This window comes from Megalobrama amblycephala, unplaced genomic scaffold (genome assembly GCF_018812025.1).
Source record: "Megalobrama amblycephala isolate DHTTF-2021 unplaced genomic scaffold, ASM1881202v1 scaffold230, whole genome shotgun sequence".
Classification (NCBI taxonomy): Eukaryota; Metazoa; Chordata; class Actinopteri; order Cypriniformes; family Xenocyprididae; genus Megalobrama; species Megalobrama amblycephala.
This window is the reverse complement of record NW_025953339.1, coordinates 1-72,089: the sequence shown is the minus strand read 5'-3', so window position 1 is coordinate 72,089 and position 72,089 is coordinate 1. Positions and strand designations below refer to the sequence as shown.

Sequence of the window (72,089 nt, the reverse complement as noted above, 5' to 3'; positions counted from 1 at the left end):
TAGTTGCTGTGCGAGTAAACCTCACTCCTCTGATCTCAAGAGATGCTCTAGCGACTGACGCTAGAGGTTGCAGCCTTTAGCCTCCTTGTTAGAGCGTCCAACTCCCACGCCGGAGACCCAGGTTCGAGACCCGCGTAGGGCGGGGTGAGAAGGACCTGGATAGAGGGGTTACACATGAAAATTTACAGTTATTACGAGTACAAACATTCTCATTGAAATTATAGCAAAGAGGGGTTTGTCTTTCAGGTTTCACCTGTTCTTGCGCCGAAGCGCTAGTGTCCTGAGTTGAAGCGGTCTTAGGACAGAGAGATGCGGTGTGGGAAAACGAGCCGCAGAGTGAGCACGACAGTGCTCGGTGGCCTGTAAAGTGTCTGCTAATGAGAGCAAGATCAACCACAGACCAGTCCAGTCGCTGATTAAAACGTTGAATGTACATTGCTGTTTTAGATGAAAATGATTTGTGGTATTCGTAGAATAGGGTGCCTCCGTAAGACATGGCGAGATCCGAGATGATGGCTAGATAGGTGTCTAATTCCTTTCTCCTGTCTGGATACACTTCACAGATAATGTCTCTGAACACGCCGAAAGCCACGTTAAATTCTGCCATAGTTAAACTTTTGGTGAGTCTTGGATCGTTATCTTTAAGAATGACCGATATATCCCCACAATCCACAATCCTTCTTTCATTAGTTTCTGCGCATAGCAATATTTTAACCAAGTTAATGTCATTACCTGACAGGATTTGAGCGCGCAGTTGGGGAGAAATAGCAGCTGCTGGGGGGAAGAAGGGCACCCCGGTGGAAGCGGCAGGTAAGGCTGATCCGAGAGATCTTCTGGTAAGAGCCAAGTCGGGAAAAAGTGCGCAGCTTGATGTCGAGCTTGAAGTCTGCCCGTCGAACATCGCCCGAGGTGCAGAAGCCGAGCACGATTCCAGCGCCTGGATCCTGTTGTCCATGTCGGAGAGGGATCCTTGGATTGACAGCAGCGCTGTGAGAACCCTGTCGTCTCCCTGTTGTGCTGAAGCTTGAGGGGGATTAGATGTTTTAACCTTCTTTGAAGTTGGAGATGCTTGATCATTGGATGTATTTTTTCTTTTCTCCGTGGCTTTGCGGCCGGTAGATCGGGGAAGAGAAGATACGTTGGTAGATGGGGGCTGCGGATCTTGATTGACTTCTTGTAAGAAGGTCAGGAGCTGATCGTGATTCAGATTCGGAGGCACTTGTACGTTAAGAGAGTACAAAGTGGCCAAGATCCNTTATAGAAAATAAGTCAATTATTAATGTTGCAAAGAGTAAATGTATGATGTTAGGATCTAATTATCTTTTAAAAGATTCCCCTGCTCTGAACTTGTCAGTTGGTGGTTTGATCATTGAACAAGTGGCTGAGGCCAAATTTGCTCGGCGTGATTGTGGACAGCAGATTGACCTTGAACGCTCAGATAAAACTAATATTGAATAAAATGGGCAGGAGTATGGCTGTAGTTCGCCATTGCAGGAAATGCATACCGATTTGCATATGGAAAACTTTGGTGGAATCAGTAGTTTTGTTTCATCTGGACTATTGTTCCATCATTTGGGCTGCAACTACAGAGAATAAATTTAAACAGATTACAGATTGCACAAAATAAAGCTTCTCGGCTTGTCCTAAACTGTTCTTTTAGAACAAGTATTAGGGACATGCACAATCAGTTAGCATGGCTTCATGTAAGAAGCAGAATTAATTATTCTCTTGTTAAATTCTTAAAAAATATAATTATTACAAAAGCACCTGAAATTATTTATAATAGATTGACTTTCTTCAGTGATGTTCATACTCATTTCACTCGTCAATCAAGTGAAGGGCTTTTCTTGTTACCTGTCTGTCGAACAAATCAACTGCAAAGAACATTGTGTTTTAGAGCAATGGTGCCATGGAACTCGCTCCTGTTGTTTTTTGGTTTCAGAGAGTCACAATGTTAGTTTTTCCAAAAGACTGAGACTGTATTTATTTACTTTGGAGTTTGTAATTATGTAATTAATAATGACTGTATAATGAGCTATGGCAATTGAAATGTGATTTTTATACTATATTATACTATGAGAGTGGTAATATTTAGTATTTGGAAGAGCTTATGTTGTTATTGTTATGTTGTTATGTTTAGTGTATATGTGTTATGCTGTGTTATGTGTGTGTGTTAGTTAAATGATTGAGAAGATGTTGTGTGCACTTCTGTATTTGTCCTCATTGTTGTTCTGCACTGATGTTAATATTTTGGTAAAGACCCCAGGAAGAATAGCTACTGCTTAATGGAGTAGCTAATGGGGGTCTAAATAATAAACAAACAAATAAACCCTGACATCTGAGCACGTATGTGAGCCATTGTTTGTGGATGAGATCAGACAAGCACAGCGAAATGACTACATTGGACCCGTTTTACAATTTAAGTTGTCCAACAAAAAGCCAACGGGACATCTGTTTAAGACCTTGAGTGCACAAAGTAAATGTTTACTGCGCAGTTGGGATAAACTTTTCTTGGGAGACGATGGCATCTTCCGTAGAAAGATGAATACCCGAACACAGCTGATCTTACCTGTGAAGTATAAGCAACATGTGCTGAGAGAATTACATGACAACATGGGTCATCAAGGCCTAGATCGGACAATGTCATTAATCAGAGAAAGGATGTTGATCATTATGTGACAAAAAGTTGTGCTTGCCTGAAACAAAAGAAACCATGTAAAGTGACCAGAGCACCTCTGCAAAATATTGTCACTATCACCCATTCGAGCATGTTTCCACTGATTTTTTACATTTGGATGTAAAAGAGGGTATGAATTAGGGGTGTCGCAATATACCGGTATTGACGATAACCGTGATATTCAAAGCATGAAATATCGATGTCGTGTTAATTTAGGGTGTGACAATATACCGGTATTGACGATAACCACAATATTTAAAATGAATAAGACGCTTATGATATCATGACATGTAAATACTCCAGCGCCAGTACCTGGTTGAGCTCTCAGGTGGCAGTATTGCACCTTGACGCTGACACCTGTCAAACAAGAAGAAGATGCAGTGCACAGCTATTCCTAGCGGGAGAGTGAGAGAGAAAAGTAAAGTAAGCTCGACAGTATGGGAGATTTCGGCTCCTTAGACAGCCCAATCCTCAGGATTTGCCTAGCTACAGTCAGTGCGAAGAGCAACACCATCAACCTCTTACCCACCTCCGTGTCAAACACCCTGCAAATTACGCCATTTTACAGAGAGTAAGTTGTGATTATTTTACTAGTCATGGAATGGGAAATGTTATATTAACCTGTTGACAGCGATTTTCTGTATAAAGGGTGATTATTTTAATAAATAGCCTGCTGCGTTTTCTTTACTCGTCTTACTCAGTGTGATGTAGCTATGCATGCAGTTATTTGCCCTCAAAAATCAAGATTCACGGGCATTTTTTGCCCTGACGAGTTTTGTCATTATATCATATTATAAGATGTAGTTGTATTACAATATCACACGAGCAAGAGTGCCGTTTTCCCCAAATCAGCACAAATGCAATTTACTTTCAACTTATTGTTAAATGAACAATGTGAGTAATTTTAGACACAGTATTGTTAATATTGTTTTTTTCCAAAATGATTAACAGCAGAACAGAGCCCCCGTGCAACAGAAATGTTTTTGTTACACTGACTGAATCCGCGTTTAGAACGAATGAATCCGAGCTTCGTTCCTGAATGAATCAGTCATTTGAACACATCGGTTGACTCACTCACTCATTAAGACAGTGACTTGCTGCCACCTACTGGCAGTTTAGTTTCATATTTAAGGGACATTTTAATTAAAAAGTTAAAATTAGAAAAAAAATCCATATTTAAATATTGAATCAAATTTATGTAGACAAATTGTAAATGCTGTGTAAATATATTAATGCCACTTCTCATTCTGTGTCACCTCTGTATTGCAAAGATGGATTTTGTTGATAATTATTTAATTTGATTGGTAACAGCCATAATGTATAGGCTAGTATTAATTTTAATTTCTTCAAGTCTTAAAAAGCCTTAAATTTGTCTTTAAAAAATGTGCAGCAACCCTGAAAGAGAAAAACTAAATAAACAAAGTAAAATAATTTAGACTGATAAATCAAATTTAGACTGACCACTTCACACAATTCGCATAGGCTTACGCAACTACCTCAAAATCAGCTAAAACTGTTGTTGACAAGTTGTTTAATGACTACACTCTGAAGTTTGGGTTCCCGCAAAGAATTCATCATGACCAATGAGCGGAGTTTGAAAACCAGCTGGTTGCTCAGTTGAAGAAGAGTTGTGGAGTGAGTTGCTGGATCAAGGACCACACCGTATCACCCCCAAGGAAATGGGCAGATTGAACGTTTCAACCGAACTATACTCCAGATGTTGAAAACGTTGACCGAAAAACAGAAAACCAACTGAAAAGAGTCCCTAAATAAACTTACCTTTGCATACAACAGCACACGATGTGAAGTTACAGGATTTACATTTAAATTTTACTCACTGTTCGGAAGGTCCTCAAGGTTACCTGTGGATCTGCTGTTTGGCTCGACCTCTGAAACAGGAACTACGGACTATAAAGAGTATGTAAAGAGATGGAGGCAAGAAATGCAAGAAGCTTTTGAAATTACCAGACAGACAGCGAAGAAGTCAGCAGAGAGGAATAAGAAGAATCATGATGGGAAGGTAAGGAGTTCCATACTGTGCCCTGGAGATTGTGTCCTAGTGCGAAACTTGACACCAAGAGGTGGGACTGGGAAGCCCCGCAACCACCGGAAAGATGTTGTACACACAGTAGTATGTCAAGTAGGAGAAGGGAGTCCGATTTATGAAGTGAAACCGGAAGAAGGAAAGGGAAGATCTCGTGTTCTTCACCGTAATCTCTTACTGTCTTGCGATTACCTACCATTGGAGGTTAAACTCAGGAAGGAGTGTAAGACAAAGAAGACAGTGAACGAACAAAGGCTAGCCGAACGAAAATGAGTCTAGTCCAGAAGAGGGGGAGGATGAAGACTATTACTGTTACTTACCTGCTGTGCAGCATCAGCAACCTGTGGAAGCGAATTAGATAACCCATACTTACCTGTTGTCCAGCCCAGCAAACCTGAAAAGGAAAAAAAAGAGAAGTTAACCTAGAGATAACAAATGCTGATGAAACAACAGCCCAAACAGAGAATGAAGACTTACCTCAACAGGAAGGAGATGCGATGGATGAGGAACAACCTGAAGGACAACCTGATGATGTAGCAGATGTTCATGCAGCCCCAGATGAAAGTAACAGTGAAGGAGAACAGGGGTACAGATGGCCTAGGAGAGAGAGGAGACCACCGAAAACATTCACCTATGATTACCTGGGTACTCTTGCATGTTATAGTGCACAGCATCCAAACACAATGTCATTTCACCCCACACCATTACACACTGTTGGAGAGATTTATAAAGAATCAAGATGTGTTTATGAATTATAGAGACTTCAAGTGTTTAAAAATGAAAATAGCGACGGCTCTCTTGTCTCCGTAAATACAGTAATAAACGATGGTAACTTTAACCACATTTAACAGTACATTAGCAACATGCTAACGAAACATTTAGAAAGACAGTTTACAAATATCACTAAAAATATAATGTTATCATGGATCATGTCAGTTATTATTGCTCCATCTGCCATTTTTCGCTATTGTTCTTGCTTGCTTACCTAGTCTGATGATTCAGCTGTGCACAGATCCAGACGTTAATACTGGCTCGTCTAATACCTTGAACATGGGCTGGCATATGCAAATATTGGGGGCGTACATATTAATGATCCCAACTGTTACGTAACAGTCGGTGTTATGTTGAGATTCGCCTGTTCTTCTGAGGTCTTTTAAACAAATGAGGTTTACACAAGAAGGAGGAAACTATGGAGTTTGAGACTCACTGTATGTTATTTCCATGTACTGAACTTTTGTTATTTAACTATGCCGAGGTAAATTCAATTTTTAATTCTAGGGCACATTTAATAACTTACGTTTAACATAACTTTAAAAGTTCGTTTCAGATTTCCTCTGTGAATCGCATGTGCTAGTCATGCATTTCATACTAATGATGGAGACCATCTGACAAATAGCATGATAGTAGAGTTAATTTATTAATATAATGTGTGTTTTTGATAAATGATGCAACAGTTTAGTTTGATAAAATGTGTTTGTACTGAAAATGTATATCAAAGGATAATTTCTGCTGATAGGAAAATTTTCAGGGTTGTTTCAAATGTTTAATACAGCAGAATGTTATATATGTACATGTTATAAATTAATATATTATATTATATTATAGATTATATTATATGATATCTTTAATTGTGGACACATAAGTCTATGAGAAAAATGTATATAATTAACTCTTTTATAAGTGATGCTGTCACTCATTTGAATATAAAGAAAATACTTTAACTGTTTTAAATGGTTATGAAAAAAAAAAAAAAAAAAAGAAACAGACTCTGATGGTTAAGCAGCAGCAGCTCCGTGTCCTGTGTTTCATTAACAATTATTTCTCCCCTCATCCGGTGAGGGTACTACACTAACAGCTGGCTGAAGTGACGTGATGATTGTTGCTCCTCCCGAATTTTGTTAGTAAAGTCATTTTAAAGTATGTGTTCTAAGTTTGACACACCGCAGATAAATGTGTTATTAACCACCCAGCCAAATTTTAATGATTAAAAAAATCTGCAAGTAAATTAAATAATCAAAATCTCGAAAAAATAGGCAGCGCTCTCTGCTCTCAAACGCTGGGGGCGTGTCCGCTGTTGGCGCTGAAACCACACCCACTCGCGAGAGCTGAAGCCTCAACTGACTTGTCTGAGTCAAACATACTGATGCATATAAAAAGAATCACGTTAGAGGGTTGCAAATTTTAGTAGAGTTACTGTGGACTACCTACTAATGATAACATAAGCACACACTGCAACTTACACTGATTAGTGGGCTCGTACTGCCGACCGTTGTCGGGTCGAAAAATGACGGCGCCGCGAGACGGGAGGATGAAGGCCGGGACGGAAGAGACTCTGTACAGCCCCATATCATATCATCGGTTGTCGGTGGGACGGGAGGAAGACCGAGGCGGGAGGGGGGCCGAGGTCTGTTCAGTCACATTCACCAAAAACAGCGGATTATCTGTGAATCCCAGGTGTCTGATGAAAGTTTGTAAAACTATCCGGTGTAGAACGATCACTTTAGAGACTAAATTAATCCACCTCTTCATATCATCGTTTTAGGAAATTTAAATGAGACCGAGCTGTATTGTATATAACAACCATGTAATATGCATTTGCGTGACGAAGGCATTACTAGCTAAATGCGCAAAGGGCTGTATAACTGTAATGACACTCGAGATTGAGCGGGTGAGCTGCTGTAGCGTTAGGGGCGGCGCCACGATCGGTGCGTTAGTGTTAGTTATAGTATATAGTTATAGTGTTAGGGGCGGGGCTATGCTCGGGGGCTCCAGTGCATCATCAGACCCCCGTTTTAGCTCCGCCCAAAAAATCCTGAACAGAGAATTGGTGAAAAACTGTTTAACGCTCTAACTTCACAATTAAGCATTACACAATTCACAGTCATTGTAATGTGTTTCAGCAATACATTTGTAACATTTATAACGTGTTTAGAAACAATTCTCAGAATTGACTTTACAGGGACTTTAATAAAACATCATATAGTGATTTTCTTTCTGACCGACGGGTCCCGCTAAAGATCGTTTCCAGAATCTCACGTTTAAACTTCCCCTAAAGAAAGAGAGTGATTGGGGATAACAAATATAAAATGTTGCATACAAGATTTGTATTTGTTATTTGTCTATGATGCTGCCAACACCCTAAAAAATGCCATAGAAAAAAATGTCGCAAAGAATAATAAGCTAAATATCACAGAGAAAAATAGGCGACCGTACACTATAGTTACCGACCGCAATCCGCCTTTCATTCAAAAATGAATCCCGTGCAGCGAGAAATCTTATCGGGTCCCGCGGTTCTCTTTAACCTCCTGTCTGTAAGCAGACTCGTCACTGTCCTGGAAGAGGCCGATGAGTGTGGTGTCATCTGTAAACTTCAGGACCTTGACGGAGGGATCTTTTGTGGAGCAGTTGTTGGTGTAGAGCAGTGTTTCTCAACCGGGGGTACGCGGACCCCTAGTGGTCCGTGGCATAATTGCAAGGGGTCCGTAGAATCATTACCAAAAAAAAATAAATAAATTTTGTTTTCATAAACTGACACATTATTTTATCGTATATTTACAGTAAAAATAAATATAAAAACCAGAAAGTTGGGTAAAGTAGGTAAATTTAAAGTTACTGTAGGTGCATTTTCATATTGGCCGCCATTTCTAATCATTCGCGGCCCATCGCGGGAACGAACAGCTCGTCGAGAACGACGCATGCAGCCAATATGGAGAGGTGGCTTAAAAAACTTGATGGACCGTCTACCAGTGGAGCTGACACAAACCAAGAAAATTCCGGCCCACCAGAAAAGATGAGAAAAATGGACAACACAAAAACACGTCAATATCAAACCAATTATAAAATGTTCGGGTTTACAGCTACAACGACTGAGCCCCCACAACCACTATGTTTTCTGTGTGGTGAGGTCCTGTCTAACCATGCAATGAAACCATCCCATTTGCAGCGACATCTGACAACTAAACATTCCTCATGTGTAGGTAAGATGGCAGAATTTTTCCACAGAAAACATTCTGAATTCCAGAAAAGTCAAGAAAAATTAAAAGCGGCAACACAGATGTCCAGTTCTTCCCTGCTTGCATCATACGAGGAGTCACTGCTAGTGGCTAAATCTAAAAAACCATATTCAATCGCCGAGGAGCTTATTGTGCCAGCCGCAGCGATCCTCGCTGAAACAATGTTGGACAAGAAAGCAGCAAAGGCAATCAAAACGGTGCCTTTATCTAATGACACTGTATGCCGTCGAATTGACGATATGGCTGAAGATATCGTTGCGCAGGTGGTGGAAAAGTTAAAACAGGCTACAAGTTTTGCTTTACAATTAGATGAGTCAACTGACATTAGTGGCGAATCACAATTAGTTGCATTTGTTCGCTATAAGGACAAGGATGAGATCGACGAACATATACTTTTCTGTAAGCCAATGCTGGGCAAAACCACCGGTGAGGATATTTTTAATGCTGTGGACTCGTTTTTCACGGAGCACTCATTGGACTGGCTGTGCCAGGAGGAAAAACGCTTCAGAGACTGTTTGAGTTACGGGAGCAAGTCTGTGATTTTCTCTATGAGCACTTGCATCCAAGCGCAGCACTGCTGAAGGACTACAACTGGCTGGCCCACTTAGCTTACTTGGCGGATGTTTTCAGCAGGCTTAATGACTTGAACTTGGAATTGCAAGGTAAAGACACATCTGTCCTACACCTGTATGATCGAGTTTCCAGTTTCATGAAGAAAATTGACCTCTGGGGTAGGAAATGTCAGGATGGGGATGTCAGTAGTTTCCCTCAGCTGAACATGTACATTTTAAATGGTGGAGCTGATAAAGTCGGCATTCTGCAGACAGTACAGACACACGTGAACAAACTTTCCTCTGAGTTTAAATCATACTTTCCAGACATTGAGGTTCAGAATTCTGAACTTGACTGGATAAGGAATCCTTTTGCACCTACCAGCATCCAGACCGCTCCTGCTAGTCTCCAGGAAAGACTTATAGATTTGTCCTCAGATAGGGGTTTGAGACTAATGTTTTCAGAGACATCACTGACACAGTTTTGGTGCAATGCTGAGAAGGAGTACCCCGATATTGGAAAATGTGCTCTGTATGAACTGCTACCTTTTGGGTCAACCTATTTGTGTGAGGTAACATTTTCAGCCATGACACACATAAAGACAAAACAGAGAAACAGACTCAGCCTGGAGAGAAGTCTTATTGCTGCTGTTGCCACACTTCACCCCAGAATGCAAAACCTTATTTGTGATAAACAAGTGCAAATTTCACATTGAAAATAAAATTAATAAAGTAACAATCAGATGGAAATTTATAAAATATCTGTAATAAACTGACATTTCCAGCTATTAAAATTGAAGGTAGTATGACAGTGTAATAACTCCATTTCATGTTGTTAAAATATTGATCTGTAACAACAGCAACATGTGTAACATAAATCTGGGTTGACCAATTAATGCAAACTAGAATAAATGGTAAAGTGTGTTTAATACCATTCTATATATATATACTGAATATACTGAAATGTGTTTAAATCAAAGTTATTGTGTAATTCTAATGCAAATTAAATCAATTGACAAGATTAATGTATTAACATGTTATTTTAGTTGACAAAATTTATTAAATTGAACAATTATAAAATAAAATAAAAATCCATGAATTTGTAATCTTAAAAATGTTTGAAATGGGGATGAAAAATAGGTATGTGAAAAAGGTATGTGTAATGTAAATCCTTGTTGACCAATTAATGCAAATTAAATGCAGTAAAGTGTGTTTAATACTGTTCTATGTATATTCTGAAATAGTCAATGTTATTGTGTTTGATTATTGTATAATTCTAATGTAAATGAAATCAATTGACAAGATCAATGCTATTTTATTTGACAAATGTTATTAAAGTTAACAATGAATTTCCATGAATTTGTAATCTTAAAAATATTTGAGATGGGGATGGAAAATAGGTATGTGAAAAAGTTATGTGTAATGTTGTTGACCAATTAATGCAAACTAGGATAAATGCAGTAAAGTGTGTTTAATACTGTTCTATGTACTAAATTGTTGAAAAACATTAAACGAGTATACATTTTTTGGGACTCCATGAATTTGTAATCTTGAAAATGTTTGTGATGGGGATGGACCGATAGGGGGTGGGGGTCCATGAGAATGGTTTGAGATGTGATGGGGGTCCAGTACTCAGAAAAGGTTGAGAACCACTGGTGTAGAGGGTGGGCAGAGAACGCTTGAGGGGTGCCAGTGCTGACGCTGCGGGTGTTGGATGAGATTTTCTCCAGCCTCACTAGCTGTTGTCCGGTGACCGGGAGGGGACATGTTCGGTTCACTTAGTTTTGTCATGGCCATGAGATAATAATTCGTGGGAACTTGATAATAAGTTGTGGCCACAAGATCATTTTGTTAAGGTAACCACATCCTTATGTCGTGGCCACGTGATGTAAAGTCGTGGCCTCGAGATCATATGGTGAGGGATATATTTTTCTCGTGGTCACGAGTTACATGTGTAAACAACCTGCACTACCATAACAACCTGGAATTATCAGAAATTGATAAGATTATAATAATATTTATTTTTAGTTAAGAAAGAGCGCGTAATTAAGAAATTATTATATTAACATGTTGCATATTGTGTTGTGTGTGATGCCTACAGCAGCATTCGAATGAAGTTTATCAATAAATATAAAAATATGCAGTGTACATTTTTATCACATCCAACAGTCTTTTAAATCCATTCACTGATTGTTATTTTTTTATTTCATATTTTTATATTATTTATTAATATTATTAGGCTATTATTGGTTAATTTTGTCTTATTCATTGTTAGCCCTATTTGCTTTATTTTCCCCTTCATTTCCCATATCATTTCTGTAGGTCTATATTATGTGTTGTTTTCACGTCTACAGACAGTGGAAAAGAATCGGGACGGGACTCGGGCAGAAATCATGTATAATCACGAGATTATTAACGTTAATGTAGTATGAAGCAGAGCAGAGCGAGTGATGTTAGAGCTGAACGAGACCGCTGAAGAGACTGCTAATGAGAGACGAACGCCTCGAGAGCAGTGGAGCTTTTATTATGCTGCAGTCGCCACTTCTGCTTTTTTTGGTCTAGCATATGTAGGGTAATGCGCCGCTGTTTATCATATTAGATACATTTGTGCGTTGAAAGTTGTTATAATGCTACTCTGTGTGTTCGCTTGGCAGCTGCTGTGAGACACTTGTTGCACACTGCAGTAAGATAGATTGATATTAATCATGGTAAAACATGGTACTCGCGGTAAATCAAGAAAACAAGATTTAAACAAGAAGCTATATAACATGATTCGTTTTTATTCGATGAATGAATCCAAAAAGTTCCTCATCTCTCTAATAAAACATAAAATATGTTTTATTAGACAGATGAGGAATATAATATCTTTGTTGTTTCCATGGTTTCTACAAAATAAAACCGGAAACTGAGGGCAATGCAGGTATGATGTCATTGATAGGCGACGCATGGACACAGCCTGTGTCCTGGTTAAATTGCATATTTCTCTGTATTTAAACATTCTTGGAAACATTTGGGATAATGTAAGTACACAAGTCAACAAAATATATAACACTGTTCTAGTGGTTTTGGGATATTTTAATCCAAAATCCTACTGTACATATTGTACCTGTAACTAGTTGCATATGTCAGATTTATTGCATGACTCAGGCAGACAAAAGCTGGTGCTATCAAACATTGTTTACTTAATCAACTGAGTCAGTGTAATGGTGAAGGGATCGATCAAATAGGGCAATTGATGGAGGGTTTGCAATGAAATTTCATGCTCCCTTGTAAAAGTATTTTTTGGTATTTTTAAAATACAAAAATACAGTAGTTTATTTTGATACATGGTGTGGATGCTGGATTTTGTAGTTTATTTTGATACACTAAAAATTAAGGTATTTGGTATTTTATTTTATTTTCCCAACCCTGCACACAAATAACTGCAACAGAGAGCATTTCTATAGAATCTGGAATTATTATTGAAATAAACGTGTGACTACAATTGTTACAGAGACTCTGACAGGAGGATGTTAGTGAACCAAAACACAAGACACAAGTGAATGTAGTGATCATGAAATGATATCAGAGTTATGGCAAGAATAGAAGTCTGAACTTAATCTCACTGATTCTTGAGAGAAGAGACAAAACATGTTTGAGATGTTAGTTTTTATTATTTCATAACACATTATTATAAACTGATATATTTGTAGACAAAGGTCTCAGCTAATGAACAGGTTTTTCTGAAAATGTTTTCTTCTAAAAATGTACTTCAGAACTTAATTTGTGTCAACTCCGTCAGACACATTAAAAAGATGCTATTTTAATTTGATCATCAACAACAGTGTAAAATACACATGACAAATATACAGCAGTAGCAGTAAAGTGAGATCTGTGTGTCTCTGAGAGAAATATAAACAATAAAGCCTTACAAATAAGAGTTTTACAAATCTGACACTGAAAGAGAAGCTCAAATAATCATCAGTATTTATTATGACAAAAACACACTTGAAGAACCTTTAAAGTTCAGCGTTCTGCTTTAGATTTAAGCACTTCCTGAAAAAGATGAACATGTAAAGCCATAAATGAATCAATCTCACCAATATTAATATATGCTGAATCAGTCATCATCAATCATGTACCTGATGTGTGAATATGTGCTTGATCTCCTTCAGCTCTTCTGGATCTGATGTCATAAAGCACAAGAATGACAGTAGCCACGCCCACCAGAGCAGAGAGGACCAATCGGATCACAGCTTCAGTAGGACCACAACAGTGGACTGAGGAATAAAAACATCAAAGTGAGATCAGCTCAGTCAATAAACGCTAATATCATCAGCGCTGCCGTACCTGAACATGTGTGACAGAGTTGAGTGATGTCCAGATGTTGAGTCTGGTGGCTGATGGGATTGTTCAGCACACAGCTGTAGGTGTTTTTATCCTGATATTCCACCTCCAGAGGTAGAGAGAGACTGATGCTGAGATCAGACACACTGATGCTGGACAATGAACTGTTTCCTCTGTACCAGGAGAGAGTCACATGACTCACATTCACCACTGAACACACCAATGAACATGATGATGATGATGATGATGATGAAGAGTTACTGCTGATGACAGGAACAGGCAGACGAGCTGAAAACATGAGAGAATAAAGAGAAATGAGGATGAATGAAGAGATTCAAGAAACATCCAGAGGAACCAAGATGATCAAAAGTAGAGCATTTAAAACTATTGAATAGAAAGTTAAATATAAACCTGCTGTTCATGTGAAAGTAAGAGAATTAGTCATTTGAACTCATTAGTCATGATAAGATACTTCTTTAGATCTAGCTGTAATAAATAAAACACGTGAAACTGATATTTAACTCACCGTAGACAATGAGACGAATAGAAGAAGAACGAGCTCTGTAAGTAATGGGTGCTACTAAAAAGTGGATGTAATTTTCATATTCTCCAGTGTGTTTCATTGTGATGTTTGTGATGGTCAGAGATCCAGTTTGATTATCCAGCTTCAGTCTGTCTCTGAATCTCTCATCAAGATCATCATCATATACAGTGATTCTGTCGTACCGTTTGATTCGAGCTATTACAGTCTCTCCAAACGTCCACTGAATCGAATCACCATCCTTCATTTCAGTAAAATCAGAGTATAGAGTGACTGAATCTCCCTCCGTCACTGACGCTGAAACAGGGTTTGTCACAGATAAACAGATTATAATAGTTTATTAAATTAAATAGTTTAACATTTAAATTTGAAATAAACAATAGCATAAAACAGCAAAAAGAAACAAAATGATGAATTATCTTTCAGCTTGATCATTAAAACAGGTGAAAACGTTTTTGAACTCACCAGTGACAATGAGATAGAAATAATCTCTCTTATATTTGGTCCATAGTTCATAACCTCCAGCGTGTTTCATTGTGATGTTTGTGATGGTGCCTTTGTGATGGTTTGTGGTGTACGCTGCTGCCTGCCTGTTGAACGCTGCTGCCTGCCTGCTGTCTGACCTACGCTCGGAGCTTCGTGGAGTTTATCCTAAATCCTTCTCTTTATTCCTATTCACATAATATAACTTTCTTATTTTTCACTAGATTACTTAACCTATTGCATAGTATTACTAAACGGAATGATTTATTACTAGCAATCCACCAGCGTAATCACCTAGTGTTAGCCATAGCCTGCTAGCTACCGTCTACTTTCTTTTTTCCTCTAAACCAACCTTCCTTGTCGATTTAATGGCGGATTTATCAGATGTATGTTATTCTGATCTGTCCTCGCCAGATCGGGAAGCTGTGGAGACGTTGCTGCCCGGCATTCATCGATCCACCGCGAGGTACAGCGTCCCGCACATCACCCTTGCCCCAGGCACCGGCAAGCGACCGAGACATCCAGCCAGCGAGTCCCGTGTGCGTTGCAGTTTTTCGGACGGCGTTCATCAAACACACGGTCAGTCATGTCCGACGATTATCATGTGTATTAAATGCAACATGTACAGCTTAGCTCTTTCTGTCAGCAGTGAGCCTTACACATGTGATAAATGCAGGGATATTGTCAGGCTGACAGAGAGAATCTCAGAATTAGAGACACGCATCCAAACTTTAATTGAGGATAGTGAGAATGAAAGGGCCTTAGATACTGCTTTGGATGCGACTAGCCTAGTAAACACTGCACATTCGGTTCCGGTTGTAGAAGCCATGCAGCAGGCTAACTGGGTGACTGTGAGGCGGCATAATGGCAAGAACAAACACCACTCTTCCGTTCCGATTAAAACATCAAACAGGTTCTCCCCACTCAGTGACGCACCCACTGAGAATCCTGTTGAAAGTGCCCTAGTTATTGGCGATTCTATTACACGGAACGTGAAAATAGAGACACCAGCCACCATAGTCACATGTTTGCCGGGGGCCAGAGCACCTGACATCAAAGCAAATTTAAAAGTGCTGGCTAATGCTAAACGTAAATATTCTAAAATCATTATCCACGTCGGCACAAATGATGTTCGACTTCGCCAGTCGGAGATCACTAAAATTAACATTAAAGAGGTGTGTGAACTCGCAAATTCAATGTCAGCAGAAGTAATTTGTTCTGGCCCTCTTCCTGTTCGTCGGAGTGATGAGATAGTTAGCAGGTTATCATCACTCAATGGCTGGCTGTCTAAGTGGTGTCCGCAGAATAATATAGGTTTCATAGACAATTGGAAAAGCTTTTGGGGCAGACCTGATCTGTTGAAAAGAGATGGTATTCATCCCTCCCGGGATGGTGCTGCTCTTCTCTCTAGAAATTTGGCAAATAGTCTTAGAGCTGAAACATGACAAACCAGGGCCCAGATCAGGACGCAGACAAACTGGCTAAACCGACCGTCTGCTAGCCGCCTCACGTCACAGAACTCAGATAATTCACAGCACATAGAAACTCTTTCACCTAGATATTATCACATAGAGACTGTGTCTGTACCTCGAACTAGTAAATACAAAAAACTTCCGAAACCTTTTAAGGGTAAAAATTTAATTGATGTTCAAAAAATGAAAATCACAGATAAATCAGATAAACAAATGATAAAGCTTGGGTTACTGAATATTAGATCTATTTCTTCAAAAGCACTTATTGTAAATGAAATTATCACAGACAATAAACTAGACTTGCTGTGTTTGACAGAAACCTGGCTAAAACCAGACGATTACATTACTTTAAATGAATCTAGTCCTCAAGGTTATGATTATCGACACAATCCTCGACAGAAAGGCAAAGGGGGAGGTGTGGCTGTAATTTATAGTAATATATTCAGAATCATTCAAAAGAATTTCAAATATAACTCCTTTGAAGTGATGGTGCTTTATGTAACATTATGTAAGTTGACATTTGTGCTGGCTACTGTATACAGGCCACCAGGACACCATACTGACTTTATCAAAGAATTTGCTGATTTTCTATCAGAGTTAGTACTGGCTGCGGATAAAGTCCTTGTTGTTGGTGATTTTAATATCCATGTAGATAATAATAAAGACGCATTTGGATTGGCATTTGCAGACATTTTAAACTCTATTGGAGTTAGACAACACGTGTCAGGACCCACTCATTGTCGTAATCATACCTTAGATCTAATACTGTCGCATGGAATTGATATTGATGCTGTTGAAATTCTACAGCAGAGCGATGATATATCAGATCATTATTTAGTGTCGTGTATAATACAATTAGCCAAGGCTACAAAACCACCACCCAGCCATAAATATTGTAGAACCATCACGTCTACCACTAAAGATTGCTTTATAAATAATCTCCCCGAGCAGTTTCATCGCCTTAGTATACCTGACAACTTAGAAGAACTCGATGCTGCAACAGAAACTATTGGCTCTCTCTTTTCCAGCACATTAGATGCAGTCGCTCCTTTACGTCTAAAGAAGATTAAGGAAACTAATCCAACGCCGTGGTATGATGAGCACACTCGGGCTCTAAAACGAGCTGTTAGAAAAACTGAACGTAGTTGGAAGAAAACAAAACTAGAAGTTTTTCGCCTTTCGTGGAAAGAAAAAATGATTGAGTACAGAACGGCTATAAGAAATGCTAGATCTACTTATTTTTCAAATCTCTTAATAGAAAACAAACATAATCCTAGGTATTTATTTGACACAGTGGCTAAATTAACTAGAAACAGAGATTCAACTGCTGACGTTTCCATAGAGCACAGCAGTAATGACTTTATGAACTTCTTTACTTGCAAGATTGATAATATTAGAGAGAAAATTAAAAACATGCAACCGTCCACAGTTTCGCTTCAGACAGTGCACTGTAGTGTCCCTGAGGTAAAACTAGAATCATTCGCCGCTATAGGAGAGGAAGAATTATCTAAACTTATCAAATCATCAAAATCAACGACATGTACGTTAGACCCAATGCCGACTAAACTACTGAAAGAAATGCTTCCAGAGGTCGTAGGTCCACTTCTTGATATAATTAATTCATCCTTAACACTAGGATACGTGCCAAAAACCTTTAAGCAGGCTATTATTAAACCTCTTATTAAAAAACCTCAACTAGATCCGAGAGATTTAGTAAATTACAGGCCAATCTCGAATCTACCTTTTCTGTCAAAGATACTAGAAAAGGCAGTTTCAACACAACTGTGCTCCTTTTTAGAAAGAAATGGAATCTGTGAGGATTTCCAGTCAGGATTTAGACCATACCATAGTACTGAGACTGCTCTCGTTAGAGTTACAAATGATCTACTCTTATCATCCGATCGTGGCTGTATTTCTCTATTAGTGTTATTAGATCTCAGTGCTGCTTTTGACACTATCGATCACAACATTCTTTTAAAAAGACTTGAAAACTATATTGGCATTAGTGGAATTGCTTTGGCATGGTTCAAATCGTACTTATCTGACCGTTATCAGTCTGTAGTAGTTAATGAAGAGATGTCGTATCACTCACAAGTTCAATATGGAGTACCACAAGGCTCAGTACTAGGACCGTTGCTTTTCACTCTGTACATGCTGCCCTTAGGAGAGATAATTAGGAAGCATGGTGTTAGTTTTCACTGCTACGCTGATGATACTCAGCTCTATATTTCCTCGCGCCCTGACGAAACCTACAAATTCACAAAACTAACAGAATGCATAGCTGACATTAAAAACTGGATGACAAGAAATTTCTTATTATTAAATTCAGAAAAAACTGATATCCTAATCTTTGGACCAAAAACTTCCTCACGAAAAAACCTTGAATACTCCCTAACACTTGACGGGTGCTCCATTAAACCTTCGTCCTCAGTTAGGAACCTGGGTGTGCTCTTCGATACCAATCTTTCATTTGAAAGTCATGTTTCTAGTATCTGTAAAACCGCCTTCTTCCATCTAAAAAATATATCTAAATTACGACATATGCTCTCAATGACAAATGCGGAACAGTTGGTTCATGCATTCATGACCTCAAGACTAGATTATTGTAACGCTCTACTGGGTGGTTGTTCTGCTCGGCTTTTAAACAGACTACAGTTGGTCCAAAATGCGGCAGCTAGAGTTCTTACTAGAACCAGAAAGTATGACCATATTAGTCCAGTTCTGTCAACATTACATTGGCTCCCTATTAAACATCGTATAGATTTTAAAATCTTGCTACTTACTTATAAAGCTCTAAATGGTTTAGCTCCCCAGTACCTAAGTGAGCTCTTAATGCATTATAGTCCTTCACGTTTATTTGGAAATCTCAGAATTCAGGCCAGTTGATAATACCCAGAATATCAAAATCAACTGAAGGCGGCAGATCCTTTTCCTATTTAGCACCTAAACTCTGGAACAATCTTCCTAGCATTGTTCGGGAAGCAGACACACTCTGTCAGTTTAAATCTAGACTAAAAACACATCTCTTTGCTCTTGCATACACATAACACATTATCAATACATTAACATTTTTCAAATCCGTTAAAGGATTGTTACGCTGCAATAATTAGGTCGGCCGGAACCGAGAACATTTCCTATAACACTAGATATACCTGTACATCAGAATAAGAATGGCATCTACGCTAATATCTGTCTCTCTGCTTATCCTGAGGTTTGCCGGGTGCTGGATCCAGGCCGTATCCAGATCAGATGGAGAACCTGTGTCTGGACCTGACTACAACGTAGCCCAGGAGACAATGGGCCTACAGATCCAGTTCTGGCTGCATCTATAATTCAGATTTTTAATCCCCGTATCCGCTTACATATATTTATATATAATCTATTTTTAATCTCTATAATAAAAATGTATAATTCAGATTTTGATCTCCATATCCATTTACATATATTATATATATCTTCCAAGGGGTTTTTTCCCTCCTAGGACTTTTTTCCCAGTGTTAGCACGCTGGGTTTTTCTCCTAGGGGTTTTTTTCCACCCCTGGGAGTCAGCCGACATTGGCTTAATGTAGCACCATCTTGTATATGTTACATATTACCACGCTTGTTTGTACAGCTTATTTTTAACCACTTCCCTTTTTTCTGTGCTTCTAATATGTAAAGCTGCTTTGAAACAATTACCAATTGTAAAAGCGCTATATAAATAAATTTGACTTGACTTGACTTGACTTGATGGTCAGAGATCCAGTTTGATTGTCCAGCTTCAGTCTGTCTCTGAATCTCCCACCAAGATCATCATCATATACAGTGAATCTGTCGTCCCGTTTATTGATTTCAGCTATTACAGTCAATCCAAACCTCCACCAAATCACATCATCATCCTTCATTTCAGTAAGATCAGAGTTTAAAGTGACTGAATCTCCCTCCTTCACTGACACTCTCCTCTCTTCACCAAACACTCCTGAAGAACAGAGTTTTTCACAGATTAAATCTTTAAATCACTTGATGTTGGTTTGATGAAGCTTCACTGAAATACGTTTAATCATGTAAATGTGACGTGAATAATATTCTGCAGCAGCACAAAGACAAAAGATGATGAATGAAAAGAGAAATAGATTTATATATGGATCAATAATTAAAAAAGACACTTTTACTTTAACGTTTAATGTCACACTAAAACTAATGCTGTTGAGTATCTGAGCTTCATATTTATATTATTTTATTTAATCAATCCATAATAACTGAGTTTAGAGCTGAATTCAAACTTGATCTGACAGTAAAATAGGCTAATAGGCATATTATCAAAATAAACGAAGATTATCATAGAATGTTCAGCTGAAATAAGCACCTTATGAACTGGGAATGAATACAAATACAAACTGCACAAAATATTATGTTTTATGTTTAAAGTATTATGTTTTTTTGCGGGTGGGACGTCCCCACCACTTTTTGCTTAATGCTGCTGCGGCCGGAGACTCTATTCGTTCAGGTGAAATCACAAAACAAAATGCACATAAACGTGTCCCTGCTCTTGATAAACAATCACTGATGAACATCTTTGGTTTTAATTAGAAAAAAATAAAATGAATTACACGAGGACGGATTAGAAACCAGAACCTCTGGCACTGAACAAAAATTCTGCAACTAGTCCATCAGGACAATCTAGTGGCCTAATGCTTGCCGATCCACGTATTTATTGGCTGATATAAATATTCTTTGTAGTAGTAAAGGAAGAGATGTCATATTGATCACAAGTTCAGTATGGAGTACCGCAAGGCTCAGTACTAGGACCGTTGCTTTTCACTCTGTACATGGGAGATATCATTAGGAAGCATGGCGTTAGTTTTCACTGTTACGCTGATGATAAATTCTATTCATTCCCGCAGATTTCACGCTCACACGAAGCGCAGACACATAATAAAGCCACCAAAATAAGCTCTTTTTCTCAGTTTATTATTGGTCAAATACCAAATAAACAATGTCACAATACCCATCTCAGTCAGTATTAAAGTAAACACAGTTCAGGAAGAATGTGTCCGTGCGTTCGTCATGTCTTAAAGGGACAGTAGCCGAATAAACGTGCCGCTCTCTATGTTGTTAATGTTAATCAAACAACAAAAGACAAAGAAAACATCACTTACTGCTCTTGACTGATTAACTTCTGTAACTTTAATTGATTAATCAATCTGTATTCCATTTTTTCAATGAAGATTATCCAATGTTATTTTACATTTTGATTACTCTGTTCAGTGGCATAGCAAGTCAGCCCTGGGCCCATGTGCTAAACATTTTTTACTGGCCCCCCTTGGTTGGCTTAATATGAATAAGATATTGTCATATCAACATGCTAACAAAAAAAAAAAAAAAACATTTCTAGGAATGACAACAACAGCACTACAGTACTATATGCTGTAGGATTATTACTGAACGAAGCACATTAAGGGTGCTTTCACATTTGGTTCGATTGCCTGGACCGACCCCGAGTTCGATTACAAAAAACTTCCGAAACCTTTTAAGGGTAAAAATTTAATTGATGTTCAAAAAATGAAAATCACAGATAAATCAGATAAACAAATGATAAAGCTTGGGTTACTGAATATTAGATCTATTTCTTCAAAAGCACTTATTGTAAATGAAATTATCACAGACAATAAACTAGACTTGCTGTGTTTGACAGAAACCTGGCTAAAACCAGACGATTACATTACTTTAAATGAATCTAGTCCCCAAGGTTATGATTATCGACACAATCCTCGACAGAAAGGCAAAGGGGGAGGTGTTGCTGTAATTTATAGTAATATATTCAGAATCATTCAAAAGAATTTCAAATATAATTCCTTTGAAGTGATGGTGCTTTATGTAACATTATGTAAGTTGACATTTGTGCTGGCTACTGTATACAGGCCACCAGGGCACCATAATGACTTTATCAAAGAATTTGCTGATTTTATATCAGAGTTAGTACTGGCTGCGGATAAAGTCCTTGTTGTTGGTGATTTTAATATCCATGTAGATAATAATAAAGACGCATTTGGATTGGCATTTGCAGATATTTTTAAACTCTATTGGAGTTAGACAACACGTGTCAGGACCCACTCATTGTCATAATCATACCCTAGATCTAATACTGTCGCATGGAATTGATATTGATGCTGTTGAAATTCTACAGCGGAGCGATGATATATCAGATCATTATTTAGTCTCGTGTATAATACAATTAGCCAAGGCTACAAAACCACCACCCAGCCATAAATATTGTAGAACCATCACGTCTACCACTAAAGATTGCTTTATAAATAATCTCCCCGAGCAGTTTCATCGCCTTAGTATACCTGACAACTTTAGAAGAACTCGATGCTGCAACAGAAACTATTGGCTCTCTCTTTTCCAGCACATTAGATGCAGTCGCTCCTTTACGTCTAAAGAAGATTAAGGAAACTAATCCAACGCCGTGGTATGATGAGCACACTCGGGCTCTAAAACGAGCTGTTAGAAAAGATGAACGTAGTTGGAAGAAAACAAAACTAGAAGTTTTTTGCCTTTCGTGGAAAGAAAAAATGATTGAGTACAGAACGGCTATAAGAAATGCTAGATCTACTTATTTTTCAAATCTCTTAATAGAAAACAAACATAATCCTAGGTATTTATTTGACACAGTGGCTAAATTAACTAGAAACAGAGATTCAACTGCTGACGTTTCCATAGAGCACAGCAGTAATGACTTTATGAACTTCTTTACTTGCAAGATTGATAATATTAGAGAGAAAATTAAAAACATGCAACCGTCTACAGTTTCGCTTCAGACAGTGCACTGTAGTGTCCCTGAGGTAAAACTAGAATCATTCGCCGCTATAGGAGAGGAAGAATTATCTAAACTTATCAAATCATCAAAATCAACGACATGTATGTTAGACCCAATGCCGACTAAACTACTGAAAGAAATGCTTCCAGAGGTCGTAGGTCCACTTCTTGATATAATTAATTCATCTTTAACACTAGGATACGTGCCAAAAACCTTTAAGCAGGCTATTATTAAACCTCTTATTAAAAAACCTCAACTAGATCCGAGAGATTTAGTAAATTACAGGCCAATCTCGAATCTACCTTTTCTGTCAAAGATACTAGAACAGGCAGTTTCAACACAACTGTGCTCCTTTTTAGAAAGAAATGGAATCTGTGAGGATTTCCAGTCAGGATTTAGACCATACCATAGTACTGAGACTGCTCTCGTTAGAGATACAAACGATCTACTCCTATCATCCGATCGTGGCTGTATTTCTCTATTAGTGTTATTAGATCTTAGTGCTGCTTTTGACACTATCGATCACAACATTCTTTTAAAAAGACTTGAAAACTATATTGGCATTAGTGGAATTGCTTTGGCATGGTTCAAATCGTACTTATCTGACCGTTATCAGTCTGTAGTAGTTAATGAAGAGATGTCGTATCGATCACAGGTTCAATATGGAGTACCACAAGGCTCAGTACTAGGACCGTTGCTTTTCACTCTGTACATGCTGCCCTTAGGAGAGATAATTAGGAAGCATGGTGTTAGTTTTCACTGCTACGCTGACGATACTCAGCTCTATATTTCCTCGCGCCCTGACGAAACCTACAAATTCACAAAACTAACAGAATGCATAGCTGACATTAAAAACTGGATGACAAGAAATTTCTTATTATTAAATTCAGAAAAAACTGATATCCTAATCTTTGGACCAAAAACTTCCTCACGAAAAAACCTTGAATACTCTCTAACACTTGACGGGTGCTCCATTAAAACCTTCGTCCTCAGTTAAGAACTTGGGTGTGCTCTTCGATACCAATCTTTCATTTGAAAGTCATGTTTCTAGTATCTGTAAAACCGCCTTCTTCCATCTAAAAAATATATCTAAATTACGACATATGCTCTCAATGACAAATGCGGAACAGTTGGTTCATGCATTCATGACCTCAAGACTAGATTATTGTAACGCTCTACTGGGTGGTTGTTCTGCTCGGCTTTTAAACAGACTACAGTTGGTCCAAAATGCGGCAGCTAGAGTTCTTACTAGAACCAGAAAGTATGACCATATAGCCCAGTTCTGTCAACATTACATTGGCTCCCTATTAAACATCGTATAGATTTTAAAATCTTGCTACTTACTTATAAAGCTCTAAATGGTTTAGCTCCCCAGTACCTAAGTGAGCTCTTAATGCATTATAGTCCTTCACGTCTATTGCGATCTCAGAATTCAGGCCAGTTGATAATACCCAGAATATCAAAATCAACTGAAGGCGGCAGATCCTTTTCCTATTTAGCACCTAAACTCTGGAACAATCTTCTAGCATTGTTCGGGAAGCAGACACACTCTGTCAGTTTAAATCTAGACTAAAAACACATCTCTTTGCTCTTGCATACACATAACACATTATCAATACATTTACATTTTTCAAATCCGTTAAAGGATTGTTACGCTGCAATAATTAGGTCGGCCGGAACCGAGAACATTTCCTATAACACTAGATATACCTGTACATCAGAATAAGAATGGCATCTACGCTAATATCAGTCTCTCTGCTTATCCTGAGGTTTTCCGGGTGCTGGATCCAGGCCGTATCCAGATCAGATGGAGAACCTGTGTCTGGACCTGACTACAACGTAGCCCAGGAGACAATGGGCCTACAGATCCAGTTCTGGCTGCATCTATAATTCAGATTTTTAATCCCCGTATCCGCTTACATATATTTATATATAATCTATTTTTAATCTCTATAATTAAAATGTATAATTCAGATTTTGATCTCCATATCCATTTACATATATTATATATATCTTCCAAGGGGTTTTTTCCCTCCTAGGACTTTTTTCCCAGTGTTAGCACGCTGGGTTTTTCTCCTAGGTGGGTTTTTCCACCCCTGGGAGTCAGCCGACATTGGCTTAATGTAGCACCATCTTGTATATGTTACATATTACCACGCTTGTTTGTACAGCTCATTTTTAACCACTTCCCTTTTTTCTGTGCTTCTAATATGTAAAGCTGCTTTGAAACAATTACCAATTAGAATAGAATAGAATGCCGAAGGCGAGTAGAAATGAGAAAAGCTACGCTACAGCTCTCTGTTTGCAGCACGTTAGTCACGCTCATTGGGAAAGTGAGTGAAACACACAAAAACACACATTTTTATCAAATAGTATGGCATTAATAGCGGTTCACTTCCGCAATTTGGTACGTTTGCATTCATATCAGAAGTGAACCGTACCGAAGTTCACTTGAACCGCACCCCAGACCACCCTTTTTAAGTGGACTCGGTTACAGTTCGCGGGTGCACACCCAAGTTCAGAAAACAGTGTTCACATCATCCAAACGTACCGAACTCTGATGTCAGTCGAACCCGGGTGCGCACCAAAAGTGCTAATGTGAAAGCACCCTAAATGACCAAAACACTCCACATTCAAAAGATCAAAGAGAATCAACTCATTCCCCACCAAGACCTACATGAATCATAATATTGCTGAAAGATCCTATTCTCCAATTGCTGTAGGACAGATCGAAAGGACTGTCTCTCACTTTGTTGACTAAAGGCCAGAACACACTAAGCTGACGCCGACGAACAAGTGGAGACGAAAGCAGACTGCGGGGTTGGCTCACGTCGGCAGCGTCTGGGTCCAAAGTTGCCCTGACACACCAAACCAACGCTCGACAGCCGACGGCCAAGTAGCACGTCAGTTCTGCGCATGAGTGAGATGAAATGCCTTTCCGAACCAGCAGGTGGCAGTAGCTGAACAGCCAATCAGAATGATTAGATGGCCCGACGGAACGACGAGCTCCGACGCCGATTTTGAATCGGCCGAAAAAAAGCCGACGAGGACCAACTTTAGCCAACGGTGTGAAACACACTGAGAAAACTTAGTCGGCCGACGAACAAAAACTGCCAGACGGCTTGGTGTGTTCCTGCCTGAAGGAACAGATGGATCAACAAACCCCAAGGTACAAGGCGTAAATTCCCACTGTTATCAGGAGACTCGGACTTGTGACACATCTCGAGGTGAAAGTCACAGCAGGTCATCATAGGGAAACATTCCCTTTTGATTTCAAAAAGACATTCCAAAAAGTTTCCCTGGCAAACAGTAGAGCCAAATCTCTTTTTGTCCACACAAAGACAATTTAGAAAATACTGCCAAAAGATATGAACTTATCACCAAACCGCCTCTAACATTTCATATGTATCAAGCATGCTTTTAATTTGTTTATGAAACCCATGTAATTCTTTCTGTGTGTTTTTAAATGTTGATTACAGGTAAATTTGAAGAAAATATACCTCAATTACAGAAAGTGTGTACTGTTTGGTATGGTTGTGATGGATGGATGTTTGCCAGTATTTTGGTGTAAAACTGACTTATGCAGAATGTACAGCTTTTGAACTAGTAGTTAAATTCTCAATTTTCTGATCAAAATTCCAAAAACTTGAGAACAAAGGGACCATACGGACACTATGCTAATTGCATACAAGAACAGGAGAACTGGGCGTAGGACCCGCCCAAAACAGGACCTGATTGGCTGAAACAATCGGAAAGGCGGAACCAACAAACCGTTCAAAATCCAATGCCGTGCATTATGCTTTCGCTTTTGCCCTTGCTTGTACTTTGCCTTGGTCTTCGCTGAGTCGGCAGACCGAACATCGTCCTGCCTGTAAGCTATAAACCTCTTCCAGAACTCACTCAAACCCCTGCAAAAACCTTCGTTGAACTTCGTAGAAAAGGACTCGCCAAAAGTCCTTTGTTCAAGCAACACCTTGAGACTCAGAGAGACAACCACACAACGCGTAAACCCTGCTACTATTCGACGAAGACTCCATTTTCTGCAAAGCCAACTATTTCCCCACGGGACGTCGTCCTTCAGAACTCTTGACCGAACAACGCCGCTTCCTTCAACTCCGTCACGAAGGGAACACACGCTTACAGGAGCAGCCCAAGCAAGTAACACAGGTCTCCTAATTTTGCTGAGCTGGTGCAATTATATTAAGCAAATTAAACTATGGTTGAATTGCTAGTGTATTAATTCTCTCAGGTTACGGTCAAAGAAACTTGTTAAAAGCTAAACAATTGGGGAATCCATTCACCTCCAGACAATAACCTTACCATTTCCCTGTAACTGAATGTGTGTGTGTGTGTGTGTGTGTGTGTGTGTGTGTATGTTTTTCGTTAGATTAGTTTGTGTTTTAGTAGATTTAGTTCAATAAAATCTTGTTTGATTTTTCACGCATACAGTGTCTTGTGCTGTGCTTATACCAAATTGCTGCCTTAAACAAAGATTGCGCTACTTTGCACATAATCATAATTAATAATCATAGCAAAATATTATTTCAGTGGCCACAGTGGATAATATTTTGTCCAGAATTGGTAAAATACTTTAAGTTCAGTTTCTCAGTGGACGAATAATTGATAAAGTATTAAAATATTGATTCTGAATCATTTACGGTTAATCCTGTTCTTATTCAGTGTAATATAACTACACTTTTGATTAATTATTTGGGTTGATTCATACAATGCGTTCCTCCATCATTTTGACTGCATTGCGGATCTATTTCAAAGCTGTCAAAAAACGGATTTTCAACTCTTTTGAATTCGACTGATTCGACTCTGGCTCTGTAATTTCAGAATGAACATAACCTCGTTTCAGATGTGATGAGTCCGAAGATTATTCCTGTTATGAATTAATTATTCTGTAACAGACTTTTTTAATGGACGTGTTTTATTCCTTATAACTGTAAATTCCTTCTCTAAATATTTTTTTCCATCACATGTGCATTTTATTTCATTGAATAGTATCCACCCCAGTGTGTTACGTGTTGGTGTTAAAGAGACGAGGCGTATACGGATTTCTGCAATATAAAGGTATTTAATGAACGAAGGAGAATAACATGCAACCAAACACATCAAGATAACATTAAGATAAGACAAGGAGTGCAGGGAGTGAGTCCATTATAAAGAGAGTGCAGATGATCAAGTCCAGATGCAGGTGATGACTGATGATGGGGAGATGACGAGGAAGTGAGTGCAGGTGTGGAAATGGGATCATGGGAAGTGGAGTCCGGGAACAGAGGAAATTGTGACACAGTGAGTACGGGTTACATTTATTCACATCTTGTGAAGTATCTTAAAATGTGCAGACATAGTAGTTTTTTGAGAAAATCAATATGACTCATTTAAAATTATGTACTACTTACATTACTGCATGCATACGTTTCAGAAACCCACTTTAAAAATGCCAGAAAAGCGAATACCCGTCAAATACAATAGATCATCGCTAAGACAGCATGGACTATTTTATGGTCCAGTTATTCAGATTCTTAATGATTTTCATATAGCAAGTTATTGACAACATTATTTCTATTATACTTAATTTTTTGAACATGTACACGGGTTCTGTCTCGCGCACAGACGCGCGTGCGAGCCTTTGAAAGCATTTGGCTGCAGAAAGACGCGTTCGGCGTGTGCACCTCGCTCTAGTGGACTTTTGTTTTCAAGCACTCAGTTCACTCTCGCATAAGCTGTTTTCAGCACACACTGTTCGTGCCATCACAAAAATTGGGCTGCACGTGGACGTCCGCAAACCCTCCTAATGACGAAAATTTCGCGATGCGGACGGTGCGCAGATGCCCGAAGTATACTTTGGGGTTAAGCCCGTAATAGCAGCCCCCAATCCGCCCGGGCCCATATGTACGTGCATATCCAGACGCTACGCCACTGACTTTGTTTCTTTATTCAATTTCTTGATTACTACTGTTAGACCTACCTGAAAAAAGAAAGCAGTCTATTTAATTTCTATCTTTATTCTATTGTATTTATTTGTGCTATTGTTAGTAATTTGTTCATTTGTTCTTATTTTATTACTGTTTACTTGTCTTTTTTTAATTCAATTTACCATTTGAAATCAAGCTTCTTTGTGCTGTGTGTAACAAAATTACCTAATTGTAAAAACAAATACATTGAGTTAGCAAATATCTGAGATAATTGTAATGGTAACTGATCAACATATATATATATATATATGAAAAAAGCTTAAAAGTTTTATCATATAAAGCGATCTCTTCAGAAGAAATTTTTGATTGCCTATTTCAATAGATGGACAAAAAATATATATATTAAAAATATCTATATGACCGTATATACATTGTTTTTGTTTTCTCCATGGTATTGAAAATGGTATCATATTGGTTCTTTTCAAGGTATCGTATTGAAGTTAGAAATTGCCGTACCATGACAACACCACAGCCTATATATTTAATCCAGAAACTAACTCTACAAACATGGAAAAGAGGGATAGATGGACCTCTCGACCTTACGCTGAGGAGAAAATCCAGCGCAACTTTGAGCAGACCAAGCAAAACATGAGCAAGGGAATAATCGACAGTTATTTGTCATAATCGTGCATCCCTAAACTGAAGCCATAAAAACACATTTAAAACTCACCATCCAGACGCCACAAACAGAGCAAAACTAACTTAAGAAACATTTTCTTCATCAATTCACTGAAAAGCCATCAATAGTAACTAAAATGTCTGAAAACACTAAGATTGATCTGAAACACACTGAACTGTGATATTTATCTGGTTGTGTGTGAATCCTCCCCCATCTTCAGTTTCCGTTCACACGTTCATCTGCTTTAACATCACGAAAATCAACAAGCTTTTGCTGATTTTACATTTTCACATGAATTCTGGGCCTGAATGAAAACTAACAGCAGAAGAGTGAAATATTGGACTAGATATCTGAATCTACTGGTGTGTTATTTAGTGCTGTGATCTGTCAATCATATTTGACCTGTGACTCTTATTTGACTGTTGATGGATTCACTTTATTTCAGTGTAAAGATGTTTTGTGTGGAGTGGAAGATTGTGATCTTATTAGCAGGAGAGAAAATGAAGTAATGCTTCAGCCACAAACTGCTGACACGAGCATCAACCACAAACATCCAGCAGAAGCTGTTTATCCACCAGACAGATCAAACCAGACACACTGATGTTTGAACAGATAAAATAAAAAGGAAAAACCACTGTAGCGTCCATTTTGACTCAAAAGCCAGTAAGTCACATGTATAAAATTCACTCTGTGTTCACCCACTATCCGCATTTCACGAGTTCACACTTACAAATAATCAGACAGTAAATAGTATGCGTATTTGGCGTGCTGTCCGAAGAGAGGGCTCCGAGCTCAGTATTTGGCCCGAACCCATATTCTGGTTAGGAAAGTAACCAGGGAAGTGTGAGGAGACGGGGTGGTGGAGGGATGCTGTAAACCTGTCGAGGAATATGGGTGAGTCGACTGTGTCTATATATATATATATGCTTTCACTCATGCTGACTGGGTATATATGTTGATTACTGATTGCTAATGTGAAAGACATTTGTAAGTGTGACTCCCGTTGCACACACTTACCAGTCAGTGCCTAAACCCCTGAAAGAAATGAAAAACTACCTGCATGATCTCATTGCACAAGGATGGGTGCAGAAATCAAACTCACCATATGCCTCACCTGTTGTATGCATCCGAAAAAAAGATGGCATCTTACGTCTGTGTATCGATTACAGACAGTTAAATCGTAAAACTCATCCTGATCGACAACCCATCCCCCGTGTACAAGACATAATGGACAGTTTGGGAGGGAACTCCTGGTTTTCACTTCTTGACCAAGGAAAAGCGTGTCATCAGGGCTTCATGGCCAAGGAGAGTCGACCATTAACAGCCTTTATAACACCGTGGGGCTTGTATGAGTGGCTCCGGATACCTTTGGGCCTGATGAATGCTCCTTCGGCTTTTCAGCGCTGCATGGAGGAGTGCCTGGATGAGCTGAGGGATAACATCTGCGTTCCCTATCTGGATGACACATTAGTTTTCAGCAACACCTTTGAAAATCACGTAGAGGATGTGAGAAAAGTCTTGCAAAGATTGAGGCAGTATGGAATAAAGTTAAAGCCTAGTAAATGTGAATTATTTAAGCGTGAAGTGCGGTACCTTGGGAGGATTGTGTCTGCAGAAGGGAGTAAGATGGATCCGGCCGATACAGCTGCTGTGACAGACCTGAAAGAGAAGAGACCTACTGTAGTACAGTTGGGCAACTGAGAGCAGTCATGGGCCTGTTGAGCTACTATCGACAGTATATAAAAGATTTCTCCAGAATCGCGGGACCCTTGTAAGACCTGCTGAAACAAACTGAGACAAACGAAGAGCAGTGCAAAGAGATAAAGAACCGACCGTGGAAAGGAAAGAAAAGGGGAGTGCCTTCTCAGATACCAATCGTGTGGACGGACAAGCACCAAGAGATACTGGAGGGACTGATAGACTGTGAGCCTCCTGTTCTCGCATTTCCTGACTTCTCACAGCCATTCGTAGCAGTTGTTGGTGTAGAGGGTGGCCAGAGAACTCACCCTTGAGGGGTGCCAGTGCTGACCAGTGGTGTTGGATGAGATTTTCCCCAGCCTCACTAGCTGTTGTCTACGGTGACCGGGAGGGGACATGTTCGGTTCACTTAGTTTTGTTCGGTTCACTTAGTTTTGAACGTGATAATATGTTGTGGCCAAGAGATCATTTTGTTTAGGTAACCACATCCTTATGTCGTGGCCACGTGATGTCACGTCCTGGCCTCGAGATCATATGGTGAGGGATATATTTTTCTCATGGTCACGACTTCATTATTTTGAGGGAATGACATCTATTTCTTATGGCCACGAGTTAAATGTGTAAACAACCTGCACTACCATAGCATCTGGAATTATCAGAAATTACAATAATATTTATATTATTAAGCGCATAATTAAGTAATGATTATATTAACATGTTGCATATTGTGTTGTGTGCGATGCCTACAGCAGCATTCGAATAAAGTTTATCAATAAATAATAGAATATGCCGTGTATATTTTTATCACATCCAACAGTCTTTTAAATCATTTCACTGATTGTTATTTTTTTTATTTCATATTTTTATATTATTTATTAATATTATTAGGCTATTATTGGTTAATTTTTTCTTATTCATTGTTAGCCCTATTTGCTTTATTTTCTCCTTCATTTCCCGTATCATTTCTGTAGGTCTATATTATGTTAGCTATATTTTGTAAATACTTTAAATGCCAGATCATGCCAATAAAAATGTGAATTTATGACTGTAGCCGTGAAGATAGGCTAAATTAGGATCTGTTAGCATTTGTAGCCCCTCGTGCCCGTGAAAAATTTATTATTATTAATTGGTTATATGTTACAAGAATATTTACAAGAATCCATTCAATGATATAACCTAGACAAAAACTTAATTTTGTTCATCATTTTATTCATTTTATTTAGATTTATAGGCATATTATTATTATTATTATTATTAATAAAGACACGATCAGTTTAAAAGGCTGTGAGATGGGATGGATAAATGTTTTCTTCTAGGCCTTTAATATTTAACGTTCTTACCTATTTTTTATCATTAAATGAAGTTATCAAATTTATAATAACAAACTTCATTTGAATGCTATAGTGGCAACAACCCGCTCAATGGGCTATTTATAGCTTACATTGCGCGGCGATGTTGACTATATAGACAACATTCAAGTAATATATTAATATAATAATTTCTTAATTCTCTTATTTTATCTTTCTTAATTAAAATCCATAACTAATAATTCCAGGTTGCTATGGTCACGCAGGTTTACACATTAAACTCGTGGCCACGAGAAAAAATGATCGTTCCCTCACCATATAATCTCGAAGCCACGACTTTACATCAGGTGGCCACGACATAAGGATGTGGTAACCTCAACAGAATGATTTCGTGGTGGCCACGACGTTTATCACGTTCCCACGAATTATTATCTCGTGGCCAGACAAAACTAAGTAAACTGAACATGTCCCCTCCCGGTCACTGTAGTTGTCTGTCAAGAAGCTGGTGATCCACTGACAGATGGAGTGCCGAATGTAGTGCAGTCCCATGTTGACTGCATCATCCACTGACCTGTTCGCTCCATAAGCAAACTACTGGACCCTTGCAATGTCCTTCAGGTAGGCCTCTCAATTGAATGTAGGAATGAATGTAGGCTAATTGTTAAATAACCATTTAAGTGATAAAACGTATCATTACTGTTTATCTAAAACAGGAAAAATTCAGTATTTAAAGCATGCCAAAGGGCTGGGATCTAAAAAAAAAAAAAAAAAAAAAAATCTGTATTTAATAATAAAAATGTTATTTTACATCCTTCCCTATATTGTCCTACAAACAATGTTCATATTGAAGGCTATGAAAACAAACATGAATGTTTAGGATTCCGTTTAGTATAGGCCAATGCTATATTATGTGCAAAAAATGGGTCAAATCACATTAGGCCTGCATTCTAACATTGTAACATTACAATTTAAAAACAAAATGTTTTTTAAAGCAGAAGTTAAATACACTAAAGAAAATAAATTAAAAAAGCACAGACTAATTATTAGGCTATTTTGATTACCCTGCAATAGTCACTTTACAGCTCTCATAAAAAAATACACTTAGGCTAGTTGTAGGTTCGAAATATGGCATAATTATGTTAGCCACACACACACACAAAAAATTTTCAACAACAAATATTTTTAGCAAAATGTATATTTTAGTCAGAATCATTGCACTCCTATTCAATTAAACTCCGTCTGTTAGGCGCGCCTGCGCGCGGCAGCGCTCGTTCACAGAAGTTTGTGCTTGCTGAAGGCTCGTCCACTCCTGACTGCAAAATGAAAATATTTCCTCGACTTTCTAACATTTATAGATGGAGAATATGTCTGTGAAATGTAAGTTATGCACTGAGGAAATTATTGGATGTCACTTTAGCTTAAAAAGGTATTAATAGAGAAATGTTTGTTTCCACCAATCGCTGCACAAGTTAAGGTTACATATGATGACGGCAGATTAGTGCTAGCCCTCCGGAACCCATAGAGATTGCATTGCAGTTCGAAAAAAAAGTTCTTTGAATGGAAGTCTATGGGAGCACTCGGGGCAATTCTCGGCCAGACTGAAATCACCCAAAAAGAGGCAGTACTCCACTTGAGTCTGAGTGGATATCCATGACATGCGGAGTCCCTCAAGGTTCAATACTCGCACCCCTCCTGTTCAACCTATATATGCTGCCGCTGAGCCAAATAATGAGAAAGAACCAAATTGCATATCACAGCTATGCAGATGACACCCAGATTTACCTAGCCCTATCACCTAACGACTACAGCCCCATTGACTCCCTGTGCCAATGCATTGATGAAATTAAAAATTGGATGTGCCTAAACTTCCTTCAGTTAAACAAAGACAAAACTGAAGTCATTGCATTTGGAAACAAAGATGAAGTTCTCAAAGTGAACATGTACCTTCACTCTAGGGGTCAAACAACTAAAAATCAAGTCAGGAATCTTGGTGTGATTTTGGAGTCAGACCTGAGTTTCAGTAGCCATGTAAAGACAGTAACTAAATCAGCATATTATCATCTCAAAAATATTGCAAGAATTAGATGCTTTGTCTCCAGTCAAGACTTAGAGAAACTTGTTCATGCTTTCATCACCAGCAGGGTGGATTATTGTAATGGGCTCCTCACTGGTCTTCCCAAAAAGACCATAAGACAGCTGCAGCTCGTACAGAATGCTGCTGCCAGGATTCTGAGCAGAACCAGAAAACATGAACACATCACACCAGTCCTCAGGTCCTTGCACTGGCTTCCAGTTGCATTTAGAATTGATTTTAAAGTACTGTTACTTGTTTATAAATCACTCAATGGCCTAGGACCTCAATACATTGCAGATATGCTCATAGAATATAAACCTAACAAATCACTCAGATCATCAGGATCAAGTCATTTAGAAATACCAAGGGTTCACTCAAAGCAAGGAGAGTCTGCTTTTAGCTGTTACGCCAGCCGCAGCTGGAACCAGCTTCCAGAAGAGATCAGGTGTGCTCCAACAGTAGCCACATTCAAATCCAGACTCAAAACACATCTTTTTACCTATGCATTTGCTGATTGAGCACTGTGCTATGTCCGAACTGTTTGCATTTTATTTTATACGTATTATCTTTTTATTCTTTTAAATTCCTTTTCCTGTTTTTATTTCATTTTTAATGTATTTTATATATTTTACGTATCATCTTGTTTTCTGACTTTTAATGCATTTTAAATATTGCTGTCTGGTTGAAAGAGCTGGGAGAATTAGGAAGAAAGCATTTGTGATTAGGTTAAAATTTGGTACAAACCATGGGGAAATTTGAGCTGTGGTGCATGGTTAAGATATCTCTGGATTACAGTCAGGACACTTTCCAAAGGGGAAATTTGAACTGTGTTGCATAGATAAGATATCTCCGGAAGGGGGGATTAGGGCTGTGTGGTGCAGTTTGAGGTGTCTTGGCAAAAGGGGGGATTGAAACTTTGTGTATCAGTTTGAAGTGCCTTAACAGGTAGCAGTCCTGTCGTGTGAGGAAGATCCATTCAGATCTGCTCTGATGGATAGATCTGTTTAGATCCACTCTGATGGACAACAACAACAAAAAACTCCCTGAGACTTCCTAGCTCATCCATCCAGATAGCAAATTCTCTGTTTTTACTGTTATTCTCTATTTTTACTGTTTTTACTATTCCTTATGTTCTATTTTTATTATTCTTCTTTATGTAAAGCACTTTGAATTACCATTGTGTATGAAATGTGCTATACAAATAAAATTGGTGGTGCGTCGCCCTATTGCCCTAATGAAGAAACCGCCCCTGCTCTCAATGGAACGAAGCGTGCTGATGGGCGGCTCTTGCTCTCTCTCTGGCTGATGTGTGCGCGCTCACGTCCAGGAGAAGAATTCCGCCCTTTATGATGTCATTCAGAGCCATGCTCGAAAAACTTTCCCAAACTTATATGAACCATGAAGGAGTGTATTTAGCGTGAGAATCCAACTCTTTAGCTGTGTTAATAAGTCAGAATACATGAAATAGCATTAGACATCCTCTTTAAAGCTGCAATCCGTAACTTTTGGCGCTCTAGCGGTTAATAAACAGAACTGCATGTGTCTTGTGGAAGAACATTGTAGCCGGAGCTACTTCTCTCTGTTTCTATGACGAGTCACGCAGTTACTGTGAAACTCCGCAGCGGTTCCTACCAGACCGGTCTAAAATAGTCCGAATATAAACACTTATTGTAAGTGTACCATAATGATTCTGGGTAAGACAAAAACACGGTTTGGAAAATGGATTCATGTTGTACATTCTCATTATATAGTTTTTGTATATTTTGAACACAGAAAAAGTTACGGACAGCAGCTTTAAATAAATAAATATATTGATAAATAGCGTTGTGTATTGCTCATGTTTATTGCCAGCGGGGGCTTTAACTGTTCATGAGAGAGATTGCCTGAGGAAAGAAACTGTTCCTGTGCCTGTGTTCTGGTATTCAGAGCTCTGTATCGTGACCAGGAGTGCTTCTCAATTCTTATCCTCGTTTCCTTTCCTCGCTTCCTTTCCTCGCGTCTTAGCTCCACCCCTTCAGGATGCGAGAGAAGGACGCAAGGATAAGATGCGAGGACGGAGGAATTGAATCAAGTGAAATGATATCCTCGCTCCCTTTAGCGTCACTTCAAAGCGTCAACAGTTGCACTCGAGGGATCTACCCATATGTTGTTAAAGTTTGGTTATTTAAAAAAATTATAATAAATACTAATAAAGCAAGATGCCCCGTTGAAATATATGAGCTATAAAGTTAATTTAAACTGTAAAAGTAAAGCATACATTTAAATTATTGTGACAGATATGAAGGGGGAGGAGAATGTATACGTGCTTCAGGTTTGTAGACGAGAAAGACTTCCGCAAAGGATGCACTTATATCCTCGCTCATGACTCCTCAGGAAGCTTCCTCACTCCTCGTTCCTCTCCTCCTTGCGGTGCAGTTAGAGAACTGCGATGTCCTTCAACAAGATGACTGAGCTTGATGGGCTTCCGGGTCATAGGATGACGGAGGAGCGAAGGAAACGAGGAGGGATATTGAGAAGCACCCCAGACGTGTGAGAGGTCCAGAGGGATTCTGACTTACTTATGATTTGAGTCATCGAATATTTACTGCTAATCAGGTATGATCATATATTTATTATGGTCATGTTTGATTTCGTAAACTGTTACTGTAACATCCTTTTTTTTTTTTTTTTGTTAATGTTGCATAATTAAGTGATAGAAATGAATGGTTTTCCTTGTTTCAGTTCAGAAGTTGATATTGGATTTAATGTTACGGATCAAATGAATGAGTTCAGCTTTGAGAATGAAACCAGCCTGTTTGTTCCTCAGTATCTTCATGTTTCACTCTGAATGTTTCTTCATGTCTGTGGTGTTTGTTAAATAAACTACTGAACTGAAGTATGAACTGGCGTGTAGCTTCTTTATTTCTAAAGCTCTCTAATTTTACGTGCTTAGCTTCTCTAATACTCTTTTATTCTACCCCTGTAACGTTGGCTATCATCCACTTGTATATTTGGTACTACTGCCATCTAGAGGACAATAACAGGAACAACAACTAATGTCTTCAGTCTACAGTATCATAAACACCATCTTTATAATAGTGTGAGACTATTTACAACAGTGTCTCAGTTTTTCTGTGTGTTTGAACAATAAGATGAGAATAGTTAACAGAAAGAGAAATAAATCTAAACTAAATCTCTGGGTGCGTCTCAATCAGCTCCCTAGTTCAGTAGTCAGCGCACTGGTAAGGGAATCAGTCAGAGTGAGAGTTAATGGCTTTAAATTACCTGATAAGCAAAGCTCTTTTCTGTTTTGGCTGTGTTATGTTTGTTTTTCGGGGCATTCGCGCTGAAAACCAATGGTCTGTCACTCACTCTTTTTGCCACTCAGTGGGCGTAACCGCAGTCGTAACGGTTGTTATGACAACGTGAATGCCGCGAAAAACACACAAAACACTTCCAAAATGAAAAAGAGCTTTGCGACTGACTGTACAAATAGCTTTGACACAAAACCTGAGGTATATATTTACAGACTGCTGAAAGCTACAGAAAAAAGAAGCAAATGTATCGCTGCAATTCACAGAAACAGCTGGACCCCAGCAGAGAAACATGGATTTGCAGTTATCATTTTGTGTCAAATTGTTGGATTTTGAGGTAAAATCATACCTTAGTATTGCCTATATATTGTGTTGTTATTGTGTTGACAACTGATCAATTAAATATTTACCATCTTATATTCTGCATAATTGGGTGTTTTAAAAGTTTTAGGGCTGGACGATATGACGATATATAACATTGATATAAGTGATTACTCGGATTTAAACCTACCTATATTGTAGTTATATAAAATATTCACAGACAGATTTGCTTTATGTATTTCCCCCGTGTCGAAATCAGGCACATAAATGTCAGGAAACTCCTGGTTGCATGTCAATATCCATGGATTAGGTTTATTTGACATGTTGTAAGAAACACTTTCGAATCCAATCTTTAGTGTAATCGTTATTTTTACTCGCGTTTTCGCAGTTTCCTCTATTAAATCCAGTCATGCAGCAGGTTCTTTTGCCACTCAGTCCAGCTGAGGGAGCGCGTTCCGGCGGGAAAGTGACGTCGATGCTTACTCTCTATTTAGGACGAATTAATAGTTGTTATGAAATATCCGGTGTCTGAGATTTTCGGTGACAGTGGGTGGAGTTTACATGAATATTCACGAGTTTCCTGTTTTGAGTTAAAGCGCCACTGAAAGTGTTAGTGGATTGTCCTTGGATCACAGAACTGTTTTCTGTAATGTGATTGTGTTTGATTGTGTCGAATGAATTTATGATTCTTTTTTATTAATAACTGTTTATGTATGCTCAATTGTTTGTAGGTTACATTGTGTCGTGAGATATACTTTAGTAGTGATTACAGCCACTGGTGGTCTATCGTTAGGAAATTAGTCAACATCGAGTTTGTTTGTTTTAGTAGGTTACAACTGTTTTGATTTTATTTTAGTTCGTTTGAGAAGATAACTTGTATAAATGTATCTGTGGTTGCATAATAAAAGTTTCAGTTGTGATTGTGTCATTCCCTATTGCTTTCTCAGATAGCCTGCATAACTTTAACCAGACATTATTATTTTTAAAACACATTGAGAGTTAGATTTATGTTCCGTTTATGTTTTTGACATGCATTAATTATCGTAAACCTTCTTTATCCTTTTCTGCAAAACACACAATGTTCTATATGAATAGAAACATGATGAGACAGTGATATTAGCTTCCCTGCAGCACTTTCACAAGGTTTTATTTTAATGCGCTTTCCACAACAATTAAAATGTTAAAATTTAAGTGGTTAAATTGATCAGCTACAAAACTAAAAGTTACTAATGCAGGTTTTATTTAAAAATATTTAGGCTATATGGAGAAGACAATTGGCAAAAGTATGAGGAATATTATTATTATGTGGATAATCAGACATATATACATACTACTGTGATTGTTCTGTCATTTCTTTAATTGCTTGCTCAGTTGGTATATATTTTTAAGGAGACTTTATTAAATCCTAAAGTTGTGTTATTTTTTTCATATTATAAGGAAACATTCTCAGTCTTTTTTCCCACAAAATGATGCATTTCATTGACAAAAAAAAAAAAAAAAAAAAAAAAATTAATGTGGAAAAAACATGAAGCATTGTGAATCAGGATTCAGTTTAACAGTGTTGATATGAAACTATATGGAACTAAATGATCAAACCTGCAGTATATTCACAATGAAATGTATTAGTTATATTCTACAAGCTTTCCATAACAATTAACATTTTATTTATGTTAAATTAGCTGCTAAAATAATAGACCATGTAGTAATTTGCATATCTGTAATATCAAAGATGAAAGTAAATAATGAGAGTAGTTTCATTTTGAATAAAAAAAGAGCAACTGATTCTGTGTTGAAATTTTATTCACAAATGAGAAGTCACGACATATGACATATTTAATTAGCAAAAACACTTGTATTTAAACACACTTTACACAGGGTCTTTGGTTTGGTCTGCTCTTGTGATCCCAGTGATACCAGCCTTTGCTACTGACACATTCAATCTGAAATATATAATAAAATGACATTACAACAAACATGTATTATTAAAATTTTTAATACACTGTCATGTTCAAAACAAAGTGAAAAATAAAAGTGTCTGCTTTGTCTGGTGTACAGGGATATTTATTGGCAAAAGTCATATTTGGGAATGAAAGAATATTGGCTATAGATATTATATTAGTTATCACATGCGTAATTCACTGTGGCCTATTTGGATAGTCATTAAACTAGGCTATATTTAAAGTACATTAACATGTTTTCTTGCATGTGTGCAATCTTTGAAACATATTACATATAGAAATTCAAGTCTACCCAGATAGAAGTGCTTCTGCAAACTAGTTCACTGCTGCCTTCACCACAGGAGTTTACAATTAATATTATTATGCTACCATACATTTCGGCAAACTTTCAAAACTATATGCTCAAAAGACTCAAGGTAATACAGAAACAACAAAAACAGGCTACTTAAAACGCTATTGGCTCGTTTAGCGAATCCTAAGGACACCTCTGGCGAATCATTGGCTTTGTTCATATCAAACATAGCTAAACACATGACAGACATAACACAAAATAGCTTATATATAAAATCTTGTGCATCAGTAACAGTTAGAATATAAGCTTGACTCCGTTTAACGCTAAAACATAGGCTAATTACCTTTAATGTAAGCGAAGAGCGTGCACTAACACTTTCAGTGGCGCTTTAACTCAAAACAGGAAACTCGTGAATATTCATGTAAGCTCCGCCCAGTGTCACAGAGACTAGGCTTGTTTGAGATGAGCAAATTCTGCGCAGAACCGATCACCGGTGATCACCGCGAGATGCATGCCGGTTAGAAATGTGTCCGAGGGTGGGCCGCCTTGCTCTGATGTCATGCCGACGTGTGTCAAAAACCTCTCGCGAGTGCGAGGCGGACGTGTCGGATTCTGCAGTCGAGCGCAGTTGCTCTCCACCGTATGGAGTTCCGACGAGCTCTTTAATATGAAATTGCAACATCCACTCGTCTCACTGAACGTCACATCTGCGTCTGCCGAACGTCACGTCTGCGTCTGTCGAACGTGACGTCTGCGTCTGCCGAACGTGACGTCTGCGTCTGCCGAACTGCGACTGCCGAACGTGACACATTACAGTTCGACTGCCTGGACGTGACGTCTACGTGACGTCTGCGTTTGCTGCAAGGGTTTCCAGCACATTCCATACACTAATTTGAGCTTTATTATACCTGTTCATTCTCTATTATTGTTTACACTTATCCTCATTGGAAATAATATTTAACGTTTTCAAGTCCATTCATTTTTTTTCGCATGCAAGCCACCCATGCAGCTTTGTTACTACAAAGTGCCTACTTTCAATTTTATGATAAAATATATAGGCCTAGAATAAAAGTGTTTTTACGCTCTTTAATTTGAGACAATTCGCCAGGATGAATCAATGACGTTTTCCTCTAATATTTGCAGCAAGAAATAAACATGAATATTTGAATGCATGTTAAAAAATCAGAACAATTTAATATGAACCACTGTCTCATGCAATTGATCAGTCAGTTTAAAAAAAATGGCACTAATGCCGCTGTGATATTTGTACTGAATGAAAACAATTTTCGCACAGCGGCCAAAAGAAAAAAATGAATAAAAAAAATAAATAATAAAAAAATTGTGAGGGGATATTTGAATTATTTGTTAATAAACTAGTGTTTTCTGATTGTCACAAAGATGAATTTGACAATCTTGACTCATCTCCTCAACTGGACGCCCTTTAGATAAAAATGCTTCTTTACGGATTACATAGGCTATAAGAGTTTGTTTTCGATTTAATGATTTCGTTTTAAAGTAGTAATTTAAAGCATTTTATAGATATTTTTATCATCTATGAGGCAACTATTCGCTTAGTCTCGGTTCATTTTTGTGAAGACTTCCTTCTTAAGCCAGAGACGCAAAATGTTTTTTTTATATTTATTTATTTATTTAGCTCGGGTGTTCCTTAAAAAAAAAAACCTTGATTTTAACAAACATAGAATTTTCCCAAAATATTTCTAAATTAACTAAAGAAACGAAAAGAAATTGACCACCTTACCATTAAAAAACAAAACTGAAATATTGTAGTGGCTGCACATCAGCTGTGTTTGGGAAAGAGAGAGAGAAAGACAGACTCAGCTAAAATATATTCTGATTATGGTTATGGCTAAAAATCCCAGAAAATATCGAGATATCATTTTTGTCTCTATCGCACACCTTTATATAGCCTATTTAATTAATCTTTGCTTGTTTGGTACACAATCCACTGATCATAAAGCTTAAAAAAAACTTATCTTAGGTTTTCTCAACGATATCTGGTTGTCCTGCATCTTCAATAAACAAGTTAAAGTTAGTCCATAATGCAGCTGCTAGAATTCTTGCCAGTAGTTTTTACTTCTATTCATGACTTCTTTGTTAACTTATCTGTTTTCTTTTCTTCTTGTGGCTACTGAAACTATTTATTTATTTACATACTTGTATAAGCACCCAATCATTTATATCTGTTGTCGGAAAAAATGAATTAAACATGGGCCAACGACGCCATCTATTGGTGAGCGAGTGCCAGCGTCGTTGTTTAGCTCTATTTTCATTTCACGCATCCATTAATGATTCATTTCACGCAATGATAAGGATCGAGGACAGGACAAATAAATAAATAAACAAACAAATAAAATTGGTGAATCATTTATATAAGGTTTTACTTATTTATATATTGAAGGGGTGGGGTCTGGTTAATATTGTTATTATTATATTGTTACAATTTAAAATAATGGTTTTCTATTTTAATATACTTTATATTTATTTCTGAGATGCAAAGCTGAGTTCTCAGCATCATTACTCCAGTCTTCTTTGACGCATGATCCTTCAATGTCAACGTCGGATATTTTTACAGGATTGATTGATGAATACTGGCAGATTATTATTCAAAATATAGAAATCTTATCAATTTAACATTATTGCTGAATAAAAGTTAACATTTTCTTTTTAAAAAAGAAAGGAAAACATGATAAAATAATATTAGAATCCTAATTTATATTTTAAATGTAAAACATAAGAAGAGAGGTGCTTGAAAAACTGAACATTAGTCAGGCATAATGCATTTTTCCATGTATTTTATTATTATTTTACAGCAACAGTCTCAGATCTAGCCGCTGATTGCGATCGATGGGTTGGCCATCAAGCGTGTAGGCTACATTAAAAATGTAAAAAGATAAAAACACAATAACCCCCAAATGTAAAACATTTCAAAACGGAAAAAAGTTGCACTAAAAACTGACAAAAAAAAAAAAAAAAAAAAAAAGTCAGACGCAGACGTCACGTTACAAGTCAGACGGAGATGTCACGTCCATTGAGAGCAGTGAATGAAGTGCAGGTAAATTGTGCATTGGCTCACACACTGCACTGAGCCGTGTGAGGACCGTGTTCTGATACGTGTTAGCGGAAAAATAAATAAATAACTTCACTGCTACACGTGAATCACGCGTGAACGTCTGACTCCACACTTCACTGCCACACGTGATTTACGTGACGTCTGCGTGACGTCTACGCCTCGTCTGCGTCTTAAAATGAATGGATTTAATAGCAAAAAATTAAGACGTCAGTGAGACGTTCAGTGAGACGAGTGCATGTTGCAACGTCATATTAATGAGCTCGTCCGAACGCCATACCACCGACTGCGCTGACCAAAAGCACGATGGGAAACGACTTGCTGACGACACAGCTTAAAGCTTATTGGTTTAAACAACCGTGATGTATTGATCTGATTTAAAATGTTTGATTTTAAAACTCTAATATCATGTTTTTATGTGTAAAAATAATGTGTGAATATTCCCAAACTCTCTGACACAGTGATCTCTCTATGGGTTATGCGAACGTTGTCATTTATAAAAAAATATATAAAAACATGTCTATAATTAAAGTAAAAATGATTGATACACACATCTTTCGAATGGAAATAAATAACAAGTACTTTGGGTGTATTGTTCATTATGTTTATTTTCATATAAAAGCAACAGAACTTAAATTACATCCAGTTTATCAGCAACACAGCGCACGAGTGTGAATCCCGCGATATCCGCCTTTGATCTCGTAGGTTCTGATCCACTACGAGAACAGAGAACTGTTCAGGTGTGTTCGAGCTCATGCAGCGCCGCAAAGGCCGATCGGCGGCTGACTTGAAGCAGTGCATGCCAGTAAGAAATTTTGTCCGACTTGAGACAGCGCCGACACCATGTGACTGTGACGTATGGCTTCAAAGTACCACGAGAGCGATTCGAGATCAGCCGCCTGAGGCAGCCAGCGCAGTTTCTCAAGAGGAGCTGCACGAGCTGTGATGACGACACAGCTGTTTCACGATTGGCCGGATTCACCGCATGACAACGATCACGTGTGTTTCGTGTTTATTTTCACGCCTTCAGTTCCACGAATGCTTACAAATCTGTACTTTTATAACAGTTAAAGCTCTTTTCATGAAGTCACGATGTTATTGTGTCATGTTTATCAAAATAAAACTGATAAGAAACGTAGACCCCACAACATTGGTATTTAAATAATATATGCTTATATTGAACTTTATTCTTGTAAAAACAGATGCTGTAAGTGTAAGCCTCTTCAGTTCCACTCATGCTCATACACGCACTTTCAAAACAGTAGCCTACAATTCATATTTCATGTCGTTTTCATCTTTTTTTTTTTTACATTATTATTATTTGATTCATTTGTTTATAAAGGTTTTGTGTATAGGTTTATTTTGGACTTTCATACAAACTTTTACAGTATTAAGCATAAGTTTACAGCAAACGCCACACGATCAGCCATGACTGACGTAAATGCAGCAAACTACGTGAACCACAGCGTGTCCGACTTCACGTCTCCGTTTTCAGCTCCTCCCCGCCTGCACACGGCTACTCTCGCCGATCGGTTGCATCCAGCCGCAGCCGATGTCGAACACACCTTTCGTCTTGCCTGCACTTTTTTCACTCCTCCCCTAACTGCAGCCGCCTACTCTCGGCTGAACTTCAGGCGAGGCTAAGCGCATCTCAAACAAGCCTAATCTCAGACACCGAATATTTTATAACACCGTTCGCAAAGACCCGCCCCCTTTAGTTACTATAGGCTTGTTTGAGATGAGCAAATTCTGCGCAGAACCGATCACCGGTGATCACCGCGAGGTGCATGCCGGTTAGAAATGTGTCCGAGGGTGGGCCGCCTTGCTCTGATGTCATGCCGACGTTTGTCAAAAACCTCTCGCGAGGGCGAGGCGGCCTCATCGGATTCTGCAGTCGAGCGCAGTTGCTCTCCACCGACTGCGCTGACCAAAAGCACGATGGGAAACGCCTTGCTGACGACACAGCTTAAAGCTTAGGCCTATTGGTTTAAACAACCGTGTTCTATTGATCTCTTTTAAAATGTTTGATTTTAAAACTCTAATACCATGCATTTATGTGTAAAAATAATGTGCAAATATTCCCAAACTCTCTGACACTGCGATCTCTCTATGGGTAATGTGATTGTTATCAGATTTATAAAAATATATACAAATTGTCTGTAATTAAAGTTAAAATGAGTGATACACACATCTTTCGAATGGAAATATAACAAGTATTTTGGGTGTATTGTTCATTATATTTATTTTCATATAAAAGCAACAGAACTTAAATTACATCCAGTTTATCACCAACACAGTGCACGAGTGTGAATCCCGCGATATCCGCCTTTGATCTCGTAGGTGTCTGATCCACCACGAGAACAGAGAACTGTCCGTCTTGCCTGCCCTTTTTTCACTCCTCTCCTCACTGCAGCCGCCTACTCTCGGCTGAACTTCAGAGGCTAGGCGCATCTCAAACAAGCCTATTGCTATGTCCGACAAGCCATGCCGATGTCTCGCCACACATCATGTTCTCACGCAGTGAAAAATACTTCGCGGAGCAAAGAGGACACTGACAACGCGTCGACAGACAAGACAGAGCAGGTTAAAACAAAGTCTCAAATTTCAAATTTTGTCATTTTTAAAGAAATGTAAATAATAATAAAAAAATATTTTATTTTAGCGCTCCTCCTTTCCTTCTCTCGCTCATAGCAGACTAACGGATGGAGGGGCGTGGTTTAAGCGTTACAACCCAAGCCGTCACACTGACGTCATCAGAGAAGGAACGCCATTCCTTCTCAATAAAAGAGCATGAGACTACATCTTGGGTGCAGAAAGCATTTATATCCTAATATAAAATGCAAAAATAGTATTGTAACAACCACCCGAATAAGAGGGCATTAAAAGTATTAAAGTATAGTGTAGGAGTTCATAAAGAATGTTTTATACATAATAAAAAGTAGAAGTAAGTTGAGTATTTGGGGTCTGTTGGACCCGCATTTGAACTTTCCTTCATTAAAAACATGGTTCCTCTCATGAGATTTTGTCACACTTTAGAAATCTGAAAATCAGGAAATTTCCACACAGAAACTAAGGCCTGGTACTAGAGCACAAATGACATTTGGAACAAACATGCACACAAATAACTGCAACAGAGAGCATTTCTATAGAATCTGGAATTATTATTGAAATAAATGTGTGACTACAATTGTTACAGAGACTCTGACAGGAGGATGTTAGTGAACCAAAACACAAGACGCAAGTGAATGTAGTGATCATGAAATGATATCAGAGTTATGGCAAGAATAAAGTCTGAACTTAATCTCACTGATTCTTGAGAGAAGAGACAAAACATGTTTGAGATGTTAGTTTTTATTATTTCATAACACATTATTATAAACTGATATATTTGTAGACAAAGGTCTCAGCTAATGAACAGGTTTTTCTGAAAATGTTTTCTTCTAAAAATGTACTTCAGAACTTAATTTGTGTCAACTCCGTCAGACACATTAAAAAGATGCTATTTTAATTTGATCATCAACAACAGTGTAAAATACACATGACAAATATACAGCAGTAGTAGTAAAGTGAGATCTGTGTGTCTCTGAGAGAAATATAAACAATAAAGCCTTACAAATAAGAGTTTTACAAATCTGACACTGAAAGAGAAGCTCAAATAATCATCAGTATTTATTATGACAAAAACACACTTGAAGAATCTTTAAAGTTCAGCGTTCTGCTTTAGATTTAAGCACTTCCTGAAAAAGATGAACATGTAAAGCCATAAATGAATCAATCTCACCAATATTAATATATGCTGAATCAGTCATCATCAATCATGTACCTGATGTGTGAATATGTGCTTGATCTCCTTCAGCTCTTCTGGATCTGATGTGATAAAGCACAAGAATGACAGTAGCCACGCCCACCAGAGCAGAGAGGACCAATCGGATCACAGCTTCAGTAGGACCACAACAGTGGACTGAGGAATAAAAACATCAAAGTGAGATCAGCTCAGTCAATAAACGCTAATATCATCAGCGCTGCCGTACCTGAACATGTGTGACAGAGTTGAGTGATGTCCAGATGTTGAGTCTGGTGGCTGATGGGATTGTTCAGCACACAGCTGTAGGTGTTTTTATCCTGATATTCCACCTCCAGAGGTAGAGAGAGACTGATGCTGAGATCAGACACACTGATGCTGGACAATGAACTGTTTCCTTTGTACCAGGAGAGAGTCACATGACTCACATTCACCACTGAACACACCAATGAACATGATGATGATGATGATGATGAACATTGTGAAGAGTTACTGCTGATGACAGGAACAGGCAGACGAGCTGAAAACATGAGAGAATAAAGAGAAATGAGGATGAATGAAGAGATTCAAGAAACATCCAGAGGAACCAAGATGATCAAAAGTAGAGCATTTAAAACTATTGAATAGAAAGTTAAATATAAACCTGCTGTTCATGTGAAAGTAAGAGAATTAGTCATTTGAACTCATTAGTCATGATAAGATACTTCTTTAGATCTAGCTGTAATAAATAAAACACATGAAACTGATATTTAACTCACCGTAGACAATGAGACGAATAGAAGAAAAAAGCCTTGTGTGAATATGGGAGAAAAGAAAACGGCTGTGACTCTTAATACAATCATAAACTCCAGCGTGTTTCATTGTGGTGTTTGTGATGGTCAGAGATCCAGTTTGATTGTTCAGCTTCAGTCTGTCTCTGAATCTCCCACCAAGATCATCATCATTTACAGTGAATCTGTAAATAGATCATCGCTAAGACATGGCATAGACCATTTGATGGTCCATTTATTCAGATTCTTATATACTTCACCCAAAAATGAAAATGTGATGTTTATCTGCTTACCCCAGCGCATCCAAGATGTAGGTGACTTTGTTTCTTTAGTAGAACACAAATGATGATTTTTAACTCCAACCGTTGCCGTCTGTCAGTGGTATAATGCAAGTCTAAGCGGGAACTTGGACTATAAGAGTAAATAAAACACGACAGACAAATCCAAATTAAACCCTGCAGCTCGTGACGACACATTGATGTCCTTAGACACGAAACGATTGGTTTGTGCGAGAAAAATCAAAAAATCATCATTTGTGTTCTACTGAAGAAACAAAGACACCTACATCTTGGATGCGCTGGGGGTAAGCAGATAAACATCACATTTTCATTTTTGGGTGAACTATCCCTTTAAGGATTTTCAGTACATGTAGCATAAATGGGCTATAGCAAGTTATTGACAAGATTATTTCTATTATACTTAATTTTTTGAACATCTACACAGGTTCTGTCTCGCGCACAGACGCGCGTGCGAGCCTCTGAAAGCATTTGGCTGCAGAAAGACGCGTTCGGCGTGTGCACTGCGCTCTAGTGGACTTTTGTTTTCAAGCACTCAGTTCACTCTCGCATAAGCTGTTTTCAGTACACACACTGTTCCGTGCCATCACAAACAATTAGGCTGCACGTGGACGTCCGCAAACCCTCCTAATGACGAAAATTTCGTGATGCGGACGGTGCGCAGATGCCCGAAGTATACTTTGGGGTTAAGCCCCTAATTGCGGACCCCCAATCCGTCCGGGCCCATATGTACGTGCGTACCCAGACGCTACGCCACTGACTTTTTTGTTTCTTTATTCAATTTCTTACCTGATTACTACTGTTAGACCTACCTGAAAAAAAGAAAGCAGTCTATTTAATTTATATCTTTATTCTATTGTATTTATTTGTGCTATTGTTAGTAATTTGTTAATTTGCTCTTATTTTATTACTGTTTACTTGTCTTTTTTAAATTCAATTTACCATTTGAAATCAAGCTTCCTTTGTGCTGTGTGTAACAAAATTACCTAATTGTAAAAACAAATACTCTGAGTTAGCAAATATTCTGAGATAATTGTAATGGTAACTGATCAACGTATATATATGAAAAAAGCTTAAAAGTTTTATCATATAAAGCATAAAATCTCATATAAATCTCTTCAGAAGAAACTTTTGATTGCCTAGACTTTCAATAGATGGACAAAAAAATATATATATTAAAAATATCTAGCCTATATGAGAGTATCTACATTGTTTTTTTCCCCCATGGTATTGAAAATGGTATCGAATATCGGTTCTTTTCAAGATATCATATTGAAGTTAGAAATTGCAGTACCATGACAACACCACAGCCTATATATTTACTCCACGAACTAACTCTACAAACATGGAAAAGAGGGATAGATGGACCTCTCGACCTTACGCTGAGGAGAAAATCCAGTGCAACTTTGAGCAGACCAAGCAAAACATGATTATTGCTTCAAACAATAGTATAAAGCTATTCAAAACATCATTCAATGTAAATTGTGATAATCTTAATTAATAATTGCAATTACGCAATTTCAAGGGAATAATCGACAGTTATTTGTCATAATCGTGCATCCCTAAACTGAAGCCATAAAAACACATTTAAAACTCACCATCCAGACGCCACAAACAGAGCAAAACTAACTTGAGAAACATTTTCTTCATCGGTTCACTGAAAAGCCCACGATAGTAACTCTTAAAATGTCTGAAAACCCTCAGATTGATCTGAAACACACTGAACTGTGATATTTATCTGGTTGTGTGTGAATCCTCCCCCATCCTCAGTTTCCGTTCACACATTCATCTGCTTTAACATCACGAAAATCAACAAGCTTCTGCTGATCTTACATTTTCAAATGAATTCTGGGCCTGAATGAAACTAACAGCAGAAGAGTGAAATATTGGACTAGATATCTGAATCTACTGGTGTGTTATTTAGTGCTGTGATCTGTCAATCATATTTGACCTGTGACTCTTATTTGACTGTTGATGGATTCACTTTATTTCAGTGTAAAGATGTTTTGTGTGGAGTGGAAGATTGTGATCTTATTAGCAGGAGAGAAAATGAAGTAATGCTTCAGCCACAAACTGCTGACACGAGCATCAACCACAAACATCCAGCAGAAGCTGTTTATCCACCGACAGATCAAACCAGAAACACTGATGTTTGAACAGATAAAATAAAAAGGAAAAAACACTGCAGAGTCCATTTTGACTTCAAAGCCAGTAAATCACATGTATAATGTTTGCCTGTGTTGAGTTACTAGATCCAGGAAGTGTGCCCATATTAGCCGGTTCTGTCGACACTGCAGAGTAGAACTGTTTCAGGTTGAACTTCCTCAGCTGGTGAAGGAAGTACAGTCTCTGCTGGGACTTTTTCAGCTGGAGTCTATGTGTAACTCCCACTTCAGGTCCTGAGAGATGGTGGAGCCCAGGAACCTGAATGACTCCACTGCTGCCTCAGTGCTGTCCATGATGAAGAGTGGGAATAATGCTGGAGTGTTTCTCCTGAAGTCCACTATCATCTCCACAGTTTTGAGTGTGTTCAGCTCCAGGTTGTTATGACTGCACCAGACGGCCGGATTAGAGGTCTGCGCGGGTCTGTTTTTTTTCGTCCCGCTCCCGCGATATTATTCCGCATGCACCCGCTCCCGCCTAAAATTCAGTCTGTGTTCACCCGCTATCCACATTTCACGAGTTCACACTTACAAATAATCAGACAGTAAATAGTATGCGTATTTGGTGTGCTGTCCGAGGAGAGGGCTCCGAGCTCGGTATTTGGCCCGAATCCAGAGTAGGCTACTCCCCCATATTTAGAAAGTAACCAGGCAAGTGTGAGGAGACGGGGTGGTGGAGGGATGTAAAGCTGTCGAGGCATATGGGTGAGTTGACTGTGTCTATATATATAGCCTATATGCTTTCACCCATGCTGACTGTGTAGATATGTTGATTACTGATTGCTAACAGCTGGCTGAAGTGACGTGATGATTGTTACTCCTCCCGAATTTTGTTAATAAAACATCAAATTGGCTGCACAGATCCGATCTTTTGACCATATCCGATTTTTTGGCCAGTGTGTTTACATTAACTTAAGAGCGACTGGTATCCGATATCTGTGTTTACATTACTTCCTGTCCCAAAATGATTGTCATTGATAGTTTTACATGCACATAGTAGATACTCGGGTTTTGAAAATTATTATTTATATATTTCATGTTGAGTGGCCATGATTAGTCAGAATGGATAAGTTAACAGTCAGTGTCATGGAGGTATTGCAGCGCGAATTCTGACTGAACGGATATAGACCGGAAAATAAAGGTAATTTGCGTTTGATATTTTATCTACATGTTGTGTGGGTGTTTACACTCACCACAAGGTACTCCACTTTCTTAATAAATATTTCTTTTATTTAACAAGGGTTCCTTTTCTTTAAAAAACCTTTTAGACACTTAATTACACCAAAAAGAAACAAAACAACCTACAAAACTGCAAATAACAAAGAAAATTCAAAATAAATCAAACTCAAAATATAACCACATTAAATCAACAAACTGGGACAAATTAAATCAAAACCGAAGCAATCTGTTACAAAAAAACAAAATTATACAAAAAAATATCAATCACACATCACATAATTCCCAAAGAATAATAATAATAATAATACAAACAAATAATTTCCAATTAATTTCATACCTGTTACAAAAAAACCCCACTCTTACTCTATCCAATCTGGTTACTAGGATTCTCAGGGGTGCTTCCGATCTACAAATACATATAATACAAATAAAATAACTTTACATTTCTTCTCAAAACCCCACAACCAATCTCACACTTCATACCTTTTAAAACACCCAGGTTACACTCTCTGGTCGCTCTAGTTACTGGGGTTCTCGGGAGCACTCGCGGTCTACAAACACACATCCTTAACCAAACACCCCACACTATTTTCTTGTCAAATCAAACCCCTTAAAATGACTATATAACTCACCCTATCCTCCGTCAGTGCCGCATTTGTTTGGCGTGTATACCACGGTGTCTGTGCATCGCTCAAAATCTTCCGTGCTTGTCTCCCTTAAGTATTCCCATAGTTCCTCCCCGACCCCGCCTAACCAGAGCTCAATACCACATCCACCCCCCACTTATCAAATCATCGTCCCGATGATTACATATTTATCTGGGCTACCCAAACCTAAAAACTAAATTACGCCTCTTTCATCACTCTTTTTAATTCATTCATCACCTGCAGCAACTGTTCTAAGACCATTGCCATTTCCCCTACTTTTCTGGAAGGGGGCCTTAACCCATCATTTAATTCTGGGGGGATTGCTGCAGCTTCCATACCCTGCACAGATCGTGGCTCTCTAAAGGGATTCCTATGCTGTCCCGCTGTAGCCCTCTGCGAGCGTCGAACTGAAAAGTCTGTCCCAGTGGTTATTACTTGATCCTCCTCCCTGGAACAATCCTCTTCTGCACTCCTTTCCCTTTCAACCCCCGAAGACAGGCTTACTGGTACCACCACTCGGAGCTCCTCCAAATCTTCCTCAGACCCAGACGATGCTCTGCTTGAACTTGAGTCTGTACTTTGATGCTGAATTGACTCTACAGGGTCCTTCTGTAATGGTACACAACGTCGTAACTCCAAACGATGCACATTCCTTGGTGGACGTGATTGATCCACTGGAACTATCTTATAGAGCGCCTTATCCGGGTCCAATCTCTCCAACACACAGTGCGGCAAATCCTCCCAGATGTCCTGGATTTTATTTCTTCCCCTCACTCTTCGATTTCGTAAATACACTAGATCACCCGGATTCAGACTGGCATCTTTTACAACCCCTTGTCGTGTTTGCCTCTGCTTCGCCAAACTCTGTAACCGCTTCTGTGTCCACTTATATGCCTGTTGTAGTTTATGCTGATGTTCAGTAACCCACGTCTCTACCCGTCCTTCTCTTCTTTCTGCCACCCCACCACTTAACCAATGGTCAACTGGGAGATCAGGACTCCTGCCAAACATCAAGAAGAAGGGAGAGAATCCAGTTGTGCTATTTTCAGTGGTATTATATGCAAACAGTACTTCATGTAAGTATTCATCCCATCTTAATTTCTTTTCAGGAGGAAGGGCCCTGAGGAGGTCGTGTAACGTTCTATTAAATCTCTCACACTGCCCATTACCTTGAGGGTGAAATGCTGTCGTTCGACTCTTCTGCATACCATAAATTTCACATAACTGCTTCACAACTTCGGCCTCAAAGCACCGCCCTTGATCAGAATGAATTCGAACTGGAACTCCGTATCGATGAATCCACTCCTTGACAAGCACCTTGGCCACTGTTATGGCCCTCTGATCAGCTGTAGGTATGGCTACTGTAAATTTAGAAAAGACATCAGTTATAACAAGCACATTTTCTTTTCCACTCTGAGAACGTTCCAGCATGGTAAAGTCCAGAGCCACAACCTCCAAGGGTTTAGATGCTTGAATACTATTCATCACTGTTCTTACTTTAGGCTGAACGTCCTTAGACACAATACAACGAAGGCAATTCTTGCAGAGCTCCTGAACATCCTGGTACATCCCGGGCCAATAAAAGCGTTGCCGTACTAATTTAAATGTTCTATCAATCCCCTGATGACCTTGACGGTCATGCAGCTGACTCAGAACTTCCTGCTTTAAGACTTGAGGTAGCAGAAGCTGTTTTACCCAACCCCCTCTAGCATCTGCGATGACCCTATAGAAGATGCCTTCATGTTCTTCCACTTTATCCCACTGTCTCAACAGCTCCAATGTATCTTTTAACTCCTCTTTTCTTTCTTTCTTACCTGGCCCTTCCCCCTTACTCCAATAGAACTTAAACCGGGAGATAACGGGGTCCTGTTCTTGCAAGCTCTGCAAATCTTGTGTCTGGAATTCAGGAAAAACTGAAACAACATCCACTGCAGCTACAGATTGAGGTAAAACACTCCCTTCCTCCTGTCCTCCTACCGCATTTTGTCGGGACAGGGCATCGGCATTTCCATTCCTCTTTCCTGGACGATACACAATTTCAAAGTCAAACATGGCCAACTGTGAGGCCCATCGTTGCTCTACCGCCCCCAATTTAGCGGTCTTCAAATGGCTCAGTGGGTTATTATCAGTAAACACGATGAACTTATTTCCAATTAAATAATCCCGGAATTTCTCTGTTACTGCCCACTTAAGGGCAAGGAACTCCAGCTTCATTGTACTGTAATTATCCATATTACGTTCCGATTCCCTTAGACCTCTACTAGCATAGGCCACCGGCCTCCGCTTACCTCCCACATCCTGGGAAAGCACTGCTCCGAGTCCGGTATGGCTGGCATCTATTTCAAGCAAGAAAGGCTTAGTGAAGTCAGCATACACTAGCACAGGAGAAGATGTTAATTTCCTTTTTAATGTTTGAAAAGCTTCTTCACATTGATCATCCCACCTCTGTCTGAATTGTTCATTAGTTAAGTATACTCGTTTCTTTTGCTTCTTACCCTTTAGCCTGTCCCCCACGGCGGCCAATTGATGTAGCGGGGCTGCAATCCTGGCGAATCCTTGAACAAAACGTCTGTAATAGCTTGCAAATCCCAAAAAAGATCTAAGCTCTTTCGCTGTCTGAGGTTTCGCCCATTCTGCCACTGCTTGAATCTTCTCAGGGTCTGTCGCCACCCCCTCACTAGAGATGACATGACCCAAGTAACGTACCTCTTGTTGGAAAAAACAGCATTTACTGAGCTTAACTTTAAGTCCATGATGCTGAAGTTGTTGCAAGACCTTCTCCAATCTCTCCAGATGTTGCTCCACTGTTGATGAAAATACAATCACATCATCCAAATATAAGAGCACTGACTGGAAACTTTCATCACTGAATATGCGTTCCATCAGACGCTGGAAAGTGCTTGGCCCATTGGATAATCCATACAGTAAACGGTTATACTCAAACAGGCCAAAAGGAGTACAAAAAGCAGTCTTTTGTTTATCTTCCTCTGCCACAGCCACTTGATTGTATCCACTTGCCAAATCCAAGGTGGAAAACCAACATGCTCCACTCAAAGCATCTAAAGATTCTTCAATTCTAGGCAAGGGATATGAATCTCTCCTTGTTTTAGCATTCAACTGCCTATAGTCCACGCACATCCGAATTGATCCATCCTTTTTCTTTACAATCACAATCGGTGATGAATATGGGCTGCAGCTCTCCCTAATGACATTTTGCTCTAACAATTGTTTAATATGTGCTTTAACCTCCTCATATTGAGTAGGGGGCAACCTCCTATACCTTTGACAGACGGGAGCATCATCTAACAATGGAATCCGATGTTCAATCAGATCAGTATACCCCAAATCCCCACTTCCTTCAACAAACACAGAGGCATATTTATTCAATAACTCCCTAGCCTTCACCTCCTGTTCCACATTCAACCGAGGAAAATTAAGGGTACTAAATCGTTGAGGGACTGTTACCCCTGACTGGGCCACATTACTTTGTTCAATAAAAACTGTACACTGTTGTTCTTGCTGTACCGGAATAAACTGAATATCAAAATCCCCCCCACTTACTACCACCTCAGCCCTATGTACAGACGCAAGTCGAATGTGTGGGTTTAAAAACACATCACTAGTACCCACATTCATAATTGGGACGAGCAATTGTCCTTTTTCTGGGGACACTATTGAACCTACCACTAACAGGTCTGCTGGTAAACTCCCCTCACTCTCTACTAGAGGTTCTAGCAGCAAGGATTCTTTAGGCATGAGTCTAGTATACCCACTTGTTGCACAAACCAATTGAAGAGTACCTGCTGCCACCTTAACTGGACTTGGGGCCAGCAGGTTCACAAAAGATTGTTTTTGCGTATCATGCAATTGACAAATTTCCAACGCCTGTTTCAAAGAGACTTCACATTGCTGCATTATAGAACTTTTTGAATACTGAGACCCAAACTGTTGCTTCAAAAGACCCATGACAATTTCGAATTACATTCATACCAATCAAACCTGGCACCAGTTTCTTTCTTTCTCTTGTCTCTAGATCTAGTGTATCTTTCACAACTAACACCCCCTGTTTTGGAAGTATTTGGTCAAGGATTTTGATATCTAGCTCTAGATATCCCACATATGGGATATCTAGGCCATTGGCTGCTTTTAACACCAGCCAACCATGTTGTTGATTTTGATGATTTGATAAGTTTAGATAATTCTTCCTCTCCACGAATGATTCTAGTTTTATCAGGGACACTCAACTGTCTGAAGCGCTGTAGACGGTTCTGTTTATAATTTTCTTCTAATATTTTCCTAAAGAAGCAAAATGCTGCTCTTTAAACGTCACAGTTGAACTCTGTTTCAGTTATCATGGTCAAATAAGACTAGGATTATGTTTGTTTTCTATTAAGAGATTTGAAAAATAATAGAACCAGTGTCAATCAAACAGTTTATTTCCGCATCCCCCATCTTCACCACAGTGACTCAGGTGTACTAAGGCGATGAAATGCTCGGGGAGATTATTTATAAAGCAATCTTTAGTGGTAGAAGTGATGGTTCTACCATATTTATGGCTGGGTGGTGGTTTTGTAGCCTTGGCTAACTGTATTATACACGACACTAAATAATGATCTGATATATCATCGCTCTGCTGTAGAATTTCAACAGCATCAATATCAATTCCATGCGACAGTATCTAAGGTATGATTACGACAATGAGTGGGTCCTGACACGTGTTGTCTAACTCCAATAGAGTTTAAAATGTCTGCAAATGCCAATCCAAATGCGTCTTTATTATTATCTACATGGATATTAAAATCACCAACAACAAGGACTTTATCCGCAGCCAGTACTAACTCTGATAGAAAATCAGCAAATTCTTTGATAAAGTCAGTATGGTGCCCTGGTGGCCTGTATACAGTAGCCAGCACAAATGTCAACTTACATAATGTTACATAAAGCACCATCACTTCAAAGGAGTTATATTTGAAATTCTTTTGAATGATTCTGAATATATTACTATAAATTACAGGGCTTGGAACTGGGATACATTTAAAATAATGTAATCGTCTGGTTTTAGCCAGGTTTCTGTCAAACACAGCAAGTCTAGTTTATTTTCTGTGATAATTTCATTTACAATAAGTCTTGAAGAAATGATCTAATATTCTGCCAAGCTTTATCATTTGTTTATCTAATTTATCTGTATTTTCATTTTTTGAACATCAATTAAATTTTTACTTAAAAGGTTTCGGTTTTTTGTATTTACTAGTTCGAGGTCAGACAAGTCTCTATGTGATAATATCTAGGTGAAAGAGTTTTATGTGCTGTGAATTATTTGAGTTCTGTACGTGACGTAGCAGACCGGTTTAGCCAGTTTGTCTGCGTCCTATCTGGGCCCTGGTTTGTCCCACTTTTTGACACTTAAAACAAATAGGCTGTCCTGAGGGATCAAAGGCATATGATCTTCGTGACACTCCCTGCGGCTGCCTATTAACGACTTGCAAACTGGCTATTTTTTCAGTTAAATCACTTAACTGCTTTTGCTGACTTTTCATCATACCAAACAACTCTACTAACATTGAATCTGAACTCTGCTTTGCAATCACTGTTTCACTATCAATAGTACTAAAGGTCTCAGACCCCCCTGATGTTTCAGAAGAACTCACTCCATCCCCAGCCCACTCAACCGCTTCTTTGCAGACATCAAGAAATGTTAGGCTTGGTTTCTGTCTAATCATTCTTTTTAGCTCTCTACAGAGTTCTTTACTTCTCACATTCTCTGCAAACTGATCCCTAAGCATGATATCTTCTTCAGACACGCCCCTGGGATTACAACTTTTCAATTCTTTTAACAGAGCCATTAATGCATGTGAGAACTCAATCAGAGTTTCAGTTTTCCCTTGTTGTCTTTCAAAAAACTGTCTCTGCAATGCAGTAAATGATTGAGCACTCCCAAACACTTCAAGAAGAGCTTCAAAAACTCCCTCTGGGCTGGAACGTATTTCCTTGGGTCTATACTTAATTTCCTGTTTGGCCTCACCCTCTAAGTGTTCCCATATAAAATCTGCTGCCTGAGCTTGAGTGAAATTTCGGGCCTTAAACACACTTTTCAGGTCCTCAATCCAATCACTCAAAGGTACACTTGAAGATTTACCTGTATAAACTTTACATCTCTTCTCTCTTGGTACATAAACTACCTCTACCTTTGTTGTACTTCGTTCTTGCCGCACAGTCCCAGTGTCCATCCCTACATCTCTTGAAAGTCTCTCATTTTCAATGGCCAGTCTGTCCTTTTCCTCCTTCTCCTTCGCCAGTCTCCTCTTTAGGTCTGCCAGCTGATCCTGAAGCTCCTCCATTATGACTCTCTGTACTGCTGATAAACCACAGTCCTTAGCCCCTGTTCGATCGTCTCTGTCTTCGCCACGGTTTTGATTTAATTTGTCCCACCGAAACAAACAAACAAAAAAAACCCCAAAACAACAGAAAAAGGAAAAAAAAAAAGAAAAAAGAAAAAAAAAAAGAAAAGAAGTACCCCTAAATTGGAGGTCCCTTCCTCGTCGCCAAAATTCTGTTGTGTGGGTGTTTACACTCACCACAAGGTACTCCACTTTCTTAATAAATATTTCTTTTATTTAACAAGGGTTCCTTTTCTTTAAAAAAAACCTTTTAGACACTTAATTACACCAAAAGAAACAAAACAACCTACAAAACTGCAAATAACAAAGAAAATTCAAAATAAATCAAACCCAAAATATAACCACATTAAATCAACGAACTGGGACAAATTAAATCAAAACCGAAGCAATCTGTTACAAAAAAACAAAATTATACAAAAAAATATCAAATCACACATCACATAATTCCCAAAGAATAATAATAATAATAATAATACAAACAAATAATTTCCAACTAATTTCATACCTGTTACAAAAAAAAACCCCACTCTTACTCTATCCACTCTGGTTACTAGGATTCTCAGGGGTGCTTCCGATCTACAAATACATATAATACAAATAAAATAACTTTACATTTCTTCTCAAAACCCCACAACCAATCTCACACTTCATACCTTTTAAAACACCCAGGTTACACTCTCTGGTCGCTCTAGTTACTGGGGTTCTCGGGAGCACTCGCGGTCTACAAACACACATCCTTAACCAAACACCCCACACTATTTTCTTGTCAAATCAAACCCCTTAAAATGACTATATAACTCACCCTATGGCATGAGTGAGCAGGAGTAAGTATTCTGATTAATTATTTTGTATAGTATTTTAAAATGTAACGCCAGTACGCCATATTAAGTTAATGCATACTATTGCCTGCGAGCTTCTCCTCCTGTCTGTACGGTAATTTCTCTACTGTGCGACAGAGAGTCGAGTGGTTATGACGCAATCGTTAGCCTATTTTTACAAAAACTGTTTCTACGGGGCCATAATGTAACATAGAAGGTAATGGAGCCCTTTATACATTGTCGTGTATCTTTAGAAATAAATAATGGACAAATGGAGTCTTTAAACGCCTCAGATGTAAAGTTATTCGCTGTCAAAGTGACGCCAAAATGAATGGGAGTCAATGGGATGCTAACGCAAGTGAAGTTCTGCTACAAGATGGCGGCACGCAGCCGACTTCAACTTCTGGTCGACTTCCTTGGGCACTGGTATACCACGGTGTCTGTGCATCGCTCAAAATCTTCCGTGCTTGTCTCCCTTAAGTATTCCCATAGTTCCTCCCCGACCCCGCCTAACCAGAGCTCAATACCACATACAGTTATCAGTTAGCCTATAGAACTCCATTTTTTTTTTTTTTTTTTTTTTTTTTTTTAAATGAATTCAAGCAAGCTAGGGAGAGAGCGCGCGAGAGAGAAACTCTAGAGTAGCTACAGTGAAGCTTTTGGCTTATAAGAAAAACAACACGGCGGTCACTTTACAATTAAACGGGCAAAGGTTGAAATTCAGCTGCAAAATGTATGTGTGCACAATTTCTTTCTAAAAAAAAATAGATAACGTTAGACATATAAAGTTCCCACCTCAATAATAAAGCTGCGAATTTTTAGTGCGAGTGCATACAAGCACGTCTGCTTCATAATACAACATAAAAGCTACCTTTTAGTAAGAAAACGTGCCACCCTCGCCGTGTGGTGGCTTGGGATTCCAATGGGAATCGGATATGCGTGTTTTTAGACTTAGGTCGCATGTCCAGAGATCGGATATGTATCGGATTTAAAACCACATTTGGAAGTGGCTCAGATCGGATGCGAAAAAATCGGATCTCATGTGGATTTTTGTGTTTACACGTGTGCAACTAATTCCGATCTGTGTCAGATGCATGTGAGCAAAAGATCGGATGTTTTGTGCCAGTGTAAACGCAGCCATAGTGATTTTCGTTCCGACCCGACGGGTCCCGCTAAAGATTGTTTCCAGAATCTCGCGTTTAAACTTCCCCTAAAGAAAGAGAGTGATTGGGGATAACAAATATAAAATGTTGCATACAAGATTTGTATTTGTTATTTGTCTATGATGCTGCCAACACCTTAAAAAATGCCAGAGAAAAAATGTCACAAAGAATAATAAGCTAAATATCACAGAGAAAAATAGGCTAAATTAAATAGCCTACAACATGTCCCTCAAAACTATATAAGCTAAACCTAAATTACATAAACGAAAACTGTTGGCTTACTACTATACTGCAAGATTAAATCTTTTTTAACATCCGCGCAAGAACAGAATGACGCTGACTGACGACCGTTTCAGAACGTCTCTGCTTCAAACTCCGATCACAAAGGTGCACTCGCGAAGGTACACTATAGTTACCGACCGCAATCCGCAATCCGCCATTCAAAACTTAATCCCGCGCAGCAAGAAATCTTATCGGGTCCCGCGGTTCTCTTTAACCTCCTGTCTGTGAGCAGACACGTCACTGTCCTGGAAGAGGCCGATGAGTGTGGTGTCATCAACAGACGGCAACAAACTCTGACGTAATCTGACCTGGCCACGAACCGTTGCCATGACGATGAGGCAAGTCCCCTGCAAAGACAGCTGTTTGATCGCGCCTGCGCCTCACGCACACACAACAAAGCAGTGGAAACGTGACATCGCAGCTTGTTCATTATAAAAAATAAAATATTGTTAAAAAAAAATAAAATATACAAAAGGTACAATAGTCCATAGTGCAATCCGTGCCATTCAGCAAGAGCAGCGCTGCTCCACTTCAACAAAAGAGAGAGGTAACGTTAACCACTATGAGAGCAACGCAGGTTTACCTTCAGTTTCGTTTTTAATAATTCGTTTTGGCTTGTTTAGCTACATGGTTGTATATGCTTATGGGTCTCGTTAATAAAAAGGGTCGCGCTAAAAAAAATTGTTTGTTGGTGCGGTGTGAATTGGCCTTTTAAGATGCCATCGATAGCTGTAGTGATCTCTGTTGCTTGGGCGACAGCTATTTTTTTGCATTTGTCTTCAGTTCTTCGCATAAGACAAAGGAGACGAGCCTGCGTGTTTCCTCAGGAGTCCCTGGTTGATACAGAACATACAATACTGATGAATAAGCACGCAAACTGAATGCACTTTTTGTTTATATCATGTAATGTACACGTATTTATGGACGTAACCACAACAAAACAATACATTAATCAGGCATGCGGCAAAAAGACAAGTTAGCTGCCACCGGATTTGAATTTATGTTGTCAAATCAACGCGGGTTTCAATAAAATATAAAAAAAATATGTTGTGGAACTATCATAAAGTAAAAAACTGTTTTCATAGCGATTTTAACAAATCTTTTTTCGGAGAACATAACCGTATACATGAACACAAGATTAAAGGCAACATAAAACAAGTGATTATTTATTACTAAAATACTGTTTACCGTAAAAAAATACTTACATTTATGGGTCTCTCTGCTCGCTTGGTCGGCCATGTTGGAAATTTATCATACCCCTTCGTCTGAAGTGTGGTCCCGAAAAATCTTCGTTTGAAGGGCTACCTGGCCCTTCCCCCTACCCCTTCCCCTCCAACCAAATGAGAATTGGGACACCCCTACCCCTTCACGTGAACGCGCGAAACAAAGGGGAAGGGGAAAGGGGTAGAATTGGGATTGGGCCAAAGTCGTGGCCTTGAGATCATATGTTGAGGGAACGACATCTATTTCTTATGGCCACGAGTTAAAACAACCTGCGCGACCATAGCAACCTGGAATTATCATTAATTTATAAGATAATAATGTTTATTTTAATTAAGAAAAAGCGCATAATTAAGAAATGATTATATTAACATGTTGTTGTGTGCGATTCCTACAGCAGCATTCGAATGAAGTTTATCAATAAATAATAGAATATGCCGTGTATATTTTTATCACATCCAACAGTCTTTGAAATCAATTCACTGATTGTTAATGTTTTATTTCATATTTTTATATTATTTATTAATATTATTAGGCTATTATTGGTTATTTTTTTTCTTATTCATTGCCCTATTTGCTTTATTTCCCCCTTCATTTCCCGTACTCTTTCTGTAGGTCTATATTATGTTAGCTATATTTTGTAAATACTTTAAATGCCAGATCATGCCAATAAAATGTGACTTTATGATTGTAGCCATGAAGATAGGCTAAATGAGGGTCTGTTATCATTTGTAGCCCCTCGTGTCCCTGACAGCAATTTAAATGAAGTTCGAATAATTTATTATTATTAATTGGTTATATGTTACAAGATATATGTTACAACTTTTCAGATTTTGATTAAAGATTACCACGACAGTTTTTTTCTGTGTAATAACTTGGACAGATTAATTGTTCACCACAAGACTAGTAATATGCACTAACAAAGTGGGTCAATTTTGATTTCATGCCGACTTTAATGGTGCACACTCATATTACACAAATATAATTCATTTCTAGAGCTGGACATTTAAATAAGGATCAAATGACTGAGTTCAGCTTTGAGAATGAAACCAGCCTGTTTGTTCCTCAGTATCTTCATGTTTCACTCTGAATGTTTCTTCATGTCTGTGGTGTTTGTTAAATAAACTACTGAACTGAAGTATGAACTGCCGTGTAGCCTCTTTATTTCTAAAAAGCTCTCTAATTTAACGTGCTTAGCTTCTCTAATACTCTTTTATTCTACCCCTGTAACGTTGGCTATCCTCCACTTGTATATTTGGTACTACTGCCATCTAGAGGACAATAACAGGAACAACAACTAATGTCTTCAGTCTACAGTATAATAAACACCATCTTTATAATAGTGTGAGAGTATTTACAACAGTGTCTCAGTTTTTCTGAGTGTTTGAACAGTAAGATGAGTGTTTGAACAGAAAGAGAAGCTAAATCTCTGGGTGCGTCTCAATCAGCTCCCTAGTTCAGTAGTCAGCGCACTGGTAAGGGAATCAGTCAGAGTGAGAGTTAATGGCTTTAAATTACCTGATAAGCAAAGCTCTTTTCTGTTTCGGATGTGTTTTGTGTTTTTCGCGGCATTGACGATATATATAACATTGATATAAGTGATTACTCGGATTTAAACCTATATATTGTAGTTATATAAAATATTCACAGGCAGATTTGATTTATGTACGTTATTTCCCCCGCGTCGAAATCAGGCACATATAAATGTCAGGAAACACGATTCCTGGCTGCATGTCAATATCCATGGATTAGGTTTATTTGACAAGTTGTAAGGAACACTTTCGAGTCCAACCTTTAGTGTAACCGTTTGTTTTACTCGCGTTTTCGCAGTTTCCTCTATTAAATCCAGTCATGCAGCAGGTTCTTTTGCCTTTTGACCGTTCGCAAAGACCCGCCCCCTTTAGTTACTGTTGCTGTGTCCGACAAGCCATGCCGATCTCTCGCCACATCATTTTAAAGAAATGTAAACAATAAAAACCGTTTTGTTTCAGGGTTTTATTTTAGCTCCTCCTCTCGCTCATAGCAGACTAACGGTTGGAGGGGCGTGGTTTAAGCGTTACAACCCAAGCCGTCACACTGACGTCACCAGAGAAGGAACGCCTTTCTTTTACTGTCTATGGGACCGGAAGTAACTTTTCAGATTTTGATTAAAGTGACAAACAATCATTTTCTGTGTATTAACTTGGATTAATTGTTCACCACAAGACTAGTAATATGCACTAACATAGTAAATAGGGTCAATACTGATTTCATGCCGACTTTAAGCGCGTGTGGCAGTTTGAATTCTTGGTGAAATACCCATTTAAATAATTGTTGTCCATGATGTGATGGAAAAATTACTAATAAAAGAGCATGAGACTACATCTTGTGTGCAGAAAGCATTTATATCCCAATATAAAATGCAAAAATAGTATTGTAACAACCACCCGAATAAGAGGGCATTAAAAGTATTAAAGTATAGTGTAGGAGTTCATAAAGAATGTTTTATACATTATAAAAAGTAGAAGTACGTCGAGTATTTGGGGTCTGTTGGACCCGCATTTGAACTTTCCTTCATTAAAAACATGGTTCCTCTCATGAGATTTTGTCACACTTTAGAAATCTGAAAATCAGGAAATTTCCACACAGAAACTAAGGCCTGGTACTAGAGCACAAATGACATTTGGAACAAACATGCACACAAATAACTGCAACAGAGAGCATTTCTATAGAATCTGGAATTATTATTGAAATAAACGTGTGACTACAATTGTTACAGAGACTCTGACAGGAGGATGTTAGTGAACCAAAACACAAGACGCAAGTGAATGTAGTGATCATGAAATGATATCAGAGTTATGGCAAGAATAGAAGTCTGAACTTAATCTCACTGATTCTTGAGAGAAGAGACAAAACATGTTTTAGATGTTAGTTTTTATTATTTCATAACACATTATTATAAACTGATATATTTGTAGACAAAGGTCTCAGCTAATGAACAGGTTTTTCTGAAAATGTTTTCTTCTAAAAATGTACTTCAGAACTTAATTTGTGTCAACTCCGTCAGACACATTAAAAAGATGCTATTTTAATTTGATCATCAACAACAGTGTAAAATACACATGACAAATATACAGCAGTAGTAGTAAAGTGAGATCTGTGTCTCTGAGAGAAATATAAACAATAAAGCCTTACAAATAAGAGTTTTACAAATCTGACACTGAAAGAGAAGCTCAAATAATCATCAGTATTTATTATGACAAAAACACACTTGAAGAACCTTTAAAGTTCAGCGTTCTGCTTCAGATTTAAGCACTTCCTGAAAAAGATGAACATGTAAAGCCATAAATGAATCAATCTCACCAATATTAATATATGCTGAATCAGTCATCATCAATCATGTACCTGATGTGTGAATATGTGCTTGATCTCCTTCAGCTCTTCTGGATCTGATGTGATAAAGCACAAGAATGACAGTAGCCACGCCCACCAGAGCAGAGAGGACCAATCGGATCACAGCTTCAGTAGGACCACAACAGTGGACTGAGGAATAAAAACATCAAAGTGAGATCAGCTCAGTCAATAAACGCTAATATCATCAGCGCTGCCGTACCTGAACATGTGTGACAGAGTTGAGTGATGTTCAGATGTTGAGTCTGGTGGCTGATGGGATTGTTCAGCACACAGCTGTAGGTGTTTTTATCCTGATATTCCACCTCCAGAGGTAGAGAGAGACTGATGCTGAGATCAGACACACTGATGCTGGACAATGAACTGTTTCCTCTGTACCAGGAGAGAGTCACATGACTCACATTCACCACTGAACACACCAATGAACATGATGATGATGATGAAGAACATTGTGAAGAGTTACTGCTGATGACAGGAACAGGCAGACGAGCTGAAAACATGAGAGAATAAAGAGAAATGAGGATGAATGAAGAGATTCAAGAAACATCCAGAGGAACCAAGATGATCAAAAGTAGAGCATTTAAAACTATTGAATAGAAAGTTAAATATAAACCTGCTGTTCATGTGAAAGTAAGAGAATTAGTCATTTGAACTCATTAGTCATGATAAGATACTTCTTTAGATCTAGCTGTAATAAATAAAACACGTGAAATTGATATTTAACTCACCGTAGACAGTGAGATGAATAAAAGAAAAATGCCTGTTGTCAAGAGTGGATGCTGCTAAATTGAGGATATAATATGTATATTCTCCAGTGTGTTTCATTGTGGTGTTTGTGATGGTCAGAGATCCAGTTTGATTGTCCAGCTTCAGTCTGTCTCTGAATCTCCCATCAAGAACATCATCATTTACAGTGAAGCTGTCGATCAGTTTATTGATTTCAGCTATTGTACTCTTTCCAAACGTCCACCAAATCCAATCACCGTCCTTTATTCCAGTAAGATCAGAGTTTAGAGTGACTGAATCTCCCTCCGTCACTGACACTGAAACAGGGTTTGTCACAGATAAACAAATTATAATGGTTTATTAAATTAAATAGTTTAACATTTAAATTTGAAATAAACAATATCATAAAACAGCAAAAAGAAACAAAATGATGAATTCTCTTTCAGCTTTATCATTAAAACAGGTGAAAACGTTTTTGAACTCACCAAAGACAGTGAGATAGAAATGATCACTCTTATTGTTGGTCAGTAGTTCATAAACTCCGGTATGTTTCATTGTGATGTTTGTGATGGTCAGAGATCCAGTTTGATTGTCCAGCTTCAGTCTGTCTCTGAATCTCCCATCAAGAACATCATCATATACAGTGAAGCTGTCGGCCGTTACATTGATGACAGCTATTACAGTGCTTACATAATCTCCAAACCACCATTGAATCACATCATCATCCTTCATTTCAGTAAGATCAGAGTTTAAAGTGACTGAATCTCCCTCCGTCACTCTCTTCATTTCACCAAACACTCCTGAAGAACAGAGTTTTTCACAGATTAAAGCTTTAAACTCACTTGATGTTGGTTTGATAATCTTCACTGAAATACGTTTAATCATGTAAATGTGACGTGAATAATATTCTGCAGCAGCACAAAGACAAAAGATGATGAATGAAAAGAGAAATAGATTTATATATGGATCAATAACTAAAAAAGACACTTTAATGTTTAATGTCACACTAAAACTAATGCTGTTGAGTATCTGAGCTTCATATTTATATTATTTTATTTAATCAATCCATAATAACTGAGTTTAGAGCTGAATTCAAACTTGATGTGACAGTAAAATAGGCTAATAAGCATATTATCAAAATAAACGAAGATTATCATAGAATGGTCAGCTGAAGTAAGCACCTTATGAACTGGGAATAAATACAAACTGCACAAAACTACACATGTACATATTTATTTGTGTAACAGGATTAGGTGATTGACAGCAGTGTTTGCCTATCAGTGAATAGTACCTCCTATTTAAAGGCCGATTGGCTGTTACCTGGGATGCGTCACGTCCGTTTTCCCCCTTTGTTTTGGCTGTGTTGACGGTGGCTGTGGGTAAGTGTGCTGTGTTTTAATACGGTGACTTAGAAATTGTTGGCGTGCATAATCTAAAACTGTGTTTATTTAGAGTGCAGTTTTTATGGTCCGGTGCTGCTTTCCTTTTTGTGCTGCTTAGTGGGTTTGATGACTGTTTGCCTCTCAGGTATGCAATGTTAATAGCTCGTTGCGTGGTTAGTATAAAGTGAGTATAGTATATTTAACATACTTGTACCCCATGATGGTAGCGGTGGGTATGACTGTAACAAGCCCGTGCCTATGAAGCATTTTGTTCGGCGTGATATCCTGATGGTAAGTGTTTTAAAGGCAATTTATATCTGGGTAAGCATAATATTATTCTTTTTTTAACACCTCCTTTTGTTCGATGTAGGATTCTCCCTCTCGTTCTATGCTGTGATTTGTTTGCTGCCGTGATCGTTTTATGCCGTGATTGTTTGCTGCCGTGAGCTCTTGCTGCTGTCTTCGCGCTGTTAAAAGAGCGGCTGTCCATACAGCCGCGCCGACGAAGTCATCAACGTTTATTAAAGGGGACTGCTGGTTTGATTCTATTACGTGCCTTTCTAGTGCCCTGCTTCATGTTTTGGTTTATTTCATTATTAGTTACCATGGTTAAATCATTTAACCTTTTTCTTTTTCTTTAAGTTTGTGGATATTTGTTTGATTGTATTGCTTTGATTTTTCTTTTTTTGTGAAACTATAATCTGTCGACATGTGCATGTTTAATCTATGAATGCAATTCAAATCGTATGGTGATTTACTGTATAGAAGTTGGTGTTTGTAACAATTTCAGGTGATTAACTATCTGATTTTCTGGTTACATTGTTGCTTCTCCTCACTTCTGTTGGTTGATACCACTTATGTGAGGAGTTGCTGCATTGATGTTCATATTGCCATTTCTGTCCAGTTTATTTTCAAAGTTATTTATTTTCTTTTTGATTTATTGCAGGAGCTGGGGTCCCACGGGTGGTTTGCTCTCCCTCCTTGTGGTGGTGGTTCTCCTTCATCGTGTGCGGTGTACACCTTGAGTGTTTGATAGTGTGATTAGAGTGCACGGGTGTGTGTGCGCGTGGAAGTGTGCTCTTGTGAAACCAAACTCTGCATTGATCCCAGCCGTTGGGAGCCTCAGCCCCTGCTGGTATTACTGTTTTTGTTTTACATATACATACACATATACAAATACATACTACCTCAAGTTGGTTTTGTTATCTTTTTCTCTTTTTGTAATTTGTGTTCTTGTGTTTGAAGTGGGGTTTCATGTATTTTTCTGTGATTCATTGTTTTGTATTTTAATTAACTTTTGTATTAATAAACATTTTGTATTTTTTTTATACTTGCGTCTCTGGCCTAATTTTGAGGGAACCGAACCTGTGTGCTCTATTATCCAATTTGATTGGTTTGAGTATTTTCCCTGGGGTTAATCCTTAGGGTGGCGTAGTCTGACTTTATTTCTGGTGAACAAAACCTTGGGCTTGTGTCTCAAAATTACACCGCCCCGCCACATTCTGGCGTAGTCGGCAGGGTTCCCTCTTGTGTAGTACAGAGACGTGGGTTTTGTTTGTATATTTGCTTTTTCTTTTTTTTCTTTTCTTTCTCTTTTGGTAGGAACCAGACAACAGCAGTCCCTCTTTGCGTGTGCAGTTGCAGATATGGAGGACGAATTGCGTGAGTTAAGAGATTTGGTAGCTCAACTGAAAGCTGATAATGAAAGGCTGCGGCAAGAGCCGGTGTCTGTTGCGCAGCCAGGTCCATCTAATGTTACTATTTCTGTGGCTGAAAATCCCCCACTTATTGGTGCTGGTGCATCGACAGCGGAGCGGTTTGTTTTCATTCCTCGGGATCGCAAGTGTCCAAAGTTTAGCGGTCGGTCGGGCATTGGCATCAATGAGTGGGTGGAGGAGGCTCAGGCCTGTATGCGGCTTCGCCATCTTTCTACAGCTGATCAGGCATTTTTCTTGTTTGATCATCTGGAAGGAGAGGCGAGGGAAGAAATTCGTTATCGATCAAGGAACGAGAGGGAGGATCCAGATCAGATTACTCAGGTATTGCGTGAATTGTACGGTTGTACAAAGTCTTATGTAGCACTTCAGGAGTCGTTCTTTTCCAGAAGACAACAGGATGGGGAGACACTGGTGGAGTTCTCCCTGGCCCTGATGAGTCTTCTGGAAAAGGTTAAAAGTCACTCACCTCATAGCATGCCTAACGGCGAAATGTTATTAAGAGATCAGTTTGTTGAGTATGTTGGTGATTGTGCTCTTCGGCGTGAACTTAAGCAATTGGTGCGTCGTCAACCCACTGCCACATTGTTTGACATTCGCAGCGAAGCTCTTCGTTGGGAAAGAGAGGGCATGCCTGGGGGGGTACGTGGTCGGAGCCAGTCTGTTCCATCCGCTTATGGCATCCAATATGGGGTACAGGGACATCAGCATGTTAATAGTAGTAGTGGTTCAGCAACGTCAGAAATGAGTGAACTACGGGACATGCTCAGAAAGCAGCAACAACAATTAAATCAGTTAACCCAAAGTATGGCGCAGCTTCAAAATTTTCAGTCACGTTCGCGACCATTTAAGGCTAACTTAATTTGCAGAAGGTGTCAGCAACCTGGCCATTTTGCCAGAGATTGCGATGGGGAGCGGAGATCTGCTTCACCATCAGCCCGTGTGAATTCTGCCGTAATGAGGGGTGGACAGTCATCTGAGCAGCCGTCGGAAAACTAGTTCCCACCGAGTTGCAGGGCCACAATTTGGTTGGGAAAAGGATAGGCTCCAAAACTGTAACTGATTTTGATTTTATGTCACGCCTTATGTCTACTTGTCCACAGCTTATTGTATCTATGGGTGGGGCTCAGATACCTTGCCTGGTGGACACTGGTTCTATGGTGTCCACCATTACTGAGAGTTGGTTTGTGACAAATTTTGGGTCGTGGGGTCAGGAACAGCTTAGATTGTGTCATTGGTTACAACTTCGAGCTGCAAACGGCCTTTCAATTCCTTATGTTGGTTATTAGATGTGGAACTCTGTGGGCGAGTAATTTCAGGCTGCGGCATACTGGTGGTCAGAGATCCTCCCGGTGGTGTGTGTGCAGAAGTTCCTGGGGTGTTAGGTATGAACATCCTGAGCCGCTGCTATCGGGAGCTCTTTGGCCAGCATGGCATAGCTCTCTTTGACTTACCAGTGGTATCACAGGCCCCTAATTTTGTTTTTCAGGCCTTACAGCATTGCCACCAGGTTGACGTTCAGCCAGTTTCAGATGGCGGAGGGCGAGTTAGAGTGCGGGGACATCGGGCGTGGCGCATCTCGGGTGGCACCATGAAATTGGTTACTGCAACCTGTTCAGTGCAATATTCGAGTGGTACAGTACTGTTTGAACCACCAGTTTCTGGTCTACCGGCAGGTTTGCTAGCCTCTCCTGCTCTCTTAAGGGTGGACGGTGGTACAGTTTATGTGCCAGTAGTTAATCTGGCTACTGTAGATGTGGTATTGTACGCTAGCACTGTTATTGGCACTGTGAATAAAGTTGATGTGATTAGTTTGCCCCCGGAGGTCGCAGAAGTTAAGACCGTTACAGCTAAGGTGAGTACACAGTTTGTGCAGGTTTCCCCTACTGTGCAAGAACAGATAGCCATGTTAGACTTATCTGTGTTGTCAGAAGAAGAACAGGGTAAGGTCAGGGCACTACTGGAGAAGTATGTGCCTGTGTTCTCTGCAAACGATGCGGATTTGGGGTGCACAAATTTGATATCCCATGAGATCCCCTTGTTGGATGACATCCCTGTTAGGCAGCGGTTCAGGCGTATTCCCCCATCTGAGTATGAGGTGGTCAAGGCACATATCAATCAATTGTTGGAAACTCAGGTAATTAGAGAGAGCTGCAGTCCCTATGCGTCACCCATTGTTCTGGTCAAAAAGAAGGACGGTAGTCTGCGCATGTGCGTGGACTACCGTCGCTTAAATTCAAAGACTAGGAAGGATGCGTTCCCTCTACCCCGTATAGAGGAGACTCTGGACTCGCTGGCTGGGGCCCGTTGGTTTTCTACCATGGACCTGGCCAGCGGGTACAATCAGGTACCTGTAGCTGAGGGGGACAAATTTAAAACTGCTTTCTGCACCCCGTTTGGCCTCTTTGAGTGGAATAGGATGCCCTTTGGGCTGTGCAATGCCCCAAGCACCTTCCAACGATTGATGGAACGGTTGTTTGGGGATCAGCAGTGCCAGTCCCTCCTCCTTTATCTTGATGATATTGTTGTCTTTTCCTCCTCGGTAGATCAACATCTTGCCCGGATGGAGGTAGACCTGAGCCGCTTGCAAAGTGAAGG

General features: G+C 38.9%; 1 protein-coding gene and 4 long non-coding RNA genes across 5 annotated transcripts; 1 reads left to right on the top strand and 4 right to left on the bottom strand.

Annotated features, from left to right (window-relative positions):
• Window positions 1-12,918: 12,918 nt before the first annotated feature.
• LOC125261017 lies at window positions 12,919-13,740 on the bottom strand. Its single transcript, XR_007183190.1, has 2 exons — window positions 13,407-13,740; window positions 12,919-13,320 (listed from the first exon to the last, which is right to left on the bottom strand). It is a non-coding gene; the product is annotated as an uncharacterized LOC125261017 (long non-coding RNA).
• Window positions 13,741-46,875: 33,135 nt separating this feature from the next.
• Window positions 46,876-47,696, bottom strand: LOC125261013. Its single transcript, XR_007183187.1, has 2 exons — window positions 47,364-47,696; window positions 46,876-47,277 (listed from the first exon to the last, which is right to left on the bottom strand). It is a non-coding gene; the product is annotated as an uncharacterized LOC125261013 (long non-coding RNA).
• Window positions 47,697-52,256: 4,560 nt separating this feature from the next.
• LOC125261023 lies at window positions 52,257-53,512 on the bottom strand. Its single transcript, XM_048179564.1, has 2 exons — window positions 52,382-53,512; window positions 52,257-52,300 (listed from the first exon to the last, which is right to left on the bottom strand). The coding sequence occupies exon 1, from the start codon at window positions 53,405-53,407 to the stop codon at window positions 52,595-52,597; it is 813 nt and encodes a 270-aa protein (XP_048035521.1). The 5' UTR covers window positions 53,408-53,512; the 3' UTR covers window positions 52,257-52,300; window positions 52,382-52,594.
• An 11,978-nt stretch (window positions 53,513-65,490) lies between these two features.
• Window positions 65,491-65,997, bottom strand: LOC125261016. The gene is made up of 2 exons (XR_007183189.1): window positions 65,663-65,997; window positions 65,491-65,576 (listed from the first exon to the last, which is right to left on the bottom strand). It is a non-coding gene; the product is annotated as an uncharacterized LOC125261016 (long non-coding RNA).
• Window positions 65,998-67,610: 1,613 nt separating this feature from the next.
• Window positions 67,611-69,288, top strand: LOC125260988. Its single transcript, XR_007183184.1, has 4 exons — window positions 67,611-67,773; window positions 67,847-67,921; window positions 68,004-68,067; window positions 68,147-69,288. It is a non-coding gene; the product is annotated as an uncharacterized LOC125260988 (long non-coding RNA).
• Window positions 69,289-72,089: the final 2,801 nt, after the last annotated feature.

Bases quoted from the DNA above. Each gene is read 5' to 3' on its own strand.
- LOC125261023 (XM_048179564.1), bottom strand. From the start codon at position 53,407: ATGTTTGGCAGGAGTCCTGATCTCCCAGTTGACCATTGGTTAAGTGGT.